Genomic DNA, 72,089 nt, shown 5'->3' on the forward strand with positions numbered 1-72,089 from the left:
AGGAGCCAGGTTGGTAGGGACACAGGTTATGCAGGCAGTTGATAGGATAGACTTCCCCCTTACAGGCTAACCCTTGGCTAATAGTACATCTGGATGCCTAATCTGTCTATAACAGAAGCTAACACTGAGTCCCCAATATAACCCTGCTCTCTAGAGTAACTAGCCAGGCACCTGGTGATAGGGTGACTAAGTTGGACCTGTTCTGTTATAAAAGTACCAGATATTTGTCATGAGTGGAACTGATACATAGTCTAGGTTTGCCTTCTCTGCACATAGAGCTTCTGCCAGTACCCTTCATGGGTGCATGAGATGCCTTAGCTACCAGCATGGCAGTCTTGGAGCACTGCTTCTGACCCAGCAGCTCCTGTCTCAGCAGAGCAAGAGACACAGTGAGATAATGCTCATGGAATTAACTGGTCTCCCCTTGTGCCCCAGCTGAAGGTGGCTGTGCTAAATGCAAGATATTGAATTAGAGAAGATAATACAGCGCTGTCACTCTGTGGCCAGAACACATGATTCGGAAGCTCAAGGAATACAGATGGGAGTTGTGTCTCTCCCAAGCAACCCACACACAGAATTGATGCCTCAAACTGGGTGGTTTAATGTGGTTCCATTACATAGAAAGATGAAAACCTGGTCATTGCAGGCTGACCTCTGAACCAACAGGAAGAAAAAGGAACTACTCTGCTGGATAGAGGAATTGATCCTGGTCATGAAGGAGTCATTGAGGTGCAGTTACATAGTAGAGGCAAGAAACATGATTTCTGGAACCTGTGGAATTCTCTGGGGTACATAATTAACCCTGCCCCATAATAAAGGTGAACGTAAAAGTGCTGCCACCCTAACACAGGCAGGGCAACAAGGGCTCAGACCCTTCAGAAATTAAGGTTCTGGTCATTCCACTTTACGGAAAGCCCTGGCTTGACTGAATAGTGCAGAATGGTAGTGAATGAAGGAAATCATGCATTGTGGTAGTGAGCTGAAGGCCAATCACAGAAATGAGGACAGCACAATTTTGCATACTCTCTCTGCAGGAGAAATGCTGGTTGCCATTCAAGAAGACAGAGGTAGAGGGGAGCTGTCTATAAAACAGCTCAATCTGCATGTTCCCCTCCCCAAGCTTCCTTTGGGGATACAGGAGCTGAAGGGATTGAGGGCCGAATCCGTAGGTGAGGTAATGAGTGACCACAGAGGGAATGTGTCTATTCCCTGAGAAGATCCAAGGCTGCAGGACTGGGCTTTCCCCAGTAATTCTGTAGCTCTGCGCGATTAGAGGGAAAGTACGTACTCAGGGTTTTGAGAGAATTTTGTTCTCTCTGGTACCAAGAGGTATAGTGATACCTGGGCATTTTGAAAGGTGGTGACAAGGGCCGGGACAGTGTTAACTTCAGACCTGCCACAAGGAGTGTCTTTTTCTTAGGGGGATGACAGTCAGAGATCTACAACCTCCTTAGGGCATAGTCACCTGTGGGACCCAACTGTGGCATTTTCACTGGGGAGGACAAATTTCCAGGGACAAGGAGGGTTCTGAACTGTGAGGATGGGTAATTAGATATAATATTTTAGGAAACTGCTCACTCCTTTATTTTTGGCCCATGCATCGTGGTTGTGGAGAAACAACACTGTGTGTTGGCTGCTGGTTTAAAAGTTCCTAACCTTCCAGGTGTGGGCTGACAATCAGCCACAACTAAGGCTTTCATAGGGTATTGCAATAGTCTATGAAGTTAGTTAATTCTGGGACATGGGTTGTATATTCTTCAGAGTTCAAATAGGGAAGTGGAGATGTTATGAGTGCAGTAGAATGAAAGATTTATTATTATGGGGATTCCATGTAACGGGAGCCAGAGAAGAAGTCAGTGGAAAGCTGTTTTCTCTGCATCTCCTGGCAGGCCTGAGATTGCTATAGGTCACGGAAGTGGTCACAAAAAAAAACTATCCGTGAAGTAATTAGGGCAAGGGCCCATGGAGCTGTGTGTGATGGCTGATTTTATCTATCGATTTGCTGTAGTACAGGGCCCAGTTATGTAACTGAACTTGAATCCAGATGTGGTTAGCATTTACAGCCAGGTCATTTTAAGTAAAGGAGATTACCCTCCATCATGTTTGGCTGTGTGGGTGGGTGGGAAGCTCATTTAATCAGCTGAAAATCCTAAAAGCACAAAGTGAGATTTCCCAGAGAAGAAGAATTTCTATCTGTGATCTGTAGCATCAGCTCCTGCCTGAGTTTCCAGTTCTCCAACACAGACCCAGGGAACTCAGCTCATTCCATTCTTGTGTGGATTCCAAGCAGCACGGAGCACAAGACTTGGCCCAGCGTGGATGCTCAATAAATATTTCCTGTATTGAAATGACATCCATCTGTCGAAGTTGGTGTGAACAGAGCTCTGCCTTGGGGCAGAGGCGGAAGCTGAGGGACCTAGGAGGGCCTTTCCTGTCCTTAGATCCTATGACAGTGAGTGGGAAGTGCTCCAGATTGTGAATGGGTTGTTGGGAGACAAAACAAGAAGGGAATCTGGGATCTATAAAGAAAAATTGAACTCTTAGGGGGAGTCAGGGAATCAATGCAACGCAGGAGGGAAATCCTGAAACTTGGGTTTGTTGAATACTACTTGCTGCAGTTGAGAGCTTATGTTAGCCCTTCTGATGGGCCAGGCACTATCTACATACTTTCTAGACATTAATTCATGTCCCCTTTGTGATACCCCTGAGATAAGTGCTGTTATGAGCCCTGTCTCACAGATGGGAAAAAGGAGGAACAAAGAAGTCAAGTAGCTAGGAAAGAATCTATTTCTTTCCCTGGGGGCTCTTTCTCTGAGCAGGTTCCCTCAGGCAAAGGCCAGTGGGCTTTCTGTCTATCCCATATAATTCTGGCCCAAAGCTTTTTTGGATTCTATCTTCCTGAGTTTGCCAAGTAAGTCCCATGGAGCTGAGTGAGTTTTTGGGACCCATGGTTTGCTCTGCATCTGCCCTGGTGGTCTCCTGTGTGGGGACAGATTTCTGAGCAAATCTTTTCACTCTGAGCTGCAGAGCTGGCTCTGTGGCCACATGTGCAATTCATAAAGTTTGCATTTTCCACAGGACTGGGTTTCCAGAGCATCTTGGCCTGAGCACCGCAAACTTTCAAGAATCTCAGCTCAGAAATGCTGTCCACAGTTTGCTCAGATACATACATCCTCTGCGTGGCTGTGAAGTTTGGCACAGTATCCTATTATTGCTCCAGGATCTGACTTTGGAGTTTTATTTTATTAATATTCTTTTCTATGGGGATGTTTTCTTGGGGGGTGGAATCTGGACCAGCACCAGTTTCTTCGGGCTCATCACTATTTCCCACTACCATCATTATTTGGCTTCTTGCTGTCATTTTTGACCCCGTTTGCCACTCTGACTCACATCTTTCTATCCTAAAGGCTGGTCCTTGTGCAGTGCGTGGAAATTACAATGTGACCATGGAATGTGATTATGATCACTATGAATGTGCAGCTGCCACATTGATTTATGAACTTGCTTTACATTAATATTTTTCTGAAACAAAGTAAGTTTGATTTTAAGGCCAGAGCCTGCGGTTGTAAGATTTGATCTTGGCCTTTGTTGGGACTCCTGCTCTGACTTCCAGCTCTATAGCAAGCTGTGAAAGCTCTTCAAACAGCCTTCTCAGCATATAGGACAAGTGTGTTCATTCCCAGCTGGTGTTAGCCACATTTGTGAACTCCTTGTTCAAACCATTGAGGCTGGGGATGCTTAGGTTTGCTACTTTTGTGCCCAGAGTGGACATCAGATTGTTGCCAAGGTTGAGAGCCCTGGGTTATGGGTTGTGGAGGACTATTCTTTCCTGCTACATTCCTAGGACACTGGGCCTTGCCAATTCTGAAACCCTTGGGCTTTAACCACCAACTCCTAGTTCAGGGGACAGCCCAGAACTCCTCTTTTAGGGATTGTATTATGTTCCCTACAAAGCAGTTATATTAAAATCCTACCTCTTAGTACCTCAAAATATGACCTCATTTGGAAATAGAGTCATTGTAGATGTAGTTATTTAAGATAAGGTCGAGCTAAAGTATGGTGGGCCTCTAATCCTGGTGTCCTTACTAGAGAAGGAGAGGTGACACAGAGACACATAGGGAGATGATCATGTGACAATGAAGCAGAGATTGGAGTGCATCCAACCAAGGAAAACCAAAGAGTGCTGTTTCCAGAAAATTACCACAGTTAAGAAGAGGTAAAAAGGAATTTCCCCATAGTTTTCAAAGGACAAAGACACCTACAATACCTGGGTCTTGGACTCTAATCTAGAATAGTGAGACAATACATTTCTGTTGTTTTTCCCATCAGTTTCTAGGGACAGTTGTACAGGATATATCAATCTTGGCTGGAGGTTATTATCTTTCAAAGCTTGAATTATCTCCCCCCACGCTCTTGGTGATTTGATGGTTTGTGCCGAGAAGTCTGCTGTAATTCTGACGGGTGTTCCCTTGTAAGTGATCTGTTTCTTGTCTCTGACAGATTTTAATATTCTGTTCTTATATTAGATTTTTGGAATTTTGATTATTATATGTCTGGGTATAGTTCTGTTTGGGTTGTAGTGGCTGGGGTCCTTTCCTGTATGCCTCATACATCTGAGTATCTTTACCTTTTGCTAAATTAGGGAAATTCTCCTGAATTATTTCTGTGAATAGCTTTTGTAGTTCATTTGTGTCCCTACTTCTTCTTTTATGTTCTTGTTTTTTTTTTTTTGTATTTGTATTTTTACCAGTACCAAGAATCGAACTCATGACTGCCTGCTTGTAACGCAGGTGCTTATGCCGCTGAGCCTAAATCCCCAGCCCCTTCTTTTATGTTCTTAATTCTTAAGTTATAGATCCTCTTATCATCTTCTAGCCTTTGTATTATTGCTGTTTGTTTCCTTGTTATTTTCAAGAAGTTTTTCATTTCATGCTCCCACCTTACAAATCTGTCCTCCAGTTCAGATAATCTATCCTTAGTTTCTTTCAAGCTGTTATGCCAGCTTTCAATAGAGTTTTTAATTTCCTGGTAATCTCTTTGAACCTGCTTCATGTATTCCATGTTTTCTCTATTTTCTCCATCAAACAATTCTCCCCTTTTTTTCTGTTCTTCCATTCCACCATCTGTTTTTTCTTGGGTGATGCTTAGCATTTCTCTAACTATTCTACTTATATCTTGCTTTATTTCATTAAATACTTCACTTTTGAACTCATCTATGAGGCTCCCGAGATATCGCTTTATGTCTATTAGTTCTGTGTCTAATATTGCATGTTTTCTGTCCTCATTCTCCTTTGCATTTACCTTTCCTGGATCAGTGTTCTCAGGATTGGGGACTGAGGACCCTTTCTTGTTGCTCCCTCTTCCCATACTTTTTGTTCCTTCCATACAAGCGTATATAAGAGGCCCAGTTTTTTTTCTTTGTCGGTTACAGTTTGTTTGAATCCGCCGGCTAGGTGTTTCCACCCACTGCAGTGTACTAGGGAGACACAGACCTGAGCAGCCTCTGCTGTGCCTGCCCCTCCAGGTCAACCTACTGAAGGCTTCACTGCTAGGGTGCACCACCAGGCACTGGGACCTGGTTTGGGCTAGCCTACTGGATCTTAGTCCACAGCATCACCCAGGCCAAGCACTCCCCACCAGTCCCTCTTGAGAGGGGAATATGTGCCTAAAGTCACTGCAGTGTCCTGTTCTGGCTAGTCTGCCTGGTCCCAGAATGTCCTCTGTTGGAGCCTCCTAGTCTATGGAAGGGTCCCCGTTCCTGTCACTCACTGCAGGTCAATGCTGGGCTCCCCACCAGTCCCGCTCTCAACTCCGTTTGCCGATTTTCACTCTCAGAGCTTTTGCACGTCTCTTTCTCTGCTATGCTGATTCAGACACAGCAGCGGCAGCAAGAAATTCAAATCGTGGCTTCCAGTGGCACGGGTTCCAGCTTCTGTGCCGAGATTTTATCTGTTCCTGTTATAGCACTGGGATTGCATTTCCAGTTGGTTTCTCTCAGCTTAGGGTATATCTCCCCTTGCTTAGGACTCCTCACACTGCACCATTGCTGGATTCTAAGCTGGCAATCTCAGAGAGCCTCCGTAGCTGCTGTTATCTGTCCACCACGATCTCCCAGAAGTCTCCATTCTGTTGTTTTAAGGCATCTGATTTATAGCAGTTTGCTCTGGAAGACCTAGGACTTGAATACACCTTCCAGGCCAAGGTGAGCGACTTTCCTGTCCTCCAGACCCAGTCACACTGCACTGTCCAGGGTCCTTCCTCTTGCTTCTTGGCACTCACGATCTTGGTGCCTTATTCAGAGAGTGAGTGTTGAGAAGGCAGTACCAACACCAGGTGCTCTGGTTCTATTGACCCTTCTGTCATTTCTTTCTATCACAATTCTGTTCAAAGCAAAGCTACATAACCTGATAGGTGACCAAGGGTCAGTTAGAGTTTGGAGCCAAGATCCTTGTGCATGAATTTTCCTTTCTAGAATACAAGCTACTCTGCCATGCTGGAGACCAAACAGATAGTGATTGATAGAAGATTATTTCTCAGAATGCTGATAGAACAGGGCTCTGTGTGGGCAGTACAAGACTGTCAGAGGTGTGTATAATGCACACTCTTTCATATTTTTATGGACATGGTGGTCAGAATTAGGACATGAGCTTCAGGATGAAGGAAACCAGTAAACAACTCTTGTCCTTTGAGTATACAGAGAACATGTTGGCATACTTAGCCTTGATCTCTTTTTATTTAAGGAGTAGAATTCTACATTTTTAGTTGTTTTCTGCTTGTTATTCTTTCCAAAAAGTCTCATTCTTGGCTTTTTCTCCAGTACTTTGGCCTTAGGGCTCCACATTCTACTTCTTGTCTTTAGCAACACACTCAAGGCCTTCTCATTCAGGCCTTGGTGAGAGAACAGTTTTCAGACTGCTTTAAGTGTGTATGGATTTAATGCTAGTTGTGCATCTGTCCCTGCCCTGTTGAATGGGATTTACACAGGGAGAACATAGGCTAAGAAGAGACGAAGTCCTCGGGCTTCTGGCAGGAAAAGAATTTCCTCAGAATGGCCAATGGGCCAATACCAACTGTAGTTCCATGAACAAAGCTCCAAGGAAGAGAAGTAGGCCTGAACCCCAGCTCTGAGAGACTCACTCTTAGACCATTGGTTTTATAAAAATATTTATTGAGCAGTTACTATGCACTAGGTACCATGCACTAATGAAGCAGAGATGAGCAAAGCTTATTGAAACTCTCCCCTCCCCAGTTTCTTTTAGCAGGATTACACCAAGAGAATAAGTAGGAAGACCATTCAGGAATCTTATGCTGGAAGGGTTAGAAACAATTTTGGAAATGCAGTGTGCTAGATTAGTGCCAGTGACTCAGGATAGAAGCTACGCAAAGTGCCTGGTGCTGGTGCCACGCTGTTTTTGTGCAGGGTTTTGTGCAGGGGACAGGTCAAAGTCCTCTGCTAAGACTAGCTGAAAGGTCTCACGGGAAGTGTGTTGACTGGGCTCCTATGTATTTCCAGAGAAGGAGAGGAAATGAAGAAGTCTTCTCCTAAACAGTATCTTCCCATGTGAGCTGAAGGGGAAAGGAGATGTGGAACCGGGAAGGGGAAGGATAAGAAGAAGAAAGGCTAATGCTGGCCTCTTGGCTCCATTCCACAAAGACAGTAGTGTCTGGGTGTGGAAGAGCAAGGCCTCTCCATGGGCGCCCTGGGAATGGGGGACCACACAAAGGCCTGTCTTTCAACGGCCTCCCAGAGTAAGAGTCATGTTATAGCTTCCTGGGACCCGTGTATGTGTGTGTGTTTCTGTGTTGGATCACCTGTGGCAATCTAAGTGCTGACTTCTGTTGGTAGCCAGCGGGGAAAATGCAGGTCACAGACTGGTGTGGCGAGTGTCTGGGGAGGAGTCCCAAAATCCCTGGATCCAGCAGTCCCTGGATCTTAATCTCATGGCAGATTTTACTGTGCTTTGAATGCACAGGTCTTATGACTGGGTGTGTCTTCTCTGGCTCGGAGACAGGAGTGTTTTAGACAGTACCTGTCAGCCTGCCTCTGCCGTGTGCAGGTTTCTGTGGCCCATGGAAGAATACATGAGCCCAGTGAGCCAGCAGCCTCTTCTCTTCACTGTGGTGGCTTCTGGCCCTTTACAAAAATGTCTGATTCGAGTGACCTGAGCCAACCATTGTATGCACAAGTATGCAATGCTTAACCCACATCCCACCCCCTGCCCCATGCCCACACCCACAACCAGTTAGGTAAAATATTTGAGTTCACTTTGCTCTGTGGGCTGTGTATTTTTGCAGGCTGTTAATGGTCATTTCCCTACCTAGCTTATCTAACTGCCTTCCAAAGTCATTCTGAGAACAGGATTTGGGTTTGGCTCTTTGCTCTTAAATGTCAACTCCAGCCAAAAGGATGTTCTTCACTTCCTGCAGGAGGCTGGGAATGCTTCTCCACTTTTAAGCCTTCATAGTTCGTTCTTTTTTTCATCAATCATATGGTATTATTTCCATCTAAATGACTCACAGACAATCTGTGTTAATGGAGGCTGTGCGCACATGCATGTGCGTGCGTGCCTGTGTGTTTTGAAGCCAGGATTCTGGAACAAAGAAGAATGGTGTGGAAGAACACGTGGTTTTGGTATAGAACTGAACTTGGCATTGGATACTTCTGCTCATTCTCCAGGCCTTAATTGTGCGTATTTTAATCAGAACACACTTCTGGCCCATGTGTATAAAATTTAACTTTGGCTCATCTAAAAGGGTTCTAAACTTGGAGATTGTAGCTGCAGAAAATGCCTTTTAAAACAGAGCTGTTTGAGGTCCACGTGCAGCTGTAAGGAATAATCCAGAGACATCCTCTGCACAGTCTTACCCACTCTCCCTGATAACATCTCGTAAAACCACAGTAACGATACATTCAAGATAAAGAACAACTTTGTCACTACCACGGCTTACTATACCAACTCCAAATTTACCAACCATTGCTCTATTTTTCCTTTCTGTAATTTTGAAAGACGTGATTACTATCAGGCCAATCTTGGAAATGTTGACTGTATTCCTCACTAGCATCCTAAGCCTCCTGCCATGTTGATAGATAAAAAATCTATTCCTCGTGCTGTTTCTACATTAAGCATTGTGTTATGATGGGCAACAATGCAGACTTTAGAGACTGATTGTCTGGTATGAACTTGTTTAATGAAATTACTGGCTGCGTGACCCAAGACTAGTTACTAACCCTCTCTGTCCTTTAGCCTTTTTGTATGTGAAATTGTGATGCTCCTTACAGCTGAGAAGGTTGGTAAGAACTAACCAAGTCGATAGAGCTGAAGTACCAAGAATAGTGCTTCTCAGGGTTAAATGTCATGCCAGTCACCAGGGTCTTATTAAAGTACAGCTTCTGACATGGTAGGTGAGTCCTGAGAGCTTGCACCAGGTACCTTGGTTCTGCTGCTGGTCCACGGCTGCAGTTTGAATAGTAGGGACTCCGGAGAGTGTCTGACACCAAGTGAGTGCTCAGGAATCATTGTTCCTGTTTTCCGGCATGAACCTTCACTTATGTTGGACAGACCCTGAAGCAGTGTGTCTGCAGCCCAGTGCAGACTCTGGAATGTTCCTGACTTTTCCAGGCCCAGGGCCAGATGGAACACCAAGATTGAGGTCAGTGGTCAGCCCATAGGAAAAGGGTCATAGAGTTCTTCTGGTACCGTTGGTTACAAATATTTTTTTGTTTTTTTTGAAGGTAGTAAAATACAGCAGAACAAAGCCAACTGAGACAGTGTGGTGAAATTGGTACAGAACTTCACAGCAGGTTACCAGGATAACAGTAATAGGTATCACAGTATATCTCATTATCATCACAATAGTTGTTCTTTCAATAATGTATAGCAAAATAAAATGAAGTACAGAACATTATAAAACTTATCAAAACAGAATATTGAATAGAGCAGTACCATTAATTAGAATAGAGCAAAACAGTAGTAAAAATATTTGCCTTCAAAAAGAGGGTAGAAGGAAATTCCCCTTATTTGCTATATTGCATATGGTCAACCTCCCAAGAGATGCTCAGATCTCTGGTTCCCACTTGCTAAAGTGGGGTGGGGGAAGTGGGATGTTTGACTCTAAGCCCATGCACAAGTAGGCCCCCTATTGCTTAACAGGCAGGCTGATTGCTTGGTTCCCGAGCGTCCTAAGTTCCAATATGGTGCGGATCTCAGGAGACACTGGTGGGGCAGTAGCCTGCCACACTATAGCCGCTTACCAGGGAGGTGAGCTGGTTGCTGGATTTCCCAGCACCCTAAGTTCCAACATGGCTCAGATCTCAGGAGACGCTGGTGGTTCTCCCCCTGGGCCTGCTGCAGCCTGACATACCACAGCCACTTACCAGGGAGGCGAGCTGCTTGCTTCTCCCAAATATTTGGACTTGTGCTCCCTTCTGTAGGGACAAAATGGCCCTACAAGGCACTGGGCTTCCACATTCCTTCCTCTTCTACCTCAGAACAGCATCTATGGCCCTGGCCATCATTTCTCTACCTGGACAGGCAGGTGTGGGGTCAAGAATGGGACCATCCAAGACAGGTAAAGGAAGCAAGATCATCTGTGCCCCAGCGGCTGTGAGAAGCTCTGAACTGCCCTCAGCTGGCCTGCCCTTAACCCACCTGTGACAGTCATGGGAAGGGTAGCCGCATCCTGGGACCAGTCCTGCAATGGCCCCTCATGGAGTCCCTGAGCTCACTTTGCCACAGTTACTGAACAAGCAGCCTTGGGAAAGGTGAGCAAGCTGAGGATTTTCTAAAAGAATCGGAAAGTCCACCTCCAGGCCTCAGATTCCTCAAGAACACGGCCTTTTAAAGATGCAGAGCTGGTGCATGGAGCTAAACTCTTGCCTTCCTCTCCTTCCACGTCTTCCCAAGGAGAAACCATTACCAATTCACTGGTGTGCATCTTCTGAGCGTGATAGCTGTGGGCACAGCAGTAACTATTCCTATGTCACAATAATGAGGTCATATGGGATATATTGTTACTCACTCCTTTTCCCTTCTTAATAAATATTGGGTCTTTTTCATATTAACACGGGACTTGCCTCATATTTCTTCATAGATACACACAGCTCAATGATGTTCCACAGTGTGCTTGAATCATGCTTTACCATTTCTATCTATGTTTTTGCCTTTTCAGGTTGCAATGAACAACTTCTAAGACTAATACCTGGGAGCAAATTTGCTAGTGCAAAGGGTAAGTGATGTCCATTTTTGATAGGTGTTGTCCTCCAAAAAGATCATGCTCCTCACTGTTTAGCTTCCAGTAACGGTGGATGTAAATTCACTTTACACATCTGCCGCTTTTTCAGTCTTGCCAGTCTGGTGGGGAAAGATATCTTGCACTTTAATTTTTTGTTGATGATGGTACAAGTGATCGAACATTCCCAGATTTTTAAAATTTTTATCTTTATTTTGAGACAGGGTCTCACTAAGTGACTAAGTTCTTTAGGCTGGGCTCAAACTTACATTTCACACGCCTCAGCCTCTCAGTGTCTTGGGATTACAGGCATGTGCCACTGGGCCTGGCTTTGCACTTGGTTAAGATTGCATTTCTCTCTGGAATGACTGTATGTCTCTTCTGCTGTTTCTTTGCCAAGTGCATCTCAATAAACCAGGTTTTGAGGCGCCCCTGGCCAGGGTGCCCCAACTGCTCACGAGGCTTTCTGCTGAGGTGGTTCCACCAGAGCTTCCCTGTGGGAGGTAAGTGATATTTATTTTTTTAATATTAAGCTGCCTCAGAAGCAGGCATAGCATCCCCCAGGGCCTGCAGCTCATGTGGGAAGAAAGAAAAAGACTTCTGTGTGACAGCAGACTCTCTCTGTTCGGGGAACTGTTCATCGTCATCACATGTCTGTAATGATGCACATCCAGCCAGCCCTCTGTGTCCAAGCACAGGGCTGGCCCACAAATCTCCATGGCCTGCAACTATGCAGTATGGCTGATGGGAGCAATCCTGGGCTCGGTGCCAGCAGACCCAAGTTCAAACCCGGGTTCTCCCTGAGAAGGATGTACGTGCATGAGCTGGCCCAGCCCCTTTTCTGCTCATTGCCTTTGCCATCTTGTAGCTTCAGACCTGCCTGCTTTACCCCAGGTTCATTGCTCACCTGGCTTCTGTGGTGCTGTTTTTGCTGGCTCTTTTCCCAGGCCTATGACCACTCTTCCCCTCCTGTCTTTGCAGGGTCCTCATCTGGAGCTCTGCCAAGTCCCTCCATGGAGTCTAAGCTCTCCAGAGAGCTCTCAGGCAACTGCCCCTGTAGAGCTCTAGCCCACAACCTCTGTTGCTCTTGGAGCAGGTCTCTGGTGCCCTGTGCCCAGGAACATGCACAGAGTCCTCATTTGAATCTATTTCTCCCTCAAGTCTCCTCTTCCCGTGTGCATGGTTTAGAAGTGGTGTCGACCAGTTGCTTAGGTCAAAGACCTAGAGAATCAGCTGAAGGTCCTCCCTTTTTTTCACCAGGAATTATTTGATGATTCCCCAGTGTCACCTGTAATACAATTCAGGCTCTTCAGATATATCTCAACTTAATTTCCTGGTTTTCCTGTCCCTTGTTCCTTACAGTATTCCATATTCAAGTCAAATTGGGCTGCTTAAAATTAGTCAAATGATCATATGCTTTCTTGTCTCTGCCCAGAGAGGAGAGTTTCTCAGCCTTGGTATTATTAATGTTTTGAGTTGGATAATTCTTTGTTGTGAGGACTCTATTGTGTATTATTAAGATGTTTAGAAAACATCTTTTGCCTTACCCAGCAGCATCACTCCTTCCTCAAGTTGCTGCAAACGCTGTCAGACATTGCCAGGTGTGCACCCAGGGGACAGAATCATACCCTGGTAAATCACCACAACTACCCAGAGTCATGTTTCTTCCTTTGCGTGGAAAGTTACCTCCTGTATTTCCCTACCCCCATTGTAACATAGTGACCAATTTGTAAAAGCAGATTACAGAAAAGTGTACATGCTACCAGCACAAATGAATGAGAACTGGAGTAGAGTATGCGGAAATGGTTATAATAAATAAGTTGTGTTTCCCTGAGTTACTATTTTACAGGGTTAAAAATGTTACCACTTTATAGTCAACTGCATCTTGCTGACTTTCAATTATTGCAAGATTCTGACTCTAGAAATTTCATGGCAGACAAGTTGCGCAGGCCATGGAATCTGCCTTCGAGTCTTGGGACCATTTTGGGCTGAATGAAACCTACAAGTGAGGTACCAACCATGCACCAACGTCCCGTCCCTTGGAACTTAGACATGTCGAGTATGTTTGGAGATGTCTGGATCCCAGTGTTAGGTCTGATCCATTTTAGAATGGACCCTCTGCTGCAATGGGAAGTGGGATTATGATTAACCTATTGACTGACTTTTCTTAAATGTGCTTGTTATTCTTTCTTTTTTAAATGTCTAATCTAACCTCAGGTCTTTCCTCCCAAACTGCTGAGCTCCCACTGGCCTGTCCACTCTCAATATGATGGAATGTGGGCTCTCATTCTCCCTCAAAGACCTGCACTTTGCCTCCTGAGGGACTTTTCACAGGGCTGCTCTGGAGTGTAACACTTTGGTACTTTTCTTTTCCCCCTCTTTTGTGCACAGTCCTTGAAGACACAGAGTGCATTAGGCCCCTGTGGGTACTGTCACTGCTTGATGATGCTCTTGCTATGTGATCGGACTCCCTGAGTACTTGACATTCACCCTGTGCCAGGAACTGGTAACAGAAACTATAGACCATGGAGTCCTCCCATGAATACCCAGGACAGCAGGATCCTGGATCTTCTCTGCCACATTTCACAGGCACCCCAACCATCTCTCCAACTTCTCCATCTTTATGATGTCCTATCCATAAAATGGGAGAAATAGTCCCCACCTTGGGAATCTGGTGAGACTTTGTATTAAGTGCATTGAGCCTTGGGGAGAATGTCACCACTTATTAGAAGGCAAATTAGTGCCTTCTAATAATCTGTTCACTTTAGACCAGAAAATAGTGCTGTGGTTTTTTTAAGTAAAATGCCCTACAGTCTCCTGTCTTCAGATGTCTTTCACTTAAAGAGCTCATGTTCAGGAAGAACTCAGAAGGCTGGTGTGAAGATTTAATCCAATTCCAATCACTCCTGACCTGCATCCCCCTTCAGGTCCTCAGATGTTCTCCTGTAGTCTCAAGTACCGTCTAGAAGCAGGTAGCGACTTAGAGCCATGACTGAAAACCAAGTCCTTCAGTGTAGGATATGAGGTTTCTGAGATTTTATTTCTAGTAGAAGCTCATTGCTCAAGAATCGACAAATTTAGGGGTAAGAAGCTTCTTCCTTCAGGACCCAAGCTGTGAGTTGTAAGGGGATTAGAGATTGTAGTTGTGACTTATTTGGAAAAGCAAAGCTGTTCCCTCTCTTTGGCTTGCTCATACTGAAAAACTAGGTGCAGACTGTGGTGACCGTGTTGAAGAGAGGAAGGAGATTGGTTGGGAGGTACAGCTGAACAGTGTCTTGCTTATCCAAACATATAAGACAAGGTGTGAATGGATTTGTGAGAACACAGGATAACCACTCTGTCAGCAGATTTTAGAAAAATGTAATCACTTGGGAAGGAAATCTTCCTAATAGGGGTCATATCTTCTCCAGTTCCTTAAAGGCGGTACGTGAACTGGTCTTTGGCCGCCTTAATATTTCAGCTTTGTTGATTATTACTTGTACCCTGAACTCTAGCCAATCTCCTGTCTTGTGTTCTAAAACATGCTCCAGTTTCTAGCTTCTGCTGCCTTTTTCTCCATGCATTTACCTTCTTTGCATCTTCAAATCTGTATCCTCACAGCCCTCGGCTTGGCATCAGGTACACCACAAAAAGTGCCAAGTAAGTATCTCGGAATGAACAGCAGGACCATAAAGTCTCTTCTATTTTAAAGTTGCATCCAGTTAGTAAAGTACTTTCATTGTTGGGGTTTTTCAAACTGTAATATGAGGAGGAAAGACAGTTCATTGTCTCATTTACTTCATAAGCATTTGTCTCCTTACATTGTCCCACACATAATGCCAGGCATATGAGGATAAAGATGAATCAAATTTATTCCTTTCCTCAAGGAGCGCATAATCTAACATTAATGAGAATACAGGGGACACAATTCAGTATGACTTGTGCTCTGCTGGGGCACTGGAAGAACTCTAGAACTCTAGAACTTCTATTCCCTGAGCCTGAAGTTCAGGATAAATAGCTTCATTCAGGAATAGATGTTGCATAGATTAAACAAAGAAATTTTATGCAATAATCATATAATGAACATGCTCTGCATGCTGTAGAGCTTAGAAAAATTGTAGGCCCCTTATACTTAGTGACCCAAGACAAAGGTTTTGTTTTGTTTGTTTGGTTTTGTTTTTTTGTACCAGGGATCAAACACAACCTTGCACTTGCCAGGCAGGTGCTTACACAGCTGAGCTAAATCCCCAGCCCCCTAAGACAAAGGTATTTTTAAAATTCTCTCTGATTTATTTCCATATTCTTCTCTTGTTTATCACTGTGACCAGTTGTACGTGGTTGAATCTACTTCTTGCCATTCTTTCTTGTCATCTAACCTATTTCTAATATACTGATTTCTAGGAAATGATTTAACTGAATTTGTAGAATCAGTATCCTTTCTTTATAGCAGGGTGTTTCAACCCTGACTGGCTACATATTTCAGGCCCTGGGAAATTCATTTAATCCCCATCTTTGTCTCCATGCTCAGAAATTGTGATTTAATTAGGCAAGGCTTGGTTTGGATTCCCTAGCTGAAACTATCATGTGTCCAAAGTTTAGGATTGCCTATTTTATAAGCGATTCTAGGTCCATAAATTTGGATCAGGTTTGGAGGATGACCTAGTCTCACCTGCGAAATTAAGTACACAAGCTTGGTGACAGCTCTTTCTTAAGCACAAAATTCATTTTTAAATCTCTAGGGTGTAAAGACAGAGTCCTGGCCTCTCCACTAGTTGTGGCAGCCAGTGTATGAGTCTAATGACACAGCTGCCCCCGGCCAAGAAATGGCCCCACTCATGCTTCAAGATGTCTTAATACTTCACAAGCAGTTATGAATGGTGGCTGAGTTCATTGCTAATCAGGTGTTTAAAATCTCAGCTAATAAATATTGGTGCTACCAGAGGGCTCAATATTTCATCATAATGGCCAACTGATCAGAATTCAAGCTCCTATAAAATGAGAAGATTTAAGACTTTTGACTTGAAAACTGAATACAAGCTATGCATACACACAGCAGAGTTAAATGTAACCTGACAGTCATAATATATATATATATATATATATATATATATATATATATATAGTTGGGCAAAATTTCAAGGTAGTGACAGTCTGTCACCTTCTAATTTCGGAGACATCTTCTCTCAAAGTTCAGGCTAGGCGAGCTTTGGTGACATCCAGCTATCTGTGACTTAAGGGTGGCAGCTTCCTGATGTTGTCTGACACACTCATGTAAAATTGTGTCAGTCAGCTGGCAAACACTGAGCCTATCACAGGCTAACAGGTTGTGGACAGCATAGACATGGCCTTGAGGCACTCACACTCTTCCATAGCTGAAATCTTCAATGGTCTTGAATCCTAGGAAGGGTCAGAAAGATTTTCTAGGGGGTTGGAGGTGGGACAGACATTCTTCGACAGGGGTTAGATTGGAATGTAGTTCGTTGGGTCCCAAGAAGCGTTAGTAGGGGAGTCGGGATGTGGAAAAGAAGGGAAAGGAAGAAAACCAAGCAAAGATGCACAGTCCAGCAAGCTGCCTGTGCGGGGACAATGGGATGTGAGTCCCCCTGGAGACTTCAGTGTGACAGCATAGCCTGTAGCTCAGAGTTATTCCATGTAAATGTGAAAATGCTGGGGATATTTATTGTCTGCTATTAGTTAAGGACCATTTCTAAAGGCACTGACTCTCATAACCTGGCTAGCCTGTGCACCGGCCGAACATGTCCCCCACAGCTGGTAAAAAAAGCCACCCATCAGGAAGTCTCTGAACTCTCATTAACAGCCTCTGCCTCAGCAGATCTCAGAATTACCCTTGGTCTTTGGAGGGATGGAGAAATGACCGTGCAAGTTGCGACCCCCAGCTATGCTAGTGATGCACAATCTGTGCATGAGATTGGATGGGCATGCCATTAACTCCTTCTCAGAATTACTAGTTTCTGGGACCCAAGAAATGAGTCTGAGCCTCATGGAGGGAACTTCTTATCCACAAAGAGGCAGGGGTACTTGGCAAACCTTTCCTTGGTGACTAGAACAATGGATGTCCCAATAATTTTTGATCACTAGATTCTGAGTTTGCTGGCAAACTGGCGTAGAAAGTTTGCCCATGACTTTTTCAAGTCATACTGGATTTCAGGGTAATCAACTGGGATTTGAGTCTCAGCTTTCCCACATTGTAGCTTTGTGAGTTTGGAGACTTGTTTAATTTCCTGAATCTTAGGTTTCTTGTCTATGAAAAGTGACTCTCTAACAGGCCGGCCCTTCCAGGTTCTTGCTGACTTGTCAGTCTGCAGCGCCCAGCTCACCCAACACAGATCTGGGGTGATTTTCAGGGAACACACAGCAAATGACCCATCGCGGGAGCCCTGCCTTGGTCTTGAGTAAAGCTCCTGACTGGAGGCTGCTTAGAGCTGGGCTTGGGCTCCTGCTGCTGTCTTTCCCAGGGTTGGAGCCCGAGTGCAGGTGGCAGCCCAGTCTGTGGTAACAATACCCTGGACTGAATCCTGGCTCCACAGATTACTTACTGCTTATATTACTCGCAGCAAACAAACCACTGACCATTTTGAGCCTCAGTTCCCTTACTTGTGCAATGGATCAAACCAGAATGTACACTAATAGAGCTTTGCATTGTGGAGTGTGTATCAAGGACTCAATGTCAGCCTCCTGTTGTCACCCTTTGTCTGGAGAGGGATCCCACTCAGTGGAGCCAGGAGGGAGTGCTGGGCACTTTGTGATCTGCTCTGAAGTCCTGACGTCATGGAAACAGATGCTCTTTGCCTGTCTTTGTCTGTAATTGTTAAGCTTTGTTCTCTGCCACAATTAGACATATTGAGTTCAAAAGAGACATTGTCTCACACTAATGAATAGATTAATAGCCTCCCTCCCCAGATGTAAGAGTTTTTATCTGCCTCTTGAAATAATTATGACATCTCTGGGAGGGAGGGAAGCTGCAGGGAGCCACACAGAACTAAATAATTCACACCTGATATACCTGAGCCCCACTCTTGGCTGAGAGGTGGGAGCCTGTGGCCATGGCACAGTGGACTGGCTGAAGGTCACTCAGGGAACACATGAGGTAGGTGTCCATTGTCTGGCCCCTAACCAGTTACTCAGGGAGAAATGAACCCTGACTCTAACATCATAGGGTATAGTGAGAGCTAAAGGAGGCAAAAAAAGGGAAAGAAATGCATGCCTTCCAAGCCTGGACTTGAGCTTGCAATTCAGGGATGTGTCCTGGCAAGCCTGGGCCAGGCAGAGGAGGCCAGACCAGCTCAAGACTGGAGCTGGGAGGCTGGTGGTTACTGGTGAGCATGTGGACACTGAACACTAGCCTTTTCTTTCTGTGCGGGAAGCTCTCTAGAAAGTCAACCTTCGTGTTTTAGGCTGAATCTTCTCTGGTTTGGTGTGGGTTTCTAGACTGACCATCAGCAGATCCATTTCTTGCTCTTGTTGGGAACAGAACATACAAATCAATATTGTCTATGTGAGAAACCCCACCACGTCTTGTTTCCTTTATCCCTGATGCATCTCCCAGCTGGCTGATGCTGGGACCAGGCTGTTAGAACCATTAGCCAGCACAGGGTCCCCGCTCCCACATGCTGGGAAGCCCTGCCCTGTTAGAATTTGTTGAGACCTGACACTTTCTCACTTCACCTGCAGGAGGTCAGCAGCCAACCAAGGAAGCAGAACTCCTTAGGAGAAAGATGTTTCCAAAAACTTGAGAAGAGTATTAGAATCTTTTAACAAACACGATTTTCATATTTATTCTCTTGTTTTCATAATACAACATGACCTACTTTGAGACGAATATTTTTTAAAAATCTACCAACTCACACAGCAGAAAGCAGTAAGTTTTCTTCCCCCAGAATTAACATTTTAATTTTAGAGATAGAATAAAAGAAAAACACTGGGACCACAGTATCCAGCATTTCAAGAGAATCCCCTTATCCCTGGCTTGGCCAATTTGTAGGAACTGGCCTGCCCAGAGGGATTGGAGGTCTAAACAAAGCCAACCACTAGCTTCCAAATTGATTTTCAAACCAAAATTGGAACAGCTCTCCAATGCTCCCAGGATTTGAAGCTATTAATACTGAAGAACAATGAGAAAGAAAAAGTGAGTGTGCAAGAGGTGATTTATGACCAAAAGGAAGTTGCAAGCTTGGAAACTTGTATGTAACCCAATCACAGGCCGGTCTGGAGGTGTGCCAGGGAAGAGAGGGAGGATGTAAAGGGAGAGGGTTTTGGAGGGAAAGGAAAACCTATGAAAGGTTACGTGGGCCTTGGGCCTGCAACGAGCAGGCGAGGAGCTGACCATATTGAACTTCTCATAACCACAGCAGATTTCTGCACAGCTGTCGTCAGCGCCTAAGACACCCCGCCAACCTCTCCTTTTATTTATTTCTTGCCATTATTCCATCACCGAGCAGGTTAAACGGCAGGAAGAGAGTCTCCCACCAGAGTGTGAGATTGTGGCCACTGTAGCTCAACCCGAGGTCTCCTCTTAGGTGTCAGGTTCTAAGGTGTCGAGGTCACAGCTCCAGCTGCTAATCGGTGAGACCAGCCATTGCCAAGTTAGAGCAGAGGAACGCAGGAAAGTGAGGCCAGGCATTCAGAGCCCGGCCAGGTGTTCTGGGAATGGACACCTGCCCTTACCCTTTTTAAAATTTGTATTTAGAAAAGTTATTTATAATTATTCACAGGTTTATTGGGACAGAATTTATATGCAAGAAATTGCACAAATTTGAAGTATGTAATTTGATGAATTTTGAGACACGTATTTGCCAATGAAAGCTCAATTACAATCAAGACAATGAACATAACCATCACCCCCAAAATCCATTCCTCCCTTCTTCTCTACTTACAGGCAAACAATGATCTGGATTCTGTCACTGTAGATTTATTTGCATTTTTTACAATTTTTAATAAAGAAGATCATTTGATACATATCTTTCTGGCTTTGTTGTGGCCTGGAAACCACTGGTCTGACTTCTTTCAGCATAATTATTTTGACATTCGTTCATCTGGTTACATATACTAATAGTTACTCCTTTTAGAGTAGTAGTCAAGGGTATCAATATACCACAGAATGTTTATTCATTCACCTATTGATGGATATTTGGGTCATTTCCAAACTGGGTCTATTACAAACACAGCTACATGAACATTCGTGCATAAATCTCTGTGTGGAACTGTATTTCATTTCTTTTTTTGGATGAGATGGTTGTCTTATAGATATTTGTTGTCTTGTAGGTATTTCTCTGGCTTTCTAACCAATTGCCGACCTGTTGTACACTGACTGTACTATGGTATGACGCATATGAGAGTCTTAGATGCTCACCAACATTTGATACAGACTCTTTAGCTTTAGCCATTCTGGTAGAAGTACAGTGGGATCTCAGTGTGATTTTAGTGGTATTTCTTTACTAACTGATATCTAATAAATACTTTGTTGTGTGATTTATATATTATCTTTGGTGAATGACTGCTTAAGTCTTTTCTCATTCTTAAAGCTGGATTATTCATCTTCTTATTACTGAGTTATAAGAGTTAAAATATATTCTAAATACAAATCTTTTGTCACATGTTTTACAATGCTTTTTTGAGTTTGTGACTTTCCTTTATTTCCATAAGAATGTCCCTAATTAGTCAGCACATATTTTAAATTTTGATGGAATCCAATATATAGATTTTTTAAAAGTGGTTTATAGTTTTTATGTATATTTAAGAATTCTTCTCTAGTCTAGAGTCATTTAGATTTTTTTCTGAGGTTTTCTCCTATGAGTTTCATAGTTTTACCCTTACATTTGGGCCTATTTTGTATTTCAAGCTGAACTGTTTATATAGTATAAAGTAAGGATGAATGTTTTTGGTGTTTTGTTTTTTGTTTTTTACACATAGCTGATTGTTGTTATACAGTTTGTGACAAGATTATCTTTCCTGTGTTTAATTGCTTTGGCATTTTGGTCAAAAAATTTCTGACCATATATGCATCAGTCTGTATTTGACGTTCTTTTTTTTAAATTTTTGTATTTGACATTCTTTTGCTTCATTTTTCTATACATCTGGTTTTTCTTTTTTTTACAAATTAACAGTCTTGATTTCTATAACCTTGTAACATTCCTTCCAACACTGTTCTTTTGCAAAATTGTTTTGTCTAGTATAGTTCTTTCATATTTCCATACACATTTAACTTGCCAATTTCTACCCAGAAAATTCTATTTACATTTATACTATTATTAAAATTAATTTATAGACAAAATTTATGTCATTGTTTTCAAATGTTTTTGCTGCCCTCTCCCCCTCTCCCTTCCCTTTGTGACTGTAATTATAGGTGTACTGAGCCACTTGAAGTTGCCCTCACAGCTTCTGATTTCTTTACTTTTTTCTCAGTCTTTCCCTGTCTGTGTAATTTTTAATAACTTCGATTGCTTTGTCTTAGTTAGAGCTTACTAATCTTTTCTGCAGTGACTAATTGTCAGTTAACCTTAAAAGTTGCATTTTCATTTCAGATTTTGCATTTTTTAAACCTACAAGTTGAATTTGGGGCCTTTTGTATCTTATTATTATTTCCTTAATACCCTATGCTTTCCCCTGCCTTTTGGAAAGCAGAGAATGTAGTTATAATGTGCCTTTAAGTGTTCTTGTGTACTAATTCTGTCACTTGTATCATTTCTGGGTCTGTTTTCTTTCCACAATGTGTATAATTCTCTGACTCATTTGCAGACCTAATAATTTGGTTGTATTGAATCCCAGGTACTGAGAAATTTATCTAGCATAGAGGAGAGTTTTGTGTTTCTTTAATTATTCTTGAGGTTTGTTCTAGGATCCCTGTAAGTTACTTGGAAACAGTTTGATCTTTTTGTGGCTTCCTTTTGGGTTTTGTTAATTGGCACCAGAACAGCTTATCTGGGGCTAATTTTCCCTATGGTAGGGGCAATGCCCTCTGAATTGCTCCCTAATGCCTTATATAAAAAAGAGTTTTCCACTCTGGCTGGAAAGAACATGAACTAGCCTTGAATCTAGGACCACTGATGATGGCTCCTTTCTAGTAGATTCTTCCTGGCCTCAGATAATTTCTTCATGTACATGTGATGAGATTCTGCAGCTCAGATGTGAGTTGCCCTTGAACTCACTATGTGACCTAAACTGGCCTCAAACTCATGGTGATCCTTGTGCCTCAGCCTTCTGAGTGCTGGGATTTCAGGCATGTGACATCATGCCAGGCAGCTCACATTTTTTTTTTTAAATTTTAGAGAGCATAAACCCAAGCAAAATAAATCAGAACAAAGCCAATAAAAACAAACTAGTGTAAGTGACACAGGAGTTCAAAACAATATGAAATCAAAAATAGTCACCATAATGCCTCCTGCTGTCTTCAAAATAGCTGTAGATATCTTCAGACATAGTAAAAATCAAACAGAACAGAACAGAACAGAACCAAGAAAAGCAAAACAATGAATGCAATAAAGGACTTCAAAGCAAGACAATAGTAAACCCAAAATGGCTACCATAATATATCTTGCTGTCTTTGAAATGGTTGCTCATGCCATCAGATATAAAAAAACAAATAGAACAAAACCGAATAAAACTCAACCCAACAAAACAATGAAAATGATGCAGGGCCTCAAAACAAGATAATAGGGAATTGACAATGGCTACTACTTTCAAAAAAGGAGATTTCCTATAGATGCCACATTGCATAACGTGATCCTCTGAATAGATGATCCTAAACCTAGACCTGCAAAGTCAGTGAAACAGCAAACACCACAAATACCAAATTGCATTTCACCTCAGTAGCTATTTCACGGCCTGTGTTTCTCTGGATCAGCCAGTTTCTTGGGGGCTGGGGGTTCGCTCTTCTTGTTACCCTGTGCACTGGAGGGGCTGGGGTCTGGCTGTGCCCCCAGCAGCAGTGGCCTGCACATGGTGCTGGTTTATAGGGAGGGTTTGCTTCTTGTTGACTTCTTGTCCTCTTCTCCCACAGTCCATGAATGGCTCTGAGTCATGGGAAAAGGCTAAGGTCTGGCTGTCTCCCTGGTGGTGGCAGCCTGTGCATGGCTCTGCTTTGTAGCGAGGGCTTGCTTCTTGTTGGCTTTTTGTTCTCTCAACCCACATTTTTAACCTAAGGAAACTGCTTGGCTCTGCTTGGATCCTCCCTCTCTGTTGTGGCCTGGAAATTACTGGTGGTGACATAGGTTACCAAGTATGGCTCACTTTGTGAGTTTCCTTGTCTTATGAGTCACTGTCGTGTGTTGCCTATAGTTCGATGGTGGAATTTTTTCATATATTTATCTAGTTTTGTTGTTGTTGTTGTTTTTCAGAGTGTAAAGGTAAGTCTGGTTTCTGCTACTCCACCATCCCTAGCTTCACTCAAGGCAATTTCTTGATATTTCTCAACCTGGTCAGGGATGAGGCAAGGTAGATATGAGTGTACATGTGTGTTTCTATATGTATATACATGTGTGATGAGTATATACATATGAGCATATGCATGTTGCTTTTCTTGGAGGTATGAAGAGACTCATCTTATCTGTACAAGGCTGTGCATGGGGTATTCTTGCAAGACGTATCTCAATCACATTCATTTGAGATAAAAGAGAAAAGAAGGGTGCTTGGAAGAGCTTCCATCTATCAGTTCTGGAAAGACAATGAATCCAATTGAAAACAAATCCAGGTCTCTCAATGGCCAGGTAAGTGTTGCTTCCTAAAGATGAATAGCAAGTCATAATCCAACGGGGAGGTGCGGTGTCCAAATAATGCCTTACAGTCAATACTTTACACATTTATTTTAAGATGTAACTTTATCCTGATCTCATGGGGAGCTATCACGCATCTATTTTGTTAGTGTAATTGTTACTGCTCATTATTTAACAGCTTGGCTTCTGAGAAGTCATTTTATGGCCAAGGATGAGAAGGCAGAAGGAATTCTGGATGGCTGTGGCTATTTCTAAAAGCTGAAGTCCTACTGCAAAGCCCCTGAAGGCTGGATCGGGGAGACCCTGTTCTGCTACATGGCTTCCGTTTCTGGCATCAATCTCAGTCCTCCCTAGGCTTGGTAATGCCTCCACATTACACCCATCACTGCTAGCAGAATGGAAATGGGGAAAGTATCTGGTGCTTAATCAGTACCAGCCAAGGAATGGATGGGAGGAGGGCAGGATGCAGAAAGGTCTGGGAATGAGGAGAGATCTAGTAAATGGAGAAGAGTGAAGCCCCATAAAGTCATTTTATGGTGTGGTCTGGACCAGAGCTGTTGGCATCCGATGTTTATTGGCTCCCCGGGACCTGCAGGAACTGGGACATGTCTCTACTCCCAACCTTGGCTTCTGCCAACTGGCATTCTTGCTGACTGAGCAGTTCTTGAGAAATTTACTTCTTGGAATATTTCAGTTCTATGTTCAAAAATGAGGTGAAGAGGAAATTTCCAAAAGCAAGGACTTGGCAGATCACAGAGGCAGCAGTTCTGATTTGGAGGGAGCATCAGAGAGAGCCCCCCCACCCAATGTATGTGTTGAACAGCTGGGTGGTCAGCAGAACCAAGTCAGAGTGAGGCCAGGATTTCACCATCTTCCCAGAAATGGGCCCAAGGGATGCATCAGCCCCGTCATCATCAGATCACTCAGGGCCAAAGGACAAATGCTACCTTGCACTTTCCGGTCTTCTGCAATGGGAATGTGGCTTTTCACTGAAGGCCTGAGGTTTCTCTGTGATGCCTGGATTTTGGCAACAGCTTCATGGGCCACGCCAGGCAGGGAGAATTCCTCATTCACAAGCCGACTTGAATCCATAATGTCTCTGTAGGTTAGGAAATGGACAAGAATTAAAATCCTCTCCCTTGTCAGCCGCTGGTGGTGACCATGAACACCATTTTCACTGCTGTGACCTTTGGTGTCAGCCTGGAAGGCACACATGCCGAGTGCTGGTGATGTCTAACAGCTGTGAAGAGACTGCTTGGGTTGTCTTGAACAGCTAGCTCCCCTTTGCCTCTTAAAGGCATTGCTATTTTCTTTATTGTTGTACATAGGTACTATATGGCCATGATACAAATTTCAAAAACACAAAAAGGTAAAACTATGAAGTCTTCCTGCTTTTTCTTGACCCCCAGCTCTCCAGGTCTCTTCCCCAGAGAGTTCATCAACACTTCAAATATTTGTGTGTCTTTTCAGTGGCATTTTCTGCATAGTTAGACAAATATATAAGTGTGTAATCACTTTTGTAATTTTCATTTTTAAAAATTTTAATTTTATTTTAGAGAGGATAAAACAGAATAAAACCAATCAAAACAAACCAGTGTACTTTAAAACACTATGAAATCAACAATAGTTACCCTAATACCTTTTGATGTCTTTAAAATAGCTGCAGATAACTTCAGACATAGTAAAAATCAAACAGAACAGAATACAAACAATAAAAACAAATCAATGAATGCAATAAAGGATTTCAAAATTAGCCAATAGTAAATCCAAAATTGCTACCATAGTATATCTTGCTATCCTTGAAATAGCTGCTCCTACCATTGGATTTAACATAATGAAACAAAACAAAACAGAATAAAAGTCAACCCAACAAAACAATGGAAATGATATAGGACCTCAAAACAAGGCCGTAGGGAGTCAACAATAGCTACAACTCTCAGAAGGAGATCCCTCCCTAGATGATATCTTCTGAACCTATGCACAGACCAACTGGCCCAACCCCGGCAGTGTTAGTGAAACACCAAAGCACCGCAGGCATCCAATTGTACTTCACCTCCCTAGCTATCATCACAGCTGTGTTTCTCTGGATCAGCCAGTCACTTGGCCGTGGGGTGGGGGTAGGCTGGGGTGGGGGAGTTCATACACCTTGTTTGCCAGCCCGCACACTGAAAGGGCCTGGGGTCTGACCGTTCCCATCTAGTGGCAGCCTGTGCTTGGCACTGGTTTCCACACTGGGCTTCTTTGCTGGTACAGACATTGTTCTCTCTTCCCCCAGTCCATGAATGGTGCTGACTCATGGGACGAGGCTTGGGTCTAGCTGTTCCCAGTCCAACAGCAGCCCGTGCATTTTATTTTTATTACTGTCTTCTCTACTCTTTTCTCTACAAATGAAGATAGCAAGCAGGTTATAGGAACATGGACTCTGAGATAGAGATTTGCAGGGTGTGACTTTTGCAGGAGTGTGCCCTTGAGAATTTGAGATCAACATCAGTAAGAAACAGAAGAAAGCAGGACTGAGCAGATGAAGGAGTTAAACCTACTTCAGTCTTAGCAGAGGCCTTAGTTGGCCTCCGGAGCTGGTATGGCCCTTGGAAGTTGTCCCCCTTTAGGATGAGGTCAGCAGGCCTTTGATCAGACATTAGCTACAGGCATTGTTTCCTTTTTCCTTTTATTTTGTTTCGTTACTTTAAAAAGAATAGAACAAAGCAAAGCAGAACAGAATAATGCAAGCAATACAGGACTTCACAACATGCAACAGGATATCAACAGTGGCTACTATAATGTCTCTTGTTTTCTTTGAAACAGTTGTCCATATCTTCACACACAATAATACCAAACATAATAAAATAGCATATGTGACTTTGCTCTCCTCAGCCATGTGCAACTCCTAGACAGGATCTGGGATATCTGGCAAACGAAGTACAACTATTCTATTCTTGCAGCATATGAAGGACATAGTTCTGTACATGACTTTTTTCATTTCATAGTACATCCTGAGGATTGTTTTGCATCAGTGTGTAAATTTTCTTGTTTCAATTTAATGACTGAAGTATTTCATTATGTGAGAATAGAATATTTACATATATTCCATTGATGGTCAATTAGTTTGTTACCAGTCTTTTGCAATTACACCCAATTCTGTAGTATAAAATTGTCTCTTCGTGCATGTACAAATAGCTAAGTATTAAAGAATATGTGAACTCTTAATTCTGAGAAATGTTACCCAGTGCTATCCATTATGGCTGTAGTAGTCCATACTCCCACCAGTAGTGTATAAGCTTGTCTATCTCCCTAATCTTTTTAAACCCTATTTTATTAAGCATTTTTTGTTTTTCTCAACTGGAAAGGTAGGTTCAAATTAAATTTCTTAGTAGTTTCAGTTTACATTTCCTTTTCAGGAGTAAGAATAATTTTTTTTGTTATGTTTAAAGCAATTTGTGTCTCCTTTTTGCAAACTTTTTATTATAGCTTTTGTCCAATTTTCTTTAGTTTTTGGCCATTCCCTTGCTAAGTTGTAGAAACTCTTTATATGTTATGAAAATAAGACTTGTACTTTGGAGAAATTCAGTCTTTAGTCAATTTAGGCAACAAGAAGAAACAGTCTCATATTTAAGGACCATTTTAAGGTAGATTCTGTGGCACTTCTGGTTCCTATACATGGCCTGTGTTATTCCATTATCTTTGGACTCCACATGCTGAGGTTGAAGCCAGTTGCAGCAATCTTTCCTCCAGTGATGTGCACTCTGCTTGTGTCCCAGAAACTCCTGCAGGTTTCCTGGACTTGGTTTATACTAACACTTCTCTGAGTTCCTGAGTCCCTCCCTGCTTAATGGGATTGGTGCTCTAGGCACAGTTGTCCTTCTAGCTGAGTAGATTCCAGGATGCCCCCCAGATACAAAATCCAGAGATGTTCCAGTTGAATCTGCATATAATTTATGCACATCTTCCCATATACATTCAGTCATCTCTAGATGATGTATAATCCCTAATGCAATGCCAATGCCCTGCAAAAAGTTGTTATACTGTGTAATGAAAAATGACAAGAAAAACGTGTCTGTGTTCTGCACAGGTGGAATTTTTAAAATATTTTCAATCTATGTTTGGTTGAATTTGCAGGTGAGGAACCTACGGATATGGAAGACAACTGTATCATTGCTCTGGATTTCTCATCTTTCTGTCTCTCAGGGTGAGTGTCCCCGAAACTGTAACACATTGTATGACTTGGTCCATCAGAGGACAGAGCAAACTAAACTTGGATGGAGTGTCTCATGGAATCCTCTGTTATCACAGAGGAGTTTGAAAATACCTGGGTGCAGATGTTCCCATAGACACCTAACAACAGTATCATCTTGGACATATCAGTCAACTTCTCCAAGGTGCAATTCATCTGCTTTGTGGGGGAAAATTATAGGTATCTCTATAGGTTTCTGAGAGGATTAGATGAGATTATGTCCCAAATGTTTGATATGGCTTGTAAAGTCCCCGATAAGCTGGTCCTTATGTTTCCCTCAGCTACCTGGTCCCTACCTTGCTGCTAACACTCCAGCCATACCGAACCTCTTTCAGTTTCTGGATACCTCGGTTTGGACAATGCCATCATGTTATAAGTTGTATGGTCTTCGCTGCTCCCACCACGCATTTGCTGTCTTTGTGTTCTAGCCTGCACGCTGCAGTACAGTGCTTCTCCTGCTTCTCATAGCCATCAGCCGTCACCCCCAGGGAGAGACGTCATTAGGCCAGGCCCACAAGTGTCTAGCAGACATTCAGTAAAGATTTCCTGGATAGAGGAAGGATAGAGTGAAGGATAGAGTGATGTTGAACGGACAGTGGATGGGAGGATGGGTGGGGGAAGAAAAGGAAGGAAGGATAGGTAAGTGGATGGATAGAATACCATCTAACACTCTGGGGACACCCTCATGTACTTCTGAAGGCTCTGACTTGCTAATTTCAAATAAAGAACAGCACAAGCCTGACAAGAACAACCCTTCCCAGCAGGAGCAAGGCCATGATGCCTTTTTTTAAAACTACGAAGAAACCATGGCTGGTTGATGTCGCTTGCCAGGCTCTTCATACTCACACAAGTGAAGCTGTGTGCTATTCTGAGTCTCACTGTTATCAGTGCTCAGGGCAGAGCCCTCAGGGAACCAGGGAGAAGACTGACATTAAAGAGACTTATTTATGTTTCATGAAATTACCTATGGTTTCAGTGAGGAGGTGAGCACTCTACCATGAATCTCTATGCTTAGAAAATCATTAGCTGTGCTCTTCTGTTAAAAGCCAGTAACAATACTGCATCACAAAAACATTAATCCTCAAAGGTTTTACAGTGACACTTAGAATTGCAGTATTTATCACACAGCTATTTCATTACCTGCCAAGTAAGGAACATGCTGTTCAAGAGATTTTGGAACAACTGGGGTTTGGTGTTTAAATATTCATTTTACTTTTGCAACACTGTTTGGGTGGCTCAAAATATTTCGGTATGTTTTTGTAATTTCCAAATTGATGCGGGAATATTTCGTATTTTTTTTTTTTTTGTAATTTCCAAATTGATGTGGGTCAAGTCTTTTAAAAGTATTTGTTTCCTTTGGCCTTTTGAGATAGGGTCTCACTTTATAATGCAGGCTGGCTTTGAGCTCACTATGTAGCCAGGTTGGCCTTAAGTTCACAGCAATCCTCTTGCCTCAGCCTTTTGAGTGCTGAGATTATAGGCATGCACCACCACACCTGGCTTAAAAATACTGTTTAATTGACACATAATGTTTACACATATTGTATACATGTATTTATTTCTTTGTTTGGTACTAGGGATCGAACTCATGACCTTGTGCTTGCCAAGCAGGCGCTTGTGCTGTTGAACTAAATCTCTGGCCCTGTATACATTTCAATATGTGTACATAAGTAGCAGAATAGGGTATTTGGCATATACATGCCCTGAAATATTTGCCATTTCTTTGTGATGACACCATTCAAACTCTTCTCCACTAGCTATTTTGAAATGTAAAATTAATTATTATCAATCATAATTATCCTACTGTGCTATAGACCATTAAAAGTTATTCCTTCTATCCAGCTATACCTTTGTGCCTGTTAACCATCCTCTCCCCACTCCTAATCTCCTTTATCTTCTCAGGCCTGGTAACCATTGTTCTACTCTATTTCTATTGAGACTAATTTTTTTTTAGTTATCATATGTAAGTGTAAACAAGTAGTGATTGTCTTTCTGTGCCTGACTTGTGTCACATAACATAATGTCCTCCAGTTCCATCCATTCTCTTGCAGATGAAAGGATTTCATTCTGTTGTCAAGGCAGAATAGTATTCCATTGTTTATATATACCACATCTTCTCTATTCACTATCAGTCAGTGAACACCTAGGTTATTCCCGAGTTCTGGCTTTTGTGAATAGTGCTACAGTAAACATGCAAAGGCAGAGGTATGTCTCTCTGACATAACTATTTCATGTCCTTTAGATACATACTCAGTAGTGAGATTGCTGGATTGTACTGTAGTTCTATTTCTAGTTTTTTTGAGGAATCTCCTCATTCCCCATAATGGTTGTACTAATTTATATCCCCACCAGCAATGAATAAGAATTCCTTGTCCTCGACATGCTCTTATTTTTTATGCTAATGTTCTTATAAAGAAATATTCACTTCCCTGCTCGGTAAACATCCCCATAGCCATAAATCATAATTCCACGAAGACTCAGGGTAATCTTTATAGAAACAGACCCCTGAGCATTCACACCCTGCAGCGTTCTCAGGGTCCACTGGAGTACCCATTGCAGTACCCTGCATTCCTGCTCGTTGGCCCTGCAGGAATGACGTATGGCTCACTTTTTCTGATTCCTCTCCTCCCCCTTTTCTTGCATGTCCCTTACTGTGTGTTTACCTCTGTCCTGAATGTAGATTACTGTTCACGCACTTTCCAATCACTACTTCTCCAAAGTCTTATTTCTCAAATTTTTTGTTGTAAAATATATTTAAAATCTTAACCACAGTAACCATTTTAAATAGGTGATTTGGTGGTATTAAGAATATTTACAATATTGTGCAGCCACCACCATTGTCTCGACCACCCATCTCCATTATCCTTTCCAACTTGTAAATCTGATACTCTGTTCCTACCAAACATTAAGTCCTCATTCCCCTCTCCTCCAACCTCTGGAAATCTCTGTTTCTTTAAATACTTAATGAATTAGAATCATGCATTACTTTCCTCTTGGTGACTGGCTTCTTTCACTTAGCATAATATCCTCAAGGCTCATACATGTGGTAGCAAGTACCAGAATTTCCCTGCTCTTGACAGAATATTTCATTGTATGCAGATATCACACATTGCTTACCTATTTATCTGTTAATGGCACTTGTGCTGTTTCCCAGTTTCTCTAAAGCCACTTTGCAGCATCTGTGCCATAGGTGAAGGGCTGGCCTTACTGATGGTCTGGTCTATGGATACACCAGGCATTCCTCTGGGAGAGGAAGGCTTAGGTCTATGCCTATCCTTGGGTCACACAAATGCATATGAGGAGGACAGTGTGGCACAGCTTAAGCACTCATACACAATGGCAAAGAGTTGCTCACACACTTATGCCAGGAGGGAACAACGTTCTTATCTAGGGACTACTAATTTCAACAGTCACATTTGTTATGAACATGTACAAACAGGCAAAAGTGCCAACATTTGGTGTGAAAATCCAACACTTACCGAACATGATGTCAATGGAAAATAGTCTCTATCTCTGTTGGCTGGGCCTGAGTCCTTGGAGAAGCAATTTCAGGTGTTTCTGGAACAATCAGGTTAGCAGTACATAGATGTGTTTTGCATCTGCCACTCCCACACTAGTCTGGCTAAATCCTTACAGGAGTTAGTGTCAAGCAGGGCAGTAGGTCATCTAATCACCATACTTTGCTGCTTCTGATCACTAGTCTGTGTGAAGTCAGTGACATAAGGCAAATGCTATGCTACTACTCAAGCAATGATTGCTTTTAGCAGCAATAAACTGGGTGCCTCAGAGCCTCCTGGATTTTCTGTTAGTCAGGGCTGTCTCAAAGCAGGATGTCCAACTTAGTAGAAAATCTACAGGCACCCTCCTGCCTACAACCCTGCCCTGGTGTAGCTACCGTGACTTCCCATACAGTGGACCTTTCCCTTGCTGCTTAGGGTCATGGGGAAGGAAATCAATTAGTCAGCGGAGGTTGGTGCTCAGTAGTACCAGCCGCTGGTGACAGCATACAAACATTACTGAAAAAGTATCTAAACTAAAAGAAAGGACCTTGAGCTAAGTGTGCAAGCTTAGATTTTATAGCAGAATGTCACAGTAATAGACTAAGTGTCTATTCTGTGCACTAGCACAGCTGTATTTACACAGAGTGAGGATGACAAGTAGCTCTTATTTAGAAACCTGAAAGTCCTAAAACTCCATCACATGAACCATTTTCTTGGTAAGACAACAAAGTAGAGATGTGCTCAAAAGTGCCTGCTGCCTCAGTGCCGGATTATGCAAGATATTTCCCCAATGTAGTTACCAGTGCAGGCCAGCTATGCCATTAAAGGACATGATGTTATTGTTGACAAATTTTACTCAAATTGGGAAGAGTTAACCCAGTCTCACTCTATTCTGGGTTCTCTTAAACAGCAGTGTTTTAAGATCCAGTTACTGTCTTTGAAGAGTTTGCATATGCTTGGGTCCTTATCTGCAAAATAGAGATGACAAACTTTCTAAGTCAGTGTAGGAAAGAACTGTATGTGATAAGTTACAGAAAACATGGGACACATAGGAGCGCCCATGTAGGGGTGCTTAAGATCCCCCCGATGGACAGAAATCACAAGAGGCTGTGGGCAAGGCCAGTATGAGCTAAAGGAAATTGGGAACAGCTTCAGGAAGGTAAGTGTGCTGTAGCAGACCCCAAAGAACCGGCAAGAGAGCCGGTCTGAGATTGTAGGACACTGTCTTAGAATAAAACATGAGTGAGTCTACAAATAACTTCTTCCCCAGTTCAATCCACCTTGGTTTTAGCTACTGCTTTGCTATGATTTGCAATCCCCTCTGGCCCCCACCTCCTGTCTGTCCCCCCTTTTCCCCTTGGGATTCACTTGTGCTGTGCCACAGACTGAGCCCTCCCCCGCCAAAACACCTGCTCATTAACTGGCCATCTGCCTCTCCCCATGAGAGGTGTCTGGTGAGCCAGGATTAGGGAAGCTTAAGCTCAGAGAGGTTAAGTGACTTGCCAAGAATCACCCAGCAGATCAATTTTGAATCCAGAAACAGGAACCAGATGTCTGCACCTTGCTCTGTGCTTGCTTTGGAAGGTGGATTGTGGGGCCCAGGAGCCCCAGTAGAAAGGCTGAGCTCCTCAGGGAGGGACCAAGAATTCCAAGGCATCTGTAATTTATGCTCAGGAGTTCCCCCTGAGTACGTCTTGGGGGAAGGCATTTTTATAAAAACTCAGCTTAGAGGATCCCCCCCTTGAGTTTGCAAGTTTTACATATGACATGAATTTTTATCATGTAGGAAAAGATGCCACAATGAAAGAAGTGAATGAATTAAGGATTTGGCACAAGCTGTATCAAGTATCAAGTAACGAGCTTTCCATTTCCAGTCATACATTCAGTGCTTCTCAATTCAGCCAAAATTGGCAAGAGTCGAACTGGTTATTAAAACAAAACCTGGAAAAGGCAATTAAGCACTCTTAGGGTTAAAAGGTTGAATCCAGTGGAAACATGACTCATAAATTTTGCTCACAGATATCGCTGTTACTCAGAGGCTCTGGCTCTCAAACAGAGCCATGTATAAGGAGGAGGGCTCCTCAGTCGGGTCTGGGTGATCAAAGGCCTGCAGAGTGCTTGCTGGCTTGCCTGAGAGCTTTCCATGGAGCCCCATCCTGTGGTTTGAGCTACTGCATAGGACAGGGGTAGTGGGAACTGTCGGAGTCTTCTGGAAATTCAGTGTTGTTCCTGTTGATTGCCAGAAGTTGTGAGATACAGCTCGGGGCATCTGTGTGTGCCCCTTCTGAGCCTCATAGAAACTGGCTAAGATATCATCCCAGTGTGCCCAGGAGGCAGGGCTTTTTGATGCTAAAACTAGAAAAGTCCTAAGTGAACCAACACAAGAGGGCCACTCTATAAATGACCCTGGTCTTTTAGCAAGAGTTCTTATTTCCTGCTCAGCAATTTCACAAAATGCATATAAAACCAACGGTGTTGGATTTAGACTTCACACGTCTAGCTCCACAGCTGTAAAAATGAGATTTTCTGTATTCCACCACCTGGGATGGTGTGAGGATTAATAGATTGGGCTCATCAGTGATGAACCAACAACACAGGCAAGGTCTCTGACCAGTTGCAGAGCCTGTTTACTATTTGTCCCCTTGCTCAGAGTGGCTGGCTTAAGAGCTTTATTATTCCTGAAGGCCACCCTGGGAACCATTAGGGCTCAGAGATGTGCAGGGTCTTTCCAAAGAGCTACTCAAACTGTGCTACTCTAACTAAGAATACTTGGAAAGTGAGGCGGACAGTGGCTATGGTAGTTCATTTGGCAGTGGGCCCCATCTCAGAGCAGCCTGCCAGCAAGGTAGGTGCTTCGGTGAGAGGCGGACATCCTGCCTAAGAAGGGCGTTGTCAGTTTTCTGATGAACACTGTTTTGAGAGTCTCTATCATACAAGTGGAAACACAGATCATTCAGATGGGTTACTGATATCTTAGGGATCTCTTTTTCATGTTCAGGAATTTTCTCCCACTTACAGAGGGGTACTTGCTACTAGAAAGTAACCGCAATCAGAGGAGAGGCTTTGGACAAGAGAGGGAGCATCTTCAGAGAGCTCAGAGGAGCCATTACCTCTCCAGGTGTTTGAGCCACTTTGGAAGAAGTTACGTAGTTGAGTTTCTCACTTCAAATTTACATGCAATGCAGTCATCCATGGAGATGCTTTCTTTGCTGATAATCCTGCAATTAAAGTGGAATGTGGCTGCTAATTAAACCTGCCACTCAACTAAGGGCTGTACATTTGTTTCCAAATGGAGCTGGATCTGATGCTGCCTGTCTTTAACTGAAACTGAAGACTGAAGATTGGATTATAATGTAAAACCCAAAGAGTAACATTTCTTTAAATGTTTTTAAATTGACTTCCTTTGAAAATGGATCTTAATACAGGTACCAATTAAGATCAAATTGAACCAAATCATCTTGCATTTCAAAAATGTTTTATTTGGGAGTGTGTTTTCACTGTTTTTTTTTCAATCAAACTGCTTTTTGTTTGTTTGATTTATGGGAAGGATTTGAATAATTCCAAGTGCTGATAGCTCTTTTTGTTTTTCAAACTTTCTCAAGCTGTATATTTATTTGAAATTTCTACCATTTAGCTTGATATATTAGCAAGAATACAAAGGTTGCATCATCTACTGTGGAAGGTACCTACCCAAGAGGATTCTAGATTTGAAGCCTACCTTAGTCACTATAAATCAAGAAATTTTGCATCAAGTAAGGAAAGGAGATCAAACCTGAATAGTGCTGGGCAATTCTCCTAAGTAAGAACTGTCCTGTGAGCCCCAAACTATGGTGCATTGATCAAAATGTTGAGCCTAGTTCTGCCTAGAGATTCTCATCAACCTCTGAGAAGCTCAGCTACAAAGAGGAGGGAGATGCAGCATGCAACAGGGACAGGTCACTTCCTGATACTTGCAAACCTGCCAGTCTCTGGTAGGACTAAGATGGAGGAAGAAATGACACATGTGTCTTTAAGCCAGCTCCTGTGCTCAGGACAGACATTGCTAATCTATCATTCTTTCCTCTTGAGTCAAGGCATGACCTGAAGCCCTATTAACACCATTCCCAGAGTAGCCACTGTCAGCTGAATGGAACTGATGCCAAAATACTGTACAGCATAGTGACCATCCTGATTATATAATAGGCTGTATAGCATTTGCTGTTGGAAAGAAGTTTCAGAGAAAGAGAGAGAAAAATAAAACTGTTGTCTAGGGGCAACTCTGTCCACACAGGAGTGGGATCTGTAGGGTCCCTCTCTACTCAGCAGGTGGGGAGTGGAGGGGAACACAGGACTCTCCAGACTCCCAGAACAGCAATAACCCTTGCACCCTTGTCCTGTGGATTTCCGGGGTTGCTGGAATGGAACATTCCCGCAGAAAGCACATTTCCTCACTGAATGGTTTAGGAGACACACTTCAAAGGCAGTTTGGAGGGTGTGGCTGGTGAGCCTGGCCTGCAGTCTCACCTTTCTGGCCCTACCAAGGGCAGTGTTCCCAGACAGAGCGTCTCTGAGGAACTGGACAGCCACAACAGCAAGCACAGGTGATGGCGGGGACTGCACAGAGCCGGGAGAGACTTTAAAGAAGACTCTTGGCTTCTGGATGAAACGCAGCGGGTCTTCTGGGCAGCCTGGTGTGCTGGATTTGGACTTTTTATTGAACCACAGAGTACACAGATGTGTCCCGCCCACACAGGCTTCCAGAGGTCCGTCTCAGTACAGGCTCCCCTGAAGAGGGCTACTGAGGCTAAAATGATCTGAAGCAAATTCACCTCAAGGTGCCTGAAGGTACAACCAGCAGCTACTACTTAGGTATTTAGGGCTATAAAACGGCTCCAGGAAATGTATGCAAATCATAACACTAAAATAACTCCAGCAACTCCCATTGCCCCGCCTGGACTTTTGCTCCTTCAAAATTTGTTATCTGTCTGGAAATCAGATGATTATATTAGGACTTAATTCTTCATAGGTTTCCCAAACCATTGGTGTAAAACCCCAGCTTCTCATTGAGGCTGGACGCAAAGCTCTGAGTGAGCTGGCTGCCCAGTCCTGTCTCCTCCCTTTCCGTCCTCCAACTCTGCTGCTTTACAGGTAGCATTGCACTGCTCCATGGAAGTACTGAGCCTGCTCAGGCCTCAGAGTGGACCCTCCGAGGCCTTCTCTAGATTGGTCTTGCTTCTCATACTTTGTGAGTCACCTAAAGACCCCCCCCCCCCCGCCACAGAGGCCTCCCTGCTTATCCCATTCCAGGCAGTAACCTTCCCTTCTCAGTCACTTTCTGTCATATCACCCTGCTCTGTCTTCTTCAGAGCTGTCTGAAATTGTCATGTTAGTTACGCTTTCCTTTGTTCCTTGTCATTCTCCCCCTGCAAGAATGTAAAAGAGTCTATGAGCGAGGCCTGGCCCCCAGCACGAAATATGTTTTCCATAAGCACTTGACAATGAGAGGACATTGTGAAGTCTAACCGGGACCAAAGGACTGCTTTCTTTCCCTCTTTTCCTGGTGGGCTTTGTGGGATGCTGAGCTGTAATGGGCACAGCCCTGGCCCCTCCTGCAGTAAGTGTGCCCAGTGATGCATGCACAGGGCTGGCCTGCCCTCCTCTCTCAGCCTCTGCTTGACACAGAACGAACTGCCTCCTACCCACAGGGGCCTCTCTCTGGCGGCCCCCCACCTCGGGCAGCTGTGCTGGCATCTTTCTCCCACCGCCTGTGCTGGAGGCGGCTGTGTTTCCTCTTGGACCCCAGCCGGAGGATAGAGGCTCCCAGGAGTCTCGCCTCTGATGCTGGCCACATGGTTTTGCTGCTGCCCTAAACTTCTCCCCGGGATGCCGGCTCTTGGGTTAGAAGTAAACAAATTCCCAGCAGCTCCGACAGGAAGAGAGGTCAGGCCTTAGTCACTCAGCAAAAGGGAAAAATGCAAAAATCTCACCAAGAGCAGGATCCTTCACAGCTGAGACCCTTCATTATAACCTAAGATAACACAGACCTGCAGCATCTACTATTTACCAGGACACGGGGAAGCAAGCACAGAGATAGACATGCGGGCAGAAGCCCCGTGGCTTGCTACAAGGTGGCCGCCTAAGTTCTGTCTAAGTTCCGTCATTCACAAATGGGTACAGCAGTAATATCCAAGCCTAAGGGCAATTGTGAAGAATAAAAAAGGCAATATATGCACGGAAAGTTCCTGGCATGTGCTCCATGTAGTAGCCTCTGGGAATGCTGTGAGTGTTAAGGAAGGGGCTAGCCTGCGTTGACTCACAGGGGATGGGGCAAAAACCCTTCCCTCGATTCCCAGCTGAGGACAAGATTTGGACCTGAGTCCTCTAGGGAATGTTTTGGTGCCAAACTGGATGCATACTGTCAGAAAGTATGAGGGCATTAAGTGGGAAGGACCTGAGTTCCAATGGTCTTGTGTCCCGTATGTCAAAGACTAGGCCAGACATGCACATGCAGAGGTGGGGGAGGGAGGGAGGGAGAGAGAGAGCGAGAGCTGACAGAGAATTCCAGGACAGAGATGTTTGGTGAAAGCTAAGTGGATGAATGATGATCAAAACTAGAGTCATAGTCTGCGCAGCCCCCTGTCTTGTCTTTACTGGATCCCACCACCTGCATGTCTGTTCAAATCCATACCATGGAACTACGGCAGGTCCTGGATTGTTACTAGATGCAGATTTTAAGAAGAGGAGGCTCTCACAGGGAGCATCGGTTACCTTGTCCTGCTAAATATTGGGGCTCTGTCTCTTCATTCCCTGAGTGCCTGTCTTATGTGCTTGGGGCTAGTAACCTGCACCTTCCATCAGGGGAGCCAGCTCCATGGAACACTCCTATGTTCTGACACCTCGTGTCCAGTGCAGCCACACGAAGCTGGGTGTGAACTGAACAGCATGAAGGTGAGGCTGGAGCTGGGGACAGCACATTGGAATAAGTACCATTTCAAGGGTGATAGAAAGGTAACAGAAGGACAATGGGGAGCCCTCTTTTAAAAACTGTTTTTTTGAAAGGAGAAGCAGAATGCTGAAGTGTATAAGAAGCTATTTAAATTTCTTGTCTGTAGCATATACTCTAACCTATAATTATGACTTTGAAAAAAATAGGGATAATTATGAAAATTTCTGGGCTCATTAAAGACACACAATTGACATCCAAAATGATTTGAGTTAGAAATGATGTTGGAATGAGTCTCTTTTAAAAGACTCAGGGGGGAAAGAAATTTGCTTTTTAAAGTGTCTAAGTTGTGCATGAACCCTGAGAATCACAGGTCACCTCGGGTGATGAACGCTTCCCTCCTAAAATAAGAGATGACCAAAGGCTGCCCCCTGTGCAGTGCAGCTCAGCTTGGCTCGGCTCCTGCTTCTCACACTAGTGGGCTTTCTGTTTCTCAGGCTAAGGGCTGTCTGAGAGCCTCTCTGGCCACATGTTTGGCTGAAGCTCCTGCCTCATCCTGCGCTGCTCAGGAGACCCACAGAGCAATCAGGCTCCTTGATGCTTTGTAACTCTGGAGTCACATTGCCTGGATTGACCCCTGTGCTACCACCTGCTAGCTGTGTGACCTTGGCACGTTCTTTCCCCTCTTTAAAGAGTTGGACCAGTGTGCATGTGTGTCAGAGGCTGGACCCTGCTCTACTGTGTGTCCCAGTGGCTTCCTCTCCTCCTGTGTGCTGGCCCCATGATTCTAGTACCAGATTCTATAGAATGAGCCAGTAGATACTGGTATTTCAGCAAAGCCAGCAAGAGATCAAGGTGCAAGGAAGAGCCTCCAGAGAAATAGAACTTCCAAGCAGCTTTCTCCCAGGACCAAAAGAGGACACACTGGATGGGGCCTCAGTGATATGGCCATGGCCACAGGCGGTAACTCTCATGTAACCTTCGAATGTAGCTTCTCCTGGACTGGGTGTGGGCATTTGCTCCTAGAATCATGACTTAAAGGGCCTCTCCTCCTGGCCTTGTGAGAAACCTGCCTTGCATGACCTCCCACTGTCTCTGATCCATCAGTCTGTTCCTAGACCCATGGCCTCAGCCATTCAGGCTGGCAATGGGGCATCCTGCAGGCTCTGCCATCTGCTTCAACCAGGCCTCGCTACCTTTGGAACTGGCTGGATTTCTCCCCAAGGAGCTTTTTGCATCATGGCTTCTTACCAGTGGTCAATGCAGGGAGGTCCCTGAGAAACAGCCAGGCTCCAAGGATGGACCTCATTGCATTCCTATCCTTGTCTCATCCAAAGGCTGGGGCCTGGACCTGCCCTGGCTCCAGGGCAGCTGTAGGGCTGAGTTAGTCACTGAAGTTCAGTCTGCTTGGTTGGATGCAGGGAAATCGGCTCAGCTCTTTCTTTGGCCAGTGGTTCTGAAGCCACCTATTTGTGGTCTGTGGTTAGTCAGTGGTACTTCTGTGGATGGGCTGAAGCCACATCTCTAACAAAAGGCCTTTCTTAGTCCTGAATTTATGTTTTCAGGCTGAGGCTTAAGCCAGGTCTGAACTTGAAGGGAAACTTAGATTCTCCTTAGTGTTTATGACTCTAGACAACCACCACAATTTAAAAAGTAATAATAATTTGACATGGATCATAAACTTAAATGTAAAACTTAGGATCAAAAAAGCTTCTAGAAAAAAGAACATAGAATAGTTTCACAACAGATTTCCTAGGCAGAACACCAAAAGCACTAACCATAAAGGGAAGGATAATGATCTGGGCATCAGAAACAAAAGCTTTGCTTTCATCATCAAAAGACACCATTGAGAAAATAAATCCATTAAACCACAGATGGAAAAATATTTGTAACATGTATTCTGATAAAAGGACTATATCCAGAATACATAAAGAACTTCTATATATAGATCAAAATAAAAGGACAGACAAGCCAGTTTTTTAGAATGAGAACAGAGATCTCACAAGAACATATGTGAATGGCCCAAAAGCACTTGAAAAGATGCTGGATATCATTAGTCATCAGTAATAGACAAATTAAAACTAAAGCGAAATATTATTTAAAACCCAGTGTATGGTTAAAATAAAAAGAGCCAGTAAAACCAAATGCTGGTGAGGCTATGGAGCTACTGGAATTCTCACACATTACTCATGAGAATATAAAACTAACTACTTTGCAAGACAGTTTGGCAATTTCTTATTGATTTACATCTATAATGTGACCTAATGATTCCATTCCTAAATATTTATACAACAAAAGTTAAAAACATGTATCTGCAGAGACTTCTACAGGAATGTTTATAATGAGCTTATTTATAACAGTCAAAAACTGGAAACAAGTCAAGTGTTCATCAATAGGAGCATGGATTTTCTAAAAATCATGTATTCATAATACAAGAGTATGCATTCATGAAAAAGAGCAAGTTACTAATACCTGAAGCAATTTGGATGAACTTCAAAAACATCATTCTAAGCAAAAGAATCTAGACAGATGATGAGGTTGAAAGATATACTGTATGACTCCATTTTCATGAAGTTCTACAGTGGCGTCTGTGATGATGAGAATTTGAAATGGTTGTCTCTGGAAGTCTTAGTTACTTTTCTCATTGCTGAGACAAAATATCTGACACTCAGCATTGAAGGAGGACAGGTTTATGGCGGCTCACGGTTTGTGGAGGTTTCTGTCCATAGTTGGCTGGCTCCAAGGCGGGCTGGCTGGCACAGGGGCATTGCACAGAGAAACAGCTCATGGCAGGCAGAAGGCAAGGCAGTGGGCAGTTAAGTAGTGAAGCAATGACAATAGCCCCCTTTGTCCTTCCCTTGTATTCAATCCCGGCTCTCAAGTCTCCAAGGGGCCGGGAAGCCACGAGTGGGGCAGACAGAGCCTAAACTCTGAGGCCCGAGATCGTATCCATTCCAGTCACCTCTCTGGTTCTCATGATGTGATCATTAAGTCTCCTTCAGCACTTATCACACACGCTTGTGGGCACATTGGGAATGATATTGAACTGAAAATGTGAACGTTGTGCTAGAGGCTGAGGAATAACAGTGAAGGAGGGAGCAGCCTTCTGATCATCAGAGCATGCTCGCTGCTCTCAGTGTTCCTCCCTGACTGTCCCCAGCCCAGCTTAGGTCCTCTCAGGCTCTTTTTTGTAAGCTCCACCCTGGTTCAAAGGGAGCCCAAATTGGAAATGCTTTCTTTGATGGCCCAGGTGCCCTCCTGTCTCCACAGGTGGTGGTTGTGGAAGCAGGTAAAAGTATAGGCGCCCTGATAAAGAAAGAGTTCTGAAGTCCCCTCGGGTGCCAGCATACCTGGGCCTGTGTGCAGCTCCCCCCACTGACGCTCTGGGGGACACACCTGTAAGTGGCTGCCGCTCATGCACGCACTCTGAGGCCCAGGGCCAGGCCTCGTCCTGTTTTTAGATTCTGAAGGTGGGCCTGGTACAGGTTGAGGCATCACAGGGTTCATAAATCACAAGGAGCTCACTTTCTAGCCTTGGAATTAGAAGGCAGCCCGGCTGGGCCCCACGTCGCCTGCAGGCCAGGTGGTGCGTTATCCTCCACTGTCATGTACACGGTCCCCTGGGGACTTACAGCTTTTCTCCATTCCCTGAGCCCTCCCAACCACTAGCTCTGGCAGTGATGGGCAGAGTGAAGCCCATCTGCCTTAAGTTTGTGTCAGCTGGCCCCCAAAATCCCCTTTCTGCAGTGACTGACCTCTGCCTACCTACCCTGGTCCACTCAGCTCAGTGTGCTTCCCTGCTCTCCTTCTGGTCACTCAGAATCAAGAACTCAGGAGACAGGGTTGTCTGGGATTGGGGCTAAGGTTCAAGCCTTTGCAACCCTAGGGGGGCTTTTTTCCTAATAATCACCTCTACCCTGTCCTTATCTACCTTAGTGAGTTTGCCAGACTGCCTGAGGGAGAGACTTGGTGACTCTCTGGGAGTAGCATTTTGAGAGCGAAGCCTCCCTCTTACATACAGTTTGAATGCCAGGGAACTCGTATTCCCTGGCAGATCCTCATGAGATCCACATGTCCTCACATGTGGCCAGATGAGCTGTAGTAGGTGAGGTTGCAGCAAGACAGAGACAGAAGTCTTGCCCCTGCCATCCCATCTCCAACACAGAAATCAGGGTAATCATTTGCCCCCAAAACACTAATCTACTCCCTACTCACTCTCCTGCCTTTATGTGTGCCCAGACTCGGAGTTACATGCTTTCTGTGTTATCTTTTATCTCTTTAATCCTACAACAATCCTACAAGGCAGATGTTAGGACTTTTACATACAAGCAGGAAAGATGGGTTTGCAAATCTCCTCATTACTAACTTACTGGAAATCAGTGATGGTACTGACTGAATCTGTCTACAAAGTCTGGGCACTGAGTCTCCCCACATTACTCCTTCCTGGGTTTTCATTTTTCTCCCCAATATATCTATGGAGGATTCAATTGAAGATGTGTCCAAGTCCTAGCCCCTGGTCACTGTGAATGTGACCTTATTTGGAAATTGAGTTTTGCAGGACTAACCAAGTTAAGATGAGGTCACTCTAGACTAGGATAGAGCTTAAATGTGATGACTGGTGTCTCTTTTAGAAGGCCACATGAAGACTCAGAGACACAGGGAGGAGGAGGAGCTGTGACAATGGAGGTAGAGACTGAAGTGGTCCTGGAAGCCAAGTCACACCAGGGTCTTCTGGCAGCGATGAAAAGCTAGGAAGAGGCAAGAAAGGACTTTCCCCTGGAAATTTCTGGGGGAGTATGGCCCTGCCAAATCCTTCATTTTGGATTTCTAGCCTCTGAACTGCAAGAGAGTCAACTCTTATTGTTTGAAGGCACCCAGCACGAGGCAGTTCCTTAGCACAACCCTGGGGAAGCAATATGCTGTCATTCTTGCAGTGGGGAGAGCTGGGCCATGTTGGGGTCTGTGTTTGTCCCTGGAAGATTGCAGTGCCTTCCACATAGGAAATGTACTGAGACACCGATTCAAAATGTTTTAATCAAGTGTTTTCCAAACACACTTGCCTTTGGGTCCCCTTCTTACAAAACATCTTTTAAGATGGTGCACAGCTGGGGAGAAGGCTCCCGCGGAGAATGGCGGCTCCATGTGGAACAGGCCTCCTTCCACAGCCCCAGGTAGGGCTTCCTCAGGACAACGCCTCCTCTTGGCTGAACCTGCTTGGCTTATTCATCATTTCTGACAGCCCCTTGCCACTATCATGACTGCAGGGACACAAAAGAGTTCAAGACAGTTGCTTATCACAGAAACGGCTATAAAAATGCCATTCGCTAAGAACTGTGTGAACTGTGAGAAATAATATTTAATACCAGACAGAGGCCCACAGGCAGAAATAGCAGAGGTAGATGTGCAGGCTGATGCTGATGTCTGAAGTGTGACAGATAAGAAGGTCGAGTCTGGCCTGACTTAGTGAGACTCTACATTCACTTTTGGAGTAGAATGTCCCCAGAGACAAACCTGTTCCCTAAGTCCCTCCCGTGGGGCCTGACTTCAGCATCTCCCATCTTTAATTAAGCCACGCTACACAACGGTGACCCCACCAGGCTCTTCTCTCATCCTCTGAGGCTCAAGGAGGGTGAGTTATGCAATTGCCTGGTCAGCCAGACGCTGTCTCCCCAAAGTCACCCCACTTGTGTTCTATGAGGTTGGACAACCAAAAGCAAGGTTGGTGTGTTAGTGTTTCATTGCTATGACCAAAATACCTGATAATAACAACTTAAATGGAGCAAAGTGTATTTGGGCCCATGATAGGTTAGCGCCATTGTTTTGGGCTTTATGATGAGACAGAACATCATGAAGAGAAAAGCTGCGCCCCTCACCTCACGGCAACCAGGAAGCAGAGAGAAAGAAGAGATCCCAACAGGGAGGAAGAGGCCAGGGACAGATAGAGCCCCAGGGCACACCCCAAGACCCACTCCCTTCAACCTCACCTCTCAGTAATGCCATCAATGTCTGATGGATTAATCCACCAGTGAAGTAGGAGTCCTCGGGATCCAGCGGTCTCTGGAAAGATGCACAGACACACCCCGAAGGGCACTTCACTAATTTCCTAGGTGTTTCTTAATCCGATCAAGTCAATAATCAAGATGAGCCATCGATCAGGTACCACACCTGGCATCCTGCTGCTCATCATTGGTCTCACTGCCCTTCTCTACCTGATTAACCTCTCAGCAGAAGTGCCTTCTCTTCCAGGGGGTCTCCCTTAGCCCTCCAGCCTCCTGTGTGCCCGGATATAGTATCCTCAGTCTTGCAGGCATCCGTGCGGTGTGAGGATTGGAAGGGTGCATTCTCAGCTCTGTCCCTAGCACAGAGCACTGTCTGGAGTGAGAGGCCACCCAAAACATAGCTGACAAATGAACAGTGCCTCTGGGTGCCCCCTTTGTTCCCACTTACCTAACCTTTACTGCATGCGAGTCCCTCAATATCTGGGGGCCGTGCCTGCAGAATTAGGAGCACACTTCCAGTTATCTGTACACGATGCCAATTCTGTGTTTGGTATTCATGGGAGCCTTGCAAAGAGTTTCATCCTAAGGTGCAGAAAATATCTGTGTCAGTTTTCCCCATCCAGCTAGTGTTCTGGTTGTCATGTTCCATTTTGGACTTCACTTCTGGAGACCACAATACCAGTGATGAGTTCACACACTGCTGGGAACCAAGGCGGCCCAGGGAGGAGCAGCGGTCAGCTGTCAGCTGCAGGGGCCAGCGAGAGGCCTCTTTGGGACAGGGGCTTACTGCAGAACAGATTCTCACTGTGGTGTATTTCACAGATTAGGTTAATAACAGGTTATTTCCTTAACCAGTTGAACACCTCAGTTCCATCAGATGCCTCAAACCCAGCTTGTATTAACTAGAAAAGGTCGATTCTAGGTTACCCAGGTAGAGGACAACTATAACCAGTCTCTCGCTGGATTGGCTGTGGGCTTTCTGGAGATTTTTCTCACATATCAGCAACACAGATCCTTTCGTGAAATAATAAGAAGATGGTAGCGTTTTAAAAAAGAGAAAACTGAGGCCCAGAGATGCAGGATTCTTTGGCTAAATCCACAGGCTCAGAGCTTCTGACTAGTAGGTCAGTGTTATTTGGTCATTAATTTATCAGACACATGTAAGGATTAGGTTGGATCAAAATTAGCTCATGTTTTGTTTGTTTAGCATCTAACACATTCTAGGAAGTACGCTAAGAGCATTAATTCATGATCTCAATTAATCATTCCATCACTCATTATCCCCAATTTAAAGACAAGAAAATTGACAAAGAGCTTAAATAAGTTGCTTAGTCTAACACAACTAACGTGACAGAGCCAAGATTCAAACTCAGCATTGGGCTTATGGTTGGTGGAAAGCAATGTTTTTAACCTCCTTTTCTGGTGGCTTCCAAATGTCTAGACTGAGCGTGAGGCCTGAGTGAGCGATGCAAACACAGTAGTGGCCCTGCCTGCAGTTGAGGTGGTGGGCCTGGAAGACTCTTCTCAGAGTGGGCATGGGTAGGACTGCCTACGGGCTGCCAGAACACTCGGCCCAGCCAAGACGACCTGGGACAGGGGAGGATTGGTGCTGTTTCCCAGGCCCTGACTCTGCCTTGCTAGCTCTGAAGTCCTTCACTGTTGGTTTGAGCAGGATCCTCCGGAAGGCTTGTGCCCGAAGCTCTCAGGACCAGACCCTGCAGGTAAGAGGTCCACCCCAGCCTGCATCTTTAAGACCCCCCACAGTTTCTGCAGCTCCACACAGAGCGAACATCCTTTGCAAAGGTCCCATTGCTGACTCCATGAATCAAAGGGAAGGCTGGCACTGCCACCTTGTAGTGTGGGGCTGTGGACATGTTCTGGGGCTCCTCAGAACTTCTGATTTCTTTTTCCATCAAGCAGAAATTCTGACATTCATCTCATGCTTTATTGTGAGGAGTCCATCAGATGATTAATGCAAAATGATTAGCGCATGGTAAATACTCTAAGTGGAAACTCTGAGGACAATGAATGAAGATAGCAACAGGGAAATGGCAAACGTGTGGGGTGTACCTAGGTTCTAGCCCACGCTAGGTGTGCACCAACACCACTCAGTGCCTATCTACGGAGAGCCGTGCTTGGAAAAGCAGAGGACAGCGTACAACTGCCCGTGTATGAAGCAGCCTTAGCATTTGTGTCTAGCTCTGGGTCCGACAGGCTGAGTGCGTCTGAGATGTTTCTTAGCTTCATTTCCAGAAGGTGGAATCAGGCCTGCCCAGGGCACTCGGGCATCGGCAGCTCTGGGTGGGCAGCTGGTCAGCGTGGCAAACTCTCTCCATGCCACCATCTTATTCCTTATTTTATAAAAGGATCTGTGTAGATGATGTGTGAGAAAAATCTTCAGAAAACCCAAAGCCACGCCAGGGACAGATTAGTTATAGCTGTCCTGTCCTCTTCCTGGGTAACCTGGCATCTACCTGTTCTATTAAAGGCAAGCTGACACTGAGGCATCTGCTGGAACTGAGGAGTTGAACTGGTTAAGGAAATAACCTGTTTTTAATCTGATCCACCACCAAAGGACCTCGACCTGCAGCTGCAGGGCAGCAGAGCCTGCTGGGGGCGGGGGTGGCCCAGCCGGAGCACGGTTGGCTTTGTGCTGCAACTGTCCCCTTTGCTCTCAGGAGCCCCTCACCTGCAAACCCTTTTTTGAGTTCAGTGGCCCCTTCCTAGCTGCCTACCAAGCCAACAGCCCAGCCCTTTCTTTTCAAAGTGAGCCCCTTCTTTGCTGTGAAAAGGCACCCAGCCTCTGGGGCCAGACTCTGCCCACTGCACCTGGCACCTGAGTCAACATGGCCTTTCTGCTGCCCACTTCCCCAGGGCGGAGCTGGCTCAGGGCTGTGCAGCCAGGAGGGAGAAATGAGTTGTAAACCTCCAGGGCTCCTGGGGACTGGTGCCAGGGCCTGGTGGTGGTTGGGGGGTGACCCAGATCTCCTGTGCCCTAGAGTTGGATGGCAGAGGTCCAAGACAATAAAAACTGAGATACCAAGATTCTATTCCATCTCTACTGTTCACTCACATGGGAGTGTGAAAGATACCTAAATCCTTCCAGCCTCAGTTCTGCAACCTGTAAGTTGGGTTAACAATAGCACCTTCTTCAAGACTTGAGGACTGGGGGATAAAGACCCAGCACAACACAGATAGGCACATCACTGTGCTGCTGCTCGCTGTTGAGGAGCCCCTCATCTGTGAGGGGATGGATGATCTCACAGACAACCCCAGGACAAGCCTAGCTGCAGCGAGAGCACGGGACAAGAGCCTCACTGTGGCCTGGACATGCCGAAGGCACCACTGGGTGACAATCTGGGTGAGGCTCTCCCAGCAGGACCCGAGGAATAAGGGGCGCATCCCTTCTTCCCAGCCACTGGTGGGTCTGTGTGAGAGCAGGGAAGGCGAGTGTCACGAGGGAGCTGAGGGACACTGAGGACGGTGGTGGAGGAGGACCGGAGTCCCTTCTCAATTCAGTGGGTGGGAAAGACCTCATGGGATAACACCCTGTGCCGTGAATTCCAAGAGCAGCTCCTGTTTGCCCGTGTAGAGCAGGAAGAGAGAAGTGCACAGAGGGTGGGAAGGGTGGGCGTGGTACCCACGGAGTGGGCTCTGGGCTGAGGTCCCCCTGGAGAGGTGTGAGGAAGCCAGGGCCGGGGGGTAGGCAAGCAGGGACCCCAGTATGTCCTCAGAGGAGCGGGGTTTGGTGGAGGAAGTCTGGCCAGGGAGATTCCAAGGGCCCTTTGTTAATGCCCTGTAGGCCATGGTCGCGTGGTTAAAACCTGAACTCATGGCTGGCAACTGAGGAGTCAGGTGCCAGGTGCCTGAGCTGAGCATCTCTCCAGAAGTTGACCTTGATTCTTCTCTTCCCTGGTCCCCACATCTAATCCACCAGGAAGTCCTCTGCCTCTGAAATACACTCTGACTACCTCTTTCTGTCTCCTCTGCCACCAGCCTGATGCCAGCTGTCTTATCCTTACCAATTCTTATGGTCTCCAGTCTGCCCCTGTCCAGCTCCCCCTCTTGCAAATATGTCTTCTCACTGTTAGCTAGAGTGTTGTGGTGTTTCTTTTCCTTCAGAATAAGATCCAAGCTTTCAGTACAGCTTCCCAGTGAGACCTTCTCCTCTTCTATTCCCTGTACCTCAGCTACTTTAACTTCTTTTCATTTATCAAATATTCCCAAACATTATCCTGCCTCAGGGCCTTTGCACTGCCTTTTTCCTAGCTCTGTAACATTTCCCCCAGATGCAACTGCTTCCTTTCATTCACCTCCCTGACTTAATGTCACCTCTTCAGGAAAGCCACTCATTTCCCCTTAGCTAAAGCAGCTTCCTTGTCTTTCTCTTTATGATCCTGTTTTATTGCCTCATTTATCCATTGGATCTGAAATGATCTCAGAGTGTTTGTTCATGTGTTAACCACATAGTGGTCCAATTTTTTAAATATAGGATAACCAAAATTGCATATTTTTGTTAGTTTTTTAATAAGATGATGTGACAGGTAATATAAAAATGTTATTTTTGTCAAATTTACTCACTAATTTTTCTGGGTATGGTGTATCTTAAAACATTCAATACTCAGTGCCACCTTACAATCTGGACAGCTTCTTTTCAAATTCTGTTTGCATCATTGTCTTTCTTCAGACAGCACATTTTACATTGTCCTTTTCCCTTTCCTTTTGCTCTGGGGGTCCTATAATTTCAATCAAATGTCTACCTACTGAGCGCATCAGCGTCACCGTGGTCCCCTGGGTGGTGTCACTCGATAGTGTTTTGCTGTTTTTCAATTATTTGGTCTGTTAGACCTAACCTGAACTGCAAGTGACTTTTTGAACCCTCTTATTTTGAATGAATAATGAACGTGTTCCACATTGTTTGGTCCAGAAGGTGTGTAAGTATTTTATAAAAATATTTCCCTTGCATCTTGTTTACAGGACAGCTTGTGAAGTGTCAGCCCACTCCGCCAACCCCACCGGTGCACAGAGACTGCATTTCCTCCGGCAGCATTCTCACTCAGGTCGCATGGCTCCTTTGCCAAGGTGGTTGTATTACTCTGAAATATGGAAATCTCCATTTTAGGAGGAAATAACACAAAGCAGATTTTCCTTCATGCATTGAATCTTGTTATGAAACGAAGACTTCAACTGCCCTCTCTTTCTGGGACAGTGAAATAAAAGCCTTTGCTTCCTCCTCAGGCTCACTTGGCCAGAGCCCACACCAGTCACCAGCACAGCCACATCCTGCTCCCCACAGAGCCCGCTGAGCCTGGGATCCACCTGTTTCTGAGGCAGCAGCCGTAGTCAAGCTGCACGAGCTCACCGTGCACCATCATGCCCATTTCCGCGGCCCCACCCAGGTCGTAGACAAACTCGGGCCAGCTTTTCCACTACGTTTCATGGGAAGCTGTGTGAAGACCCTGCCAGAGGTTAGTTCTTAACCATAGGCTCTGATTTGCAGCCTTTGATGCAGGAGAGTCAGCCAGGGAGCGTGATACCAATCCAGATTCCTGGGCCCCACTCCAAAGGTTCGGACTGAGTACACAGAAGAGAGGCCTCTGGCATCTACACCGTGGTGAGCCCGCCCTGGTGCTTCTGCAGCAGGCATTCTGGGTGGTAGCACTCTGGAGCCGAGCACTGCTGGCCGAGAGGTTCAGTGTGGTCGGTGCCAGGCAAAGTGATCAGACTTAGAAATCCCGAATTTTTTTTTGTCTTTTTCCTTTTTATCGGTACCGGGGATCGAACTCACGACCGCCTGCTTGCAAGGCAGGCGCTTATGCCGCTGAGCTAAATCCCCAGCCCAGAAATCCCGAATTTGAACCATGGCTGACAGCATAGCTTCACTTTTCTGTACTTTAATTTTTCCTTTCAAAATGCAGATGATAATATATTCCATATGGTATGGTTCCAGGGAACATACAAGATAACACAAGATAACCTCTTCAGACTTGAGCACAGGGCCAGGTACACTGGAGGTGCCGAGTGCACGCTGGCTGCGAGCCTTACTATTATTTCTCACCATTCCCCAGCTTGGACACCTGCCCCTCCCCCCACCCTCACCATTTTCAAGAATATATCAATTGAACCTCTGGGTTTTTTACAGGCCTCGGTATGAAGCATTTATCAGCTCCTGCAGTTTAAACATTTGCAACGTGGCCAATTTAAAACTCACAGCATGTTAACGCTGAGCGGAGTTGGGAAGAGGTGTGCACGATGGGGCAACGGGGCCCGGTACAGGCTGGCGCCCTTGCACCACCAACCCCCCTTTGCTGTGAGGACGCGGGACCCCGTGTGTCGCTGCAAGGCCGGCAAGCTAGGAGACGCTCAGGGCTCTGACTGGAAGGTCTGATGTAATTGCTACCTCCTGCTGCACAGTTTTGTGGTCTGTGTGTTCTTATTGCTGGTGCCGGAATTAGGAACAGTAGTCTCAAATTCCTGTCACTGGGAACCCAGGGCAGAAATGATTATCAAAGGGCAGAGAAGGCTCCAACCCACTAATACTGACCACCCACCACGGACCGTATGAAAGGTCACAGTGCCTCGGAAGCCACTGCTGTCTCCTTTGCTGTGCTGGTTTTGCTTTGTTTTGTCTGGATCACAAGGAAAGGCAGGCTTGTGTCATGAAACATGCAAGTCTTGGAGCCGGACTGTCTGGGATCAAATCCCTTGCACCGCTGCTTAACATGATCTGTGCAACCTCGGACAAGTTACCCAAACTCTTTGGTACTTAGCTCACCCCTCTGTAAAATGGGCTTATTAATGAGCACTTTGTAGAATGTTTGAGAATGAGAAGTAACATCTGTCATGTGCCTAGGATAGCGTCTGGATGAGAAAGGAAGCCAATGAATGGAAATAAATTTATGAATATTCCTGGGAAGAAAGCACTGCCCGAGTGGTCTCCTGGAGCTCTCCTTTATCCAGGAGTTTGGAAGCTCATGGAGAACGAGTCCCGCTTGTACAGATGCTATGAGCAGACAGTTTTCATATTGGCAAACTTCATCTGTTTTATTCCCACCTCAAAGTGATCTTTGAACATAAATAAATACTAAATTCGTTTCTGTATAACTCTTCACATGGGGACCAGGGGTTTAGCTCAGTGGCACAAACGCCTGCTTGGCAAGCGTAAGGTTGTAAGTTCGATCCCCGGTACCCAAAACAAACAAACAAAACCCTCACATGGATTTTTATTTTTAGTGATTGTTTTGCTTTGTTTTGTCTTTTTCCCCCAATTGGGTAGATTTATTGAGGATGCTCTGATTTAAAAGGAAGAGTAGCTTTCTCAGTCTTTCCAGCCATGTGACACCGTCCATCATGATATGAGGCAGCAGAGAGGACCTAGCAGGTGCAGCTTGATCTTGGACTTCCCAGTCTCCAGACTCATAAGCCAAATAATTCCTGTTTACTTTCTCAGATGGTTGCACGTTACTCTAAGGTTGGCCATAAAATGAGAAAGGCTCAGAGGTGGTGAAGCTGCAGAATGGAAGTTGCCAGAGTGCCTGGGTCCTACTGAAGAGAGCTCTGCAAAGAGCCGCCTGCCAGGAAGCCTCTGCACACCTTCTATGCATGAGTACAGCTGATCCTTAACACGATTCCAGCTCTGTAGGTACACTTACATGTGGGTTACTTTTTTGTTGTTTTGTTTTGAGATTTGTAACATTTTGAAAAGACTCACAGATGAACTTTAGTCTAGAAAAATAATTAAGAAAAACATGTCATGAATAGATTGGTAAATAATCATCTATCCTTTATTACTGTAAAATATTCACAAATCTATTATCAATGGTTAAATTTGTTAAAACTTATGCACAAAATTACAGGCTACCTGCTGCCATTTGTCGTTGAGAGGGACATACTCACAACATCCTGCAAGGGACCTCACTCCAGTAATAAGGTCCTGCCCTCTCCTGTTGCTGTATCTGTGAGCTCAAGTTTTTCAAGTATTCATTTATCATTTCCACGCAAGCCATTTCTCCAGTAAATTGTTCATCGCAGTTGAAAGTGAGTGCTCATGGTTTCTGAATATTTCCTTACCCTATATAATATATACACAAATTAATTGTTAATTTACTATGATATTGATAAGGTTTCTGGTTATTAGTAGTAGTCAGTTACGAGTCGAAAGTTACATGTGGATTTTGAAATGTCTATGTAGGACAGGGTCAACATTCTTAATTTCTGCATTGTTCAAGGGTCAATTGCAAATCATTGCTACATTAGATTATTGAGATTTGGGCTATTTCTGTAACAACATCTACCATTAAGGATCCTAATATATCTTAAAAGCAAGACACACTTTGGTAGACTGGACCCCACCCAAAGAGACCATCAGTAATATTCCAGAGCAGCTGCCTGTAGGGGTATGAGCTAACTATGCAGTGGGTTTTCCGGGCAGCTGTGAGACCTGCTGTGGTCATGCTGTCTAGGGGAGAGGCAAGCTTTGGTGTGAGGGCCACCAGAAAGACGGTGCCCTAAGGGGCTAAGCCCCTTATCCACTTTCTCACTATTTCATCTACCTCCTCTCTCTCCCCTCCTGCAGGTCTAGGAAACATAGGACTTGCTTAGGCATGGAAAACAGAGCTACTTCAAATTGCTTCTGATGCCCAAATTCTTTCCATCATGGCAAAATCTGCCCTCGCCTTTGTGTCTTCTCACTTCCTGGACTGCATTTTTCAGCTTTTTGGAGTCAGCACCCTAAAGTGCCATTCTCCTCTGGATCCTGGATTTCTCTGTTTTCTTCATTACTAAGCCCCAGCTTCCACTGATGCCACCTTCTGGGGGCTCTGAGCTTTCCCCCCAGATACCGCAGCCCCTTCCCCACCTCTCCCAGCCAGCCAGTCTACAGCATGCATTCTTCCTGACCCCTCTGAATTCCCCAACTCCTCACAAGTCTGCTTGAAAACTTTCCACATCTCTGTTGGCCTTGATCTTGAATCGTCAATGATTGTCTAATGAAATCAGAGCATTCTTTGTTCCAAAGTTTTTTCATTGTTTTTTTTCCATGGGATTGTAGAAAACATCTCCTGCCAGGCACACCCTACTGTTTTTGTGAAAATTATAGGCTGGAAATAACTGCTTAAGTCAACTGCCAGACGAGGTACTCTCATCAGAGGGAAAATTCCAGCTGCTGAACAAGTTTATGGGCTTTATTTTTGAAGCAAAGAGTTCATCAAGTGAAAAATTGAATTTTACAGGTGCCCCAACTCTGTTCTAAGCAAAAAGCATGAGGATGTCACCCTTCAAGGTCAAACTTATGACCCAATATTTATTCACTTGCTTTCTCTATTCACTTTCTTGGGTCCTTTCTGTGGCCTCATAGTAGATGCTCTGGGGCACACAGAGAAAGGAATCTTTTTATGAAAGATAAAAGAAAGGGTCTGAGGAAGAGTTCAGTCTCCATCTGGCTGTATTCCTTGTCCAGACCTAGGAACTGATGTGTTGTTTTTCTGGCTTAAGCCAGGTTGTTTTATCAATCAAAAGTCTTAGTTGAGATCCCTAAGAAGTCCAGCTCCCTTCCCTTGAACACATATGGGAAGAAGAGGGTGCCCAAGAGAAACCGTGCAAGATCTGCTAAAATCATGTCTGCCTCTTGCACTAAGGCAAACAGCTGCTGTAGAGTAGATCTAAAATGTCCCCCAAAAAGTTTTATATATTCAGAAAAGGGGCTATTGGAAGACTGCCATGGGTTGAGCAGTTTTTCTCTGCCATAGTCCTTCTGTCCTGCCGTGTCTGCGTTAGAGCTGATTGCAAATGGACAGATCCTTACAAGCCAAGATAAACTCTTCTCCTTTAAGTTGTGGGTGTCGGGTATTTTGTTCCAGCTACAGGAAAGTGACTTAGACAACTGCCTTTCCACAAAGCATGTGGATACCCCTGAGGAGCACCTGAAATAAGCACACCTGTCTGCTACTGCAGACCCTTCCTCCCTGAAAGACACCTGCCACCTGCTGTCTCAGTCTGCAGAGCTCCTTACAGAAGCACAGACCACCCGTGATAGCCTCTGTTCAAGCAGGCTTTCTAGTCTAGAACTTGTGAGTCCCCCACCCACAAGACTCTCTAGTTAACTCATGTGATAAACTATGTTATATTTGGGTTTTAAAGAACAGTGGTTTGATCTGAAATGATCCCCAAGGCTCCAGTGTTGGGAAACTGACTGGATTATGCAGTGGTATAGCAGGCTCACTGATGGGAGGCAGGGTCTGGTCAAAGGAGACGGTCACTGAGGGTGTGGCCTGCAAGGGTTTATCTCCCTCCCCAGCTCCTCCTTGCCCTGCATCCTGCCCGCCATAACTGAGCAGCTTTCTTCTGCTGGACCCTCCTCTGCTGGACATGGCCTCCACCATGTTGTTTTTCCCTTTGGAGCTACCAGGACTACGCTCTGAAATGTGAACTGAAATAAATTTTTCTTCCCTTAAACTGCAGGTATTGGGTAGTGTGTTTCAGTGATGAGAACAGTGACTAAGGCAAACAGTGATGGGTCAGTATTTATCTTGTTAATGATTTGTTATTTGAAGCATGACCAAGACCAGTAGCAGCAATATTTCTTGGGAGCTTGCAAGAAATGCATCATCTCAGGCCTACCCAACACGTCTGAGCAGCCATGTGCATTTTAACAAGATCCCAGACGATTTAAATGTATAATACAATCTGAGAAGCACCAACCTAATCTATAGCTTTATCCCTTTTTGGTATTTTTAGTGGTATTAGGGATTGAACCCATGTCCTCATGCATGCCTGGCAAATCCTAAATCTCCATAATTACTTTTAATGTTATCATTTTGTGTTAACAATACTCTCAGTTTGGCATTTCATATTTTCCAGGGTTCTTCCACAAATATGTACTCCTATGCCTCATCCTAGCAGCTAGACTGTAGACTATGAATTTCCAGAAACATCAGGAGCTTGGCTGATACCTTCCTGGCAGCCAGGACTCAGGCCTGGTTGTCAACAGCTGTTTAATTAGTGGCTGAACCAATTAATATATGTAGAGCCCCCTGAGGGAGGCAGGACAAGAAACTACTACCATTTTGCATGTAAAAACACAAAGGCTCAAACAGATCCCCAGGGCTCTGGTTTAACTCCTGTGTGGCAGAACTGAAACCCTGACCCTAGGCTTCTCACTTGGCATCTCCAGTAACTAAAGATAGTTCTTAGGGCCACTGGCTTTTGATGCTCTAAAGCAGAGAGATTTGAGTGTCCCTCCCCCATTGTCATATGGACTCGGATTTCAACTTCCACCAGGAGGCCTGATGTGGAATGAATGACCTTCCTGTCCTGGGAGTGGAGAGCCCTGGTACCCCTGACAATTCTACTTGCTCCGTGCTGAATGAGGTCCCTGACCCTGGCCATGGGGTGCCTCCTCCCAGCCAGTCTCAGTGAAGACCCACAAAGGGAGCTGCTTCTGAGCCTTGAAACTCCTGCCAACTCTGCTCAACTCCTGCATCCCACCTCCCCAGGACCAAGTGAGAGGAGGCAACCGCAACTTTTTGGGCAGGAGTGAATGTGACAGGCAGGCAGGCAGGGCTTATCGATCATGGTTTCCGGCTGGAGATGGGGAGCTTGTAAAGTTAGAGCCATTTACCGCAAGCTCCCCTTCTCCAGTGCTGGGCTCTGGCCTTCCTCCTGGAGCTGGTTAGACAGGGACAGAGTGCAGAGATGTCCTTGAGAGGAGATTTTCATCAGGCCCTGCTGAGGCCGACAGACAGGCACAGTAATCAGGAAGGGCAGGGGCGCCTGTGCACAGAAACCCTGGGCCACAGGAATGCCCAATGCCTCCCTTGGGATTAGTTGCAAAGAGAGAAGCAGATGAGGGCTCCGCTGTTCCATGCACTCCTCCATTTCAGTCCTGGCCTTAGAAAAGACTTGTTCCAGCTGCGGTGAAGGAGCAGGGAGGGCAGATATCCATCTTCGCAGGGACCTGCCTGGCATTTCCACAGTCCTGGCTCAGCATCAGGAGTTACCCTGCAGTAGATTCAGCTTGGGGGATTGCAAACTCCATCCCCATCTCTGGCTTGCCACAGAGGCCTGCAGTGGGAACCCCCAGGGCATTGAAAGTTTAGGGTTCATCACCTTTACCCACACTTTGGCTTAGGTGTCCTGACGGCACAAAACAGGTGGGCGAGGGTAATGATATTTGCGGTAGTGAATGTTTTTTGAGCATTCTGTGTCTTGGGCATTCTTAGCATTTTACCTGCATTAAATCATTTGATTCCCAACCCAACTGTGGGTGATAGAATAACCCTATCATTGACCTACTTTACAGGCAGATCAAAGCAAGCACCAAATGGCCATACAATTGCTCAGAGCCACATGCTGGTGAACAGAAGAGCCTTCTAACCACCTCTTGGGATTAGCGAGGGGCAGCACCATGGCCTATTGTACAACGAAGCATGAGGACCTGTTTGAAGGGGACAGAGACCACATTCTGGTCTGGGCTCAGGCCTAGGGCATGTGGGCAGTGACATGGAGGGATGGCTGACGTGGAGAGGCAGGCTCCTAAGTCTGAGCTTCACCCATGAGAAAGGGGAGGATCTACCCTGTGGTTTGGGGCTCCTGGTTGGAGAGACAGAAGGCCTAGAGTCAGCTCTTTTAAGCAGGGGAGAGGTGAGGAATAGGACAAAGTCAGGGCAGAGTCACCGGGCAGAGGAGACGGGCTGCATTGAAAGACAGAACAGAGGTTCAATTGACAGTCTGTAGCTGCTAAGCCGAGGTGGTTACTCTTCCTGGTTTCCAGGAAGCATAGACACTTTTTGGTTTCCAGCTAAGCATAGACACTTCTCCACTGCTGGAGAGCCATGCATGAGTCAGGTGACTCACCATGACAGGGACAAAAGGGATCGACACTCAGTTCAGGTTCCTGGAGTTTGGCTCACTAGTCCCACCCTTCCAGGGTGGCACAGATCTTCCCAGCAAGCCCAGCTAGGCCTGAGCAATCACCCACCACGGGCTCTTACAGATACTTGTCATTACCTGTGAGCTGCTGCCCAAGAGGGTGTTAGGAGGTGTGAGGTCTGGAGGTGATTTCACCTCTCAGGACTCTTAAGCTCTAGGGGATGAATTAGTGTTTGGGTACCAGTGTGTTGGCATGCAAAAGGATATTTGTAGGAGAAAACAGATTTCTTAAATTACAAATCCATCAGGTGTATGCTGATACTTCCTGAAAGAAAACTTCCACCTTGAATCATGCGGTCTTTTCTCTCTTAGAACCAGCTGAACGTGTAATGAGAAAGCTGCACCTCATTAAGGACGCTGTAGCCCCGTACTGTGAAGTGGGAAGACCTGACTTGATCGGGCTGTGGCTGTCTGAGGCTCAGATCAGGCTCACATTCTTCACCATAATGTGTTTCTCTTTCCATAGGCTTCATGGTTCCCAGTTTGTATTTCTTGGCTTTTACTTGGAGCAAGTAGATTCCTGTGGGATTTACTCTTTTATTCCTAATGGTGACAACAGTGCCAGTTACCCAGAAATGTAGCAATTCTGAGAGACTCGTATCCAAGGCTTTGTGATGGCCATAAGCTTGAAGGCCCTGTTACCTGTATGTTTCCACCTTGTATAAAAAACCCCTCATTCACAAGCATGTTGGCCCAGCATTGCTCCTTTCCTTGGGGTAAAGACTGCTTCCTATAGGGAAAAATGACCTGTTTTCCTGACCCCAGCTGCTGAGCGTCCAGCAGAATCATCACAGGGGAGAACTGAGCACCACCACTGGGGGAAATGAGGAAGAACTCTTTGCCCTCCAACCCCATCTGCCTTGCACATGGCTAGCGTGTTGGCTTAGCCAGTTGAGTTTTGGCGAGTACAATTGTATGGCCACCTGGATACAGTGATGAGGGTTTCAAAAAGGAGATGAACCTTATCGACCTAAGCATGCCTGAAATTTCTCACAGGGCTGAAGAACTACTGATCAGGGATATATTACAGACCATGCTTTCTGAAGGAGGGCAGTATCGTCTCCATGCTTGGGGACAATGTTAGCTATCATACTAGCCATGTCCTTCCAAAAGGCTAGAGGACATAGATAGTGATAACAGATTTCTGATATTGAAAATATTGTCAAAATAGGCTCCTTTACTAGACAATAATGAAAAAGGCAGGGAAGTATTGCTGTATAGAAAATGAGATACTGGCGGGAGCCTGGAGCAGGTGGTTCCCAAGGCCATCCTTTCTGGTACAGAGTTTTCCACAGCCTACATCCTACCTTTGTAATTTAGGGTTTCAGCTTCATTAACTGCCCCTAACTGACCTCTATATAGATACAATCATTGTTGGCTTTCTACCAGGAGATTCTCCTTGGACAAGATTTTTCTTTATCCCACATCAGCTCTCAAATTCCTCAAATCCCTTGAAGAAGACAAAACCAGTATTTCCCACCAGAGAGGTTTAGAAATAGCAGACTCACACTGAAATACAGAGAAATGATAACCAGGGATATCAAAGAACGATGATCTCACTGAGAATCCTAGCCACCCTACGCTTCAGAGAGTGAGAAGCGTGACAGAATAAGTATGTTCTAACTGAGGGGGATAATTCTGAGGATACCGTATGTTTTTTAATGCATTAATTATCTAAAAAATTTAAACACTCACTACACCTTTTTATCATACCGCATAAAAGACAGGGAAGAGTGATTCATGTCTGACACACAAACACACAGGAAGACTATGCATGTAGACAGAGGTGAGGCTGGACTGAGCCTCACCTCTTTTTTTTGCTCTGAGCCAAGGACTTTTGCTCTGAGCCAAGGACTTCCGAGGATTGCCTAGAGATACGGGAAGCTGGAGGAATTGAGGAACATTCTACTCTAGATCCTTGAGAGTCCTCATGGCCCTGCCCATAACTTGATCTCAGGCTTCTAGAACAGCAAGAAACTAAACTCCCATTATATCCCTCGGTGGTGGCACTTTGGACCAGCATAGCCAAGAAATTAATGCAAGCAGGTAGAGGGAAAATTAGGTAAAGGGGCTTTCTCCTCTCACCTGGCTGCTAGTGTCCTGACCCAATGAGTAACATTTAAAAAGTCAGTGTTCTGGAAATGAATTACAGGCTCTGAGACCCTTAGAAGTGACTTTAGGCTTTGTTGAGGGTGAACAGGCAGGCTGAGCCCCCATGGCTTGTGAATAGGCTTTATCATATAGAACATTCTGGAACTTTTACTCCCTTTAGACTTGATGAAAAATACTAACCAGATACTAGATTCCTGTTCCAAAGCCTTAAGCTTCCTGTCGGCCCTGTGGGAGTCAGTGGTGAGGAGATGGGCCCAGAGAAGTGATGCATCCTGAATCACACAGGCTGACATGATCCTCATCCTTGAAGATCACTCCTTTGATCCATTTGTACCTCACCTGCTGCTTCTACAAAATGGGGATCCCGCAGCCCCCAGCTAAGGTGGAAGTGAGAATAACAGAAGAGCTTAGCTTGATGCCTCCCACGAGGTAGCAGTGAATGTAAAAGAGTTTCGTATGATCATAGTGGATCTGAGTGGAAAAAAAAAATCTTTGTGTTACTGAGCACTAGACGGAACACAATGTTGATACCCGTGACCACTTAAATCAATCTCCCCAGGACTAGGCTGCCTGACAAGAGTTCCCTCCAAAGGTCCCACAAAAGGTGGTTCCGCATCTATCCTGAAATGGTGAAATGTTAGAAATTGAGCAGAGGTTATCAGTTGCCAGAGGTGAGGGCCAGGAGGGAAGTGACCACAAAAGAACCACACGGGGGCCCTTGAAGCTTTGGAACTGCTCTGTATCTGGCCTGAGATGCTGGATATGAATCTAGGCATGAGATAAAACTGCCCTGAACTCAAAATGCACCTGTGAAGTTCAGCAGGAGAAATGTGAATAAAGTCAGTGGATGTAGCAATGAGATTATCCTGGCTGTGATATTCCACTATAGTTTAGAGAATCTTATTGTTGGAGGAAATTGGGTAAAGAGTACATAGGATTTCTCTAAATTATTTCTTACAATGATTTAAGAATCTATGGTTATCTCAAAATGAAGGATTACAGTGAAAAATAAAGCTAGCTTTGAAAGTAGTAACATGAACAAAATGCATTAGAGAGGATGTGTTTTCATTTTACAAAGCCAGGATTTATTTTTCCCTGAGGGATTTTCTTAGGACCCAGTCTCTCTCCATGTATTTGGTCAAATTGATTTAAAAGATGTATCCAGGAGCCCACTGTAGATCAGCACACCGTGTGCATGTGTGTGCGTGTGCATGCGTGCATGTGTATGTGTGTGCGTGCATGTGTGTATGTGTAGCATGTGTGTGCATGCGTGTGTGTGTGTGTGTGTGTGTGTGTGTGTGTGTGTGTAAGCTGGCTGGGGATGCTGGGCAGGCAGGCTACAGAAACAGAAGTGGGGGAGAAGCACAGAGAGGAAGCCTGGCTTCCTCCCCTAGGTGTGGAGCCCCAGGGGAAGGGATGTGGAAAGGCAGTGGAGGACAGCGGAGGATGCTGCCTATCCCCTGGGGATGTGGCTTCAAAGGAGCAGCAGAGCAGGGAGGGAAGGGCCTCAAGCTGCTACATGAAGAGACATGGGACAGCCGCTGGGTCCAGGAACCTTCAATCAGGGGCTGCCTGGACCTGCTCAGGAATGTGGTGGAGAGTGTGGGAGAGACGGGGTGCTCAGCGGAAGGAAAGAGAGCCGGCAGTACCCGCTGCTGTTCTGGCCACGGGCAGGGGAAGGGCAAAGCCTTCCTCCCTGAGGAAGGCTGACATGGGACTCTGGTTAGAGCTCCTAGGGTTGCCCAGCTCTCTCCTCCCTGTCCAGCTCGGAGGAGGCACCGTTTACCTGTCCCTAGACTGTCCTCTCTGGACACTAGCAGAGATGCACACTGTGTTCTGCATTGGTGGAGGTCAGGGGAACAGAGAGCAGAAACGAGAGGCCAGGGACACAGCCTGGCTGCAGTTCATTCAGAAAGCTGCCTTGGAAACAAACTCTGAAGGAGCTCAGGAACGGCTGATCAATTGCTCTCTAAAGCCCTTTGCTCTGAAGGCTGAGTGCCATCCCCATCAGTGTTCTTTTAGTGGAAGCTCTAGGTTGAAAAATGCAGTGGCTCTCACTGACGTGAGTTCAGGCAACCCCAGAAGCCCAGCTCTCCAGAGCACGGTCGGGTGCTTTCTGTTCATTGTTACAGCCACGGGCATCTGTGGACTGCAGCTCCTAGAGAGGGTGGCACATCCGGAGACTCCCACGAGCAGGCAGCAGAGTTGGTGCTCTTAACACCCACTTGTGTCACTCCACTTCAGCTGTGCAATCCTCCCATGATGTGGCCACCCCTGTGGGACTCAGGATCCCAGCACAGAGGACGGAAGCGCTGACACCGAACAGTGGGGTTTCTCAAACTGGCTCAATGCTCATGGAACCTGATAACTGTCTGCCCCCTCACAGCCCAGCTCCTGTACAATCCCGGTAATGTGTCCTTCATGGTGACTGTCCCCCACATTCCTTTGTACAGAGACATCCCCATGGGCAAAGAAGAGGAAAGGAAAATAAGCCAGGCCTGGGGACTGCTGGGCCTAGGCATAAAAATGGGAGGGGACAGTGTTGTGCAGGACAGGAGCACCACATCTTGGGATCCTGGTGGTGGTGGAGGGGACAGGTGTGGGGGAAATCTCTGCTGCAGTCAGGGCACCTGGGCCCTGACCCTTCTTCTGACTCCACCCTGCCTGGCTATGTCAGCATTCCTGGGAATATCAGGGGCACCAATGGTGCTCAGAGAAAAGGATGCATCTCAGGGCAGGTGGCAGGGGAGATGCGGTGAGGGGACCCTGAACTCTCTCCCTCTCCTCAGCCAGCATTGTTCCTCTCTGATTGCACTTTGGGGCCACGTAAGGCTGCTTTGCAAAAAGACTGCGCACTGCAGCTGCTAGACATGTGAGCATAGTCAGAACACATGTGGACTTCCACGAGCGAGCTGGAGGGGTGGTGGGGGGATGGTTCCTACAGCAGGAAGAGACTTCTTAAGCGGGGAGCAGGTTGGAGAAGCTGAGAAAAGGCTGCAAAAAGGCAGTGTGTGCCCAGGGCAGGTTGCTGACAGCCTTGCTCACAGACTGAGATGACGCCAAGATTCCAGGAAAATTAACCTGGACACGGCCCAAGGAAGATGGGATTGCGAATGCCCTGGAATTCCTCACTGATTACTGTAAGGTGTGCACTGGTGACGACGTGTTGCTGAAAACCAGAGAGAGGGCACTGAGCCCAGGCTCATGGGGCTGCCCCCACCCAAAGCCCGCTCTGAAACCGCTCTGAGAAGAGTTCAGCCCACAGGCCTTTACACTCCACGCTGACGTGAGGCTGTGTACTGTGGTTTTGCTTTTGTTGTCAATAGTTTCAGACAGCCCAGGGCCAAAAAACTTAAAATAAAAAATGTTCCCCTCCTGAATCTGTGTACAAACATGCTAAGTGAGCTGTCATGGATCAAGAATCTATTTTCTATTTCTCTCTGTTCTAAATTTTCCATAGGTCTCATTCGTGCTATCTGAAAACAGCAGTTTTACAGGCTGTGTGTCTGTATGTCCATCTGAAGCCCCACACTGCTCACCCCAAGCCTTTCATGCCATTAGCTGCAGCTAGTACCTTCCACGCAGTCTGACATCCGGGGACCTGCAGGTGTGTGTGCGTGTGTGCGCACAGCCGAGGGCCTTTGCCTGCAGTGTGTACTCCTTCTTTCCAGGCACTCAACTCTGCTCCACATTTTTCACAGCAAACAAATAAGAAAATGCTGAGGTGGGGGTTGAATCCCACTCTGTCATTTACAGGGATACGTGGCCTCAAACTCCAGCAAGCTTCTTGTGTCTTTGGAGCTCAGTTTCCCCACAGTGCAGGGGGAAGTCATCAGAATGCTCTGCTTAGCATGGTGGGCCTGGACAGTGCACACGAAGTTTTAGAAGCGCAGGCTGCAGTAAAGACTCAGGTCTGAAACAACAGCACTGACCCTGTCTTTGCCCTCACAGTCGGGGATCTTACAGGGAGCTCTGGAATGCTGGTTCTGTCATTTTTACCCCTGCTATGCAGCCGGGCTGACCTCCGCTCATCTGTGATGGGGCGCAGGCTCTCGACCTCCCATGGCTTATCCGAGGCAGCCTATTAGCCACCCAGAGGGAATGCAGTTCCGTCTTGGCTGTGAATGATGAAGCACTCCTGGATAGGACCATAGATTCCATAGACCTAATGTCCCTCTTCTTCCTAGCAGCCTGTGTGGCTGGGCATCTTGTGGCTAAGGAAGGAGCTAATCTGTGGTCTCTGTCTGAGGGCTCAAGGTTTCCTGATTCGCAAGGTTCCTTGAGGTCAAAACCCAGCAATGATTTTCATTGGCTAATCAATTTGAGGCTGAGAATTGAGACCAGATCGTGAGTCTGACCCCGTATTTAACCTCACCTGACCCTTGTCTGCTATACTAATCAGTGAAGCATGCTGTCTTTCTTTTCTCTGAGTCTGATCAGCAAGAGGACTCGGGACACCCACCCTCTCTAGTCTGTCCTGCGTGTAACAGGACAAACAAACAAAAATCCAAAGAAATAATGATCTTTGTTTTTGTGCTTCATTTGGCCACAAACCTCCTGTGAAAAGACAGAAGATGCCAGTCTGTAATCACCCTTCTCTTCTATAAAGTGCCCCCATGTCAGTCTCCAGGAGACGGCCCTATAGGATGAAAGGTCCTCCATCTTCTGCTTAGTTATCTCCTTGTAATCAGGTTCTTCCTCTGCCCCAGCCTTGCCCCTCTGCCTATTGGCTCCTGTCACACAGTGGGCAGCCTTTTGCACAACAACAGTTTTAGCATTCTTTCAGCTACATAGATTTTCAAAAATCTCCCTCTGATGGGTCCTGTTGGAGCTGGAGTCATTTTTAGCAATAGCAAAGCGTGAGCGACTATCACAGAGAGAAAGAGTGGGAGAGGAGAGAGCCCTAGGGATGCCCGAGCTGCGCGGACTCCCTTGCAATCCGCTCTCTTACTTAAAAAGAAAAAATAGCACAAACCACACCATAACAACCATGACAGAAATGTTGCTTTAATCACCCCTAATCCCATCATTCAAGCAAATCAACTGTTTCTAATCTTCCCTTCCCTAATCTTCCCCGAGCCTGCTTATAAGCAGACATTGCTCTAAACAGCTGTAATCATAACACAATTTTGCATTTTGTTTCCCTCTTATTTCTTAACCCTTGCCCCACAGTGCTGTGCCATGTTGCTCAATATATTCTATCATGGGCTGCTCTCGTCCTGCAAGTGTGGTGGAATTCACTTTCCACTCCCCTAAGTGACAATAGCATCATTACTTGGAAAGGGTAGAATAATCCCACAAATAAACATCTCAGTGATTTCTGTAATTTCTCAGTGTCACTGAATCTGAAATGTCTGGCCTTAAAATACTTCCTCAGAACAGAGGATACCATTTCCAAGCCTGAATCCCTTCTTACTCGCTTGAGTAAAAGGCTTTATTTCCTAAGGAGACTAGGTTACAGATCCCTTGCACCACCACCCCCACCGCCACCACCGGGGATCAAACTCATGACTTTGCGCTTGCCAGGAGGGTGCTTACACCACTGGGCTCAGTCGCCAGCCCGCACACACCATCTTAAGAGCACAGAGACCGTGCCTTTCAGTGACTGTTTTTAAGGAGAATTATTTTTATCCTCTGCTTTAGAACAACTTTCTCAGAGTTGCCATTTATTATTTCCCCGTGCCAGATACTCTACACGTTTCAGTGTCTCGCTCTGCTGCTCGTCAGACTTCTGGCGACAGGGCTCTGCCAAGGGATTTCCGAGACACTGCGGGTCTTTGCCTAGCTGAGTCTCTCATGCTGCCAAAACCTCTGAGAAGGACCTTTGTGATGATCACAGACCTCCCTGGCCAGAATCAAAGGTACAGCAGGAAGGGAGAAGCATCCGTCCGGGCTGCCTCAGCAAGTGTCCAGTGTAGACGATGGGAAACTGGGCTAACTGGATAGCTGGGCAGCTATCCCTATGGAACGTCCACTTGGGCAGGGATTAAAAACAAGATAAGTGCTATGAAGGAGACAATCAGTGAGATGCAGGTAGGGGAAGAAACTGGAGGTACTAGATCTGGAAGTCGTTTTGGGGAGAGGAGCCAAGGATGGTCCTCCTGAGAAAAAAGAGGGACTCTAGGGATTTTCTGGGTGCCGATCTGGGCCCAAAGTGCTCAGGCAGGGGAAGCAGCAAGTGCAAAGGTCCTGAGGTAGGAAACAGCTCCATGAGTTTCAGTAACAAAAAGAAAGCCAATGAGATGGATTTTATTGCAGATTCAGCCCTGGTACTAAAGGGAGCACCCCAGGATTCCTAGCCTGCATCCCCTGCCTCAATGACCTATTTGGGTAGTTCTCCTCCTTTGCCTCTGTGACAATCATTATGGTTATCCCCATAGGTGCCTGTGTTTTCATGCATGCCATATGGCTGGAGCATGGATGGAGGGAGGCAGCAGCCCTGCTAAATGCCACACTCCCCCTACACTCTAATCTGTTGTCTTGTTTATATCTCGGATAGCTGCGTCATTAGTAGAAGCAGTTACCAGATCAAAATAGCATTTCTTGGCCCTTGCAAAGTGATAAATCATGGCATGTTTACCTTTTGGTTATTAGGCCAAGTGCTAAGTTTGCAAAACCCCTGTCTGTGGTTAGTTAATTGGAGAAAGCTGCTCTCATTAAGGATTCTTACTAAACACACCATTAGCTCCAGGAGAGACAGCCCGAATCGCGCCACGCCTACTCATTTGCTGGCTGCTGATAGACGTTAACTGACTGGCGATCTCACTTGTGAGGAGACGGTGTACTCTTTCATCCTACCCGTATGCCAGGTTGGGGCAGGTGTACACCCGTACTGGAGATGCTGCTGGAGCCTGGCTGGCCGGGGTGGTGGTGCCTGACTGCACTTGGCCTACTGGCTGCACACTGACAGAAGGAGGGGACCTCTGGCCACCCAGGATCCTCTCCGTCCTCCCCATATGCCAAATGCCTCCCCATAGGCTGAGGGCAGGCTAGTGGAGCAAGTATCCTCCAGAGCTCGGGGAGGACTGGTCTCCCCCTGCCACTTCCCGGGCAGCTCGGACCCTTACCACCCCACACCACCTGGAATACACACTGCTTGAAGAGATGGCTTTCATCATCTGGTCCCCTGCAGGACGGGCCCCCTGATGAGCCCTAGCAGTACCGTACACAGGTCCATGTCTGCTTGTTTCCTGGGCACAGTCTCATGCCCTGTCTTTAATTTTAATTAAACTTTTGAGATCATTTGTAGATTCACCTGCAGTTACAAGAATGCAGAGGTTCTATGTTCCACAGTCTGCTCAACATTTTACCTATGGAAGGATCTCAGTTAGTTCTGGTTTGGGGCTATGCTATAAACTGAGTTGCTATGAACATCCGTGTTGCTTTTGTGTGAACATAAGTCTTCACTGCTCTGGAACAAATGCCCCTCAGTGCACCCGCTGAATTTCATCGTATTTGTGTATTTCGTTTTTTGAGAAGCTCTTTACCACAGCAGCTTCTCTGTGTTCTCAGCAGCAATGTCTTAGTGATCGGAGACCAGCCCCTGCATTAGTGTGATCATTACTTTTTATTTTAACCATTCTGCTAGGTGTGCGGTTGTGCGTCCTTGTGATTTTAATTTACATTTCCTTAGTGGTGAATGATGTTGAGCATCTTTTCATGTGCTTATGTCATCTGAGTATCTTTTTTGGTGAAACATCTCTTCTTGCTTTTCATCCATTTTTTAATTGGGCTCCTTGTTTTTACTATTCATTTTTCAAGCTTTTTATTCTAGTCTAAATATCATTCTTTGTAAGATATATGTTCCCCTTCTCTGTGACTTGGTTTTTAAAAGAATCCTCTTGAGTCTTTTTTGAAGCAAATGTTTAAATTTTTGATGAAGTCCAATTTTATCAACTTTTCCTTTTATGGATTGTGCTTTTTACATTAAGACAAAGGACTCTGAAGTTCTGTCTTTTTTTCTTAATGTCTAGCTTATACTGTTTGTGATTTAAGTTAATTTTTATATAAAGTATGTCACTTGGGTTGAGGTGCATTTTTCTGTTTTTACAGATGTCCAGTTTTGTTCAGCGTCATTTGCTAAAAATGACTTTCTTTCGAGCTCTATTGATTTGTATTTGCAATCTTGTCTGAGTCGGCTGGACACACCTGTGAACATTTCTGGGTTCTCCCTTCTGTTCCCCTGATCCACCTCTCCACTGTTCTCACACAGCCCTCACTGCCGTGGCTCTGTAGCAAGTCCTGAAGCTGGGAAGAGTGATTACTCCTAATTGCTGTTTTAAGAAGATTGTTTTAGTAATTCGGGTTCTTTGCTTTCCATATGAATGTTAGAATAACATCCATAAGGATGACTTGATACCAACTTTTACTTACCAATGTAAGATATTATGTGTGACCTTTCCATGGCAATAATCACATTCTTTTGCTATAATTTTAAATTGTTCATAATATTCTCTTGTGTGGACATAGGATCATTTATCTGATTATCCTTCAATTTTGGATCTTTATACTTAGGGGTTTTCCCCTTTTTTGACATTATTGGGGTGAAACCCATGTGTGCTAGGCAAGTGCTCCACTACTGAGCCATATCCACTGTGCTTTTCTCTTTGACACAGGGTCTCATTAAGTTGCTAAGGCCGACCTCACATTTGAAACCTCCCTGCCTCAGCCTCCCAAAGAGCTAGAATTACAGACAAGCACTATATTATTCTATTTTTAATTTTTCTTGTTCCATTACATTTTTCCTGTTATAAACTGTACTGTAATAAATACCCTAAGGCACCATCTCTGAAAATATATTTGATTAGTCCCTTCAGATTTCCTTGAATGAAACTGCTGATAGCTCTTGGTCCTGGTTTCTGACTTCCGGTGGAGATACAGTTCCTGAACCGAAGGTGATACTTGGGCGTTAGCTTGAACCTGGTTCCCCCTCTGACTTGACCATCATCCGGCTTTGTTTTGCTCCTGGCAGATGAACCACCCAAGCTTTCCACAACTCTGTCCCTGCGTCTTCTTTGAGGCTTTCTCTGTAGTTCTGGGCTCTGTGTCCTTTTACAAACCCCAGATGCACCACAGATGGGAAGCGGATCCTGCGCCTCACTCTTGCTGGAAAAATTGTCCCCACCGCCTGCATGTGCCTAGTGAACTTTTTTTCCTTTGCGGGGTGTGTAGGGGGGTCAGTGTTCTTCCTTTCTCGAAGTAGGGGGCTGGCTGAAGGCCTCATTGGTGCCTGCTGCAGAAATTTCGCTTCCATTGCTGCTTAAAAGACCCCTCCCCACTCTGAGCAATGTGTGATTATTTTAAGGAAACTTTTCAAGGGTTTCAAAGAGAAATAGGATAGCTTTCTGGGTTGCTTGTTAAAATTCTTGAATACGTTTAAGGGATTAGCATTTTCAAAGAGAAAATGTTTTCTGTTTGATGTTGAGAGAAAATGATATTTTTTTCCTTCTTGTGACTTTAAATAATTTGCTTGGCTTTCTTGTGAAAAGACCACAGCACTCTTATGTTTTGGAAATGGCATTTGTTAGACTCCTTAGTGATTGACTATGGGGAGGATGCATGTAAATGATTTCAAAATATGTTTTCAAACAAACGGCCATCTGCAAGTTGTCAGCTTAAAAATAGCATCTTTCCTGTATAGAGAAATTTCATTTATTTGAAAGAAATAGTCACAAAAAAGTCAGAATTACTAGGCCCAAATGATCTTTCATGATGACTCTGTACCTTCCAGAAGAAATGGAATCCGTCTTCCCCCTTGTGGATAGCGAGGAAAGTGCTTTATTTTCCCATCAAAAGTCACAGGCAGGAGTCCTGAGGGTACCCCACAGAAAGTGCTTCTCGCCTCCTCAGTTAAAGGAAATAGGAAGCACGTTCTCTATAAAATTTATGTTAAGGTAATAGACATAGCTTTGTAATAGCTAATTGACTTAATCACTGGTATTTAAAGACAACACTGAAGTAAGCAAAAAGTGATGCTACATACGTGGCGTACTGTGTGTGTATCAGGTATATGTAACTGCTGTCTTAACGTCTCCCAGGCAACGGGGACCTTCATCAAGTTATGCCCATTCTCATGTCCCTGCCTGGACTTCATAAACCGAGAGGCTCGGGGCCCACAGGCAGTGGGCGTAAGGTCAGGTGGGGACTCCGAGGAAGGTCGTCACCATAATCACTTTCATTCTGGAGGAGGTGGCTATAGTCCAAGTGATGTTCTTACTGTTTATAATTATCCCTTAAATTCATTCTCTGCATAAGCTTCTCTTATTATTACCCCTATTTCCAGCAGAAAAGACTGAGGTCAGCTGCCTTGCTCCTTGCTCCTTGCACGGAGCTGGTAACTGGCCGATCAGGGAAAGGAAGGGAGGACTGCCTGACTCCAAAGCCTGACACCCAGATGTACCCAAAAGGCTAGAGACAGACTCACTGTGATGGAGAATGGGGAAATCTCAGAGAAGCTCTCGCACAGGGCTCCTGTCCTCAGGAGGTTATGTTCATTCTTTCTGTGGGAGCATCTGTTATGGGCTAAATTATGTACCCTCATTCCAGTTTCTATGTTGAAGTCCTAATCTTGGTGACCTCTGAATGTGACTGTTCAAATGAGTCATTAGGAAGCGTGCACTGAAAAACCCCAGGGTCCTCCGGCCCATGGCGTGGGTGGATCCAGGCCTGAGGATGGACGATGCCTCTGCCCTGCAGGCTCTGGGTCCCTCACTGTGACTGGCACTGGCTGGAAGCACAGGCAGCTACTCCCATCTTGATCACCTGACCTAGGAGCCTGAAACCCTCTGGTGGCAGCACCTCCTGGCCCAACCCTGCCAACTTCCACCGAGCCCCACCAGCCCAGCCAGGGAGCACGGGGCACTTGGCCATGGCAGGAGAACAGTGTCCTCCTGACTGCTGCAGAGGGCCTTGTGGACAGGACTGGGCCTGGGAAGGGGCTCTGAAAGCTTGGGCCTCTTAGGCTGCAGCATTGTACAGACCTGGTCCCAAGGTGACTGCTGTGCCCCAGCGGGGGGACACCTCGCCTCTGAGCCACGAAGATGAAAGGAACAGGCCCCACTGGGTTAACTGGCAATGTCTGGCACCCCTTGGGAAGATTCACCCCATTTTTAGAAGACCTGTGTGTACAATATGAAAAAAGTTGCTCTCAACATTACCCCCAAACGTTTGAAAGAAAACTTGTGGCACGTGGACGATATAGATGTGAAGAGGTGGCTGACCCTTCTAAAATGGAGTTCATTGGGCCATCTGGAGAAGTGACACGAGGGCTGATACTTGTCCATCTTTGTTCTGGGGTTAGAGAACAGGGAGCAGAGAAGGTCCAGTACCAACTGGTTACATGTAGAAGACGTGGTTCATATCATAACCATTGTATGGTGCGTGCATTTTAGTCCATATATATGACAGCGCTGTGTACTTTATTGAAATGTCTTGTCTTTCAAGGTATCCTCAAATGCCTGATACGTGTTAAAAACCAGAAATATTGGAGTTGGGGGTTTAGCTCAGTGGCACAGTGCCTGCCTGGCGAGCGTGAGGTCCTGAGTTCAATTTCCAGTACCCAAAATAAACAAATAAACAACCAGAAAAAGTAGAAGTGTAAATAACATATCTTGTAAGTTTCTTATTAGAATGCCCTCGAGGTGTTACGGCGGGTAGGCAAGCCCCCTGGGGAGCAGCACACGCTGTTCATGCACTGTTCTCAGGAGAGGAAGAAGCGCAGAGCACTGTGTTAGCACCCTCACAGCGAGGCCTGGCCCTAACGGCTGTGAGTTCTGTTTCACTTTGCTGTGCAGGTAGGGTGTGTAAAGACAAAGGAGGCTTTTTACGACATCTGGTCTTCCTTACGTGTGTTAAAGACGTTGCCAGCTGATAAGTAGAGCTAGTTGACTAACACATATTGTATTGTAATCCTTAGGAAAGATTGTCTTCTGAAAGTCTAAGAGTTTTAGCTGACCGGGCTAGTGGAGAAAGGAAGGGTTATAGGCTAGAAAGTTCATGTTTTCAGGATGCTTTCAACAATTGTTCCATGTGGGCATTTAATCAAGACTGCTGTGTATATAACAGACGAACCGAGTCCTTACTTGAAACACCTCGTTTTACCTAGATGTTTAGACATGTTAGATGTAAAGCTAGTAAAATATCCCTTTGTAAATATCTTCTTGCTGAAGTTCCTATGAAATGTTGTCTTTGGGGAATGGGATTTAAACCACCTCTTGAGCAGTACGGTGTGATCTGAGTTGGTCAGTGGTTTGGAGGAGGTGCCAGGGAAGCACCTGTGAAAGGTTCTGTGTTAGTGTGTTTGTACTTGGCCATTCTGAGACATCATTTTTCTGTGTGTTTATTGGGTTTTGTTTTGCTGTTATTCAGTGTATATAATGGTCAAATAAGTCTCAATTTTGCAATATCTAATGCCTAAATGTTAGAAGTTGCCTGTATATTACAAAGTAGTAAAGTTAGCACTTT

The 72,089-nt window shown here is 45.3% G+C and overlaps 1 long non-coding RNA gene across 2 annotated transcripts; it reads left to right on the forward strand.

Annotated features, from left to right (window-relative positions):
- The first annotated feature begins 11,167 nt into the window (after positions 1-11,167).
- LOC134471632 (uncharacterized) lies at positions 11,168-55,045 on the forward strand. Of its 2 annotated transcripts, none has more exons than XR_010041137.1 (9): positions 11,168-11,226; positions 11,630-11,732; positions 23,750-23,930; positions 24,115-24,295; positions 28,053-28,122; positions 49,566-50,056; positions 52,039-52,230; positions 52,445-52,625; positions 53,164-55,045. It is a non-coding gene; the product is annotated as an uncharacterized LOC134471632 (long non-coding RNA). The 2 variants fall into 2 exon arrangements; XR_010041138.1 differs by having other exon boundaries at positions 52,039-52,226.
- The last annotated feature ends 17,044 nt before the right edge of the window (positions 55,046-72,089 follow it).

Source organism: Cavia porcellus, unplaced genomic scaffold (assembly GCF_034190915.1).
Source record: "Cavia porcellus strain 051 isolate PalLab524CR breed Dunkin Hartley unplaced genomic scaffold, mCavPor4.1 scaffold_19, whole genome shotgun sequence".
Classification (NCBI taxonomy): Eukaryota; Metazoa; Chordata; class Mammalia; order Rodentia; family Caviidae; genus Cavia; species Cavia porcellus.